The following is a 72089-nucleotide window of genomic DNA, read 5'->3' on the forward strand; positions in this document are numbered from 1 at the left end:
TTCATTAACACGAAACCCCGTATTGGTTCGCCACATAGTATTGAAGGCATTTTCCATTGATCCGGTGTTAAAAGATTTTGAAGAGAAGAGTCGCCCTACCAGCTTTTTTCTCAACATTCACATACTCCCCCAAACTCCCATCATCTACTTTAAGAATTCAATCTTCCTCATATGTCAGTTTCAATTTCCCACATCTTGGTAATCCCTTCATCCATGTCGCTCATCGCCACACCTCGCATAACACTTCAGCGGAGCCTTGCAAGAAGGAAACCGTTGCGCCACTCATCGGCCAAAACCCTAGAAGCATCCTAGAATCCTAAGACACCAGAGGGGAGAAAAAAACCGCATGTTAGGGCTTAATCTGTTGGAAATGATTGACGTTTTTCTAATATTAATGTGACGTTAAATGGATACTCATTAATAATAACTACAATAATATATATATATATATATATATATATATATATATATATATATATATATATATATATTAGCTTAATCAAAACAATGAAGCATTTTCAATTGAAAAAACAAGTAAATAATAAATTCTATAAAGAAAAAACTAAATAATTAACGAATTATATATTGCATATAAATAATGTAAGTAAAGTCGTTTGATGGCTGCTGCCTGTCAATTGTCATCATATTCATATATTAACAATCATGTGTCTCAAATGACACAAACAAATCTTGTTTTATTTAATAAAGTTTGAAACTCCATTACAATTTAATTGTAATAAAATATAATTATGTCCCACGAAAGAAATCATGCAATTCCAAAATTAGGACAATTATATCCTCCTGGAGTAGAGACATGTCCATCACAATCAAGGACGATTCGGTCTTTATAATGAACAACAACCATGTTTGATTTGGTATATACCAAGCATCTACCGACTCGATTCCTTCCTTCTACTTAGGTTTCAAGTTGAAACAACGAAGGAGACTGCACTTTTATTTTATTTTTTATTCAATCTTGTTAAGTACACAATTCAATTTATTTAAGTTTATAATTTTAAATGTTTTATCAGTTGTCACACACCTTGTTTTTTATTCATCAGGTCAATTATTAATGGCTAAATTACATCCTCCATCATTAAACTTTAGGGTTTAGGTTATGCTTATTATTTTGTTTTTTCCATCATTGAATGGTGATAAACTTTGACAAAGTAAGCTCATCCAATGGTAAAAAAACAAAGTAAAGTTTACTTTGTAAAAAACAAAATAAGTATAGAAGGCACTTAAACTTTATCTCAACAAATATTATAGTCATTAAACTTATAAAAATCACTTAAATTTATACAGTAAAACCTCTATATAGGAATACATTTGGGACCGAACTATTTGTATAACAATTGGGAGGTTAATACTAAATAGAGTTTGGTATAATAAAATTTCTCAACACATAAAATTTTAAATTTTTTATCATAGACATGCATGGTTTATATATAATGTATAACAATAAACATTAATGAAACAAATTAAATATTTAGAATTTCAATTTAGAGTTTAGGTTTTCAATATATAGATAATTGGAAGAGTTTTATCGGAAAAATGTATACATCAATGAGAATATTAAATATTTATAATTTCAAGTTGTAGTTTGTGTTTCCAACTCATAAATAATTTCAATAGTTTTTTTTAATATTTTATAATTTAGTTTGAATTCTTAATATATATATATATAGGAGAGGGCTCTTGTGAGAACCCTTTCCTAGGTGAGAACTCACCTTAGGTGAGAACCACCCAAAACTACGTAGTTTTGGTGGTTTTTCATTAACCAAAACGTTGTGTTTTGGTAATATGATTGCGCGCGTTTCTGAAGTTGAAGAGTTGAGTCTCTTCGTTCCTCGACTTCGTTCCTCGACTTCGTCCTCTTCTTCTTCCTCATTTCTATGTTCTGTCATTTCTTTTCTAATCTAGCGTCGATCAACTTTTGTTTTTATAGAAGATTTCCGCTCTGTATTTCATCGATTCTACCTTGGATTTGTTCCTCTTAAATCTGGTTAGTTGCTCATATCTTTTTCGTTTTTTCTGTTCATTGTTTTTGTTTGCATTTTTTCGTTTTTTGTTTTTTTTTTGTGAATTTGTTCGTCTGAAGGAGGTTTGTTGCTTTATGTGTTTCGTTTATTTTGTTGTTTTATATTCTTTGTTGATTTTGAGTTCGATTTTGTATATTTTTTGATTTTCTAGGGTTTCGTTTGTATGATCTTTATAAAGAAGTTCCTGTATGTTTTTTTTTATTTTTGTATTCAAATGTAGTTAGTTTGAGAATGTTTTTATGTTGTTCTAAAATTATGTTCGTATGTTCTATATTTGCATGTGTTTTGTTCTAAAATATTGAACTATTGTTCTGTTAAAACTATTTTTGTTTGTTTGGTGTTTTCGCTTGTTTGAACTTTCAAAGTTTGTTGTGGTATGATTTTGTATGTTTTTTGTATTCAAATGTAGTTAGTTTTAGAACGTTTTTGAGTTTGTTCTGTTATTGTTTTCTGTTTTTGCATTTTTTGTTCTAAAATATTGATCAAACATGCTGTTGTTGAGTTATTGCTTTGTTAAATTACTTTATGTTTGGTTGATGAGTTATTCCATTTCTTTTATGTTTTGTTGTATATTTGTTTTATATTTGCATTTGTTTGTTCTAAAATGTTGAGTATATGTTCTGTTTTTTAGAAAATGGGCAGGAATGATGGAGAAGAGATTTTTCCCAAGAATGTGGTTGATCAGAAATTGTTGGCTGATATTATTGAAGAATATTGTTCTGATGAAGATAAAAAAATAAGAAGAAAGGTGAACTTGTTGTTCCTGTTGAAGATAGAAGTGAAAAAAGACATACTTCTAAAAGATTTAAGAGGACTTCGAAAAGACCTTCAATGCCAGCCATTCCTGGTGACAATGATTTGTTGTCTAGTTATGTCGTTCCGTCCAATAGTTTGTTGAGGCGGCAAACCAGGAGTCAATCTATGAAAGGTGAGTTTATTCAGCAAACTAGTAGTGAATCTAGGAAAGGTATATTTAGGCGTCAAACAAGGAGTATATCTAGTAAAGGTGTTGATTCTTCTAAAGTTTCTGAAGCTTCGGTTGATGCGTTAAAGGAAGATGTTAATGCTAAGAAGGTAAAGGAAGATGTTGATGTTAAGAAGGTAAAGAAAGTGAAGTTTGCCAGGAACTTGTCTGTTGCTTCTAGTTTTTTAAAGAAGAGGAAGAATGTTTTGAGTGTAGGTGATGATGAAAATATTTCCAAACGGAATAAGGTTGCTCTTGGTCAAAGAATACCTCCTAAACAGTTTATGGGTATTCTTCATGATATTCCGGAGACTCATAAGGATGCAATTAAGCGTATTGGTTTTGGTGTTTTTTTGCATCTAAGTTTAGATGTTCATAATGCTACTTTTTATGAAAAACTTGTGAATAGTTTTAATGTTGATAGGTGTAGCATGATGCTAGATAATAGTGAAGAATTGAAGTTTGTTAAGGATGATTTTAAGGCTGTTTATGGCTTGCCTTGTGGAGGTGTAGAGATTGAGGAGGCACAAGATGTTGGTGAAGACGAGTCTTCAGATTTTTTTGCTCAATGGAGGTCGTATTTTGGTCTTGAGATTGGGAGTCCAATTAATAGTACTGTGATTGCTAAGTTGAATGATCTGAAGACGAAACCGTTGTGTGATGAATTTTTGTTGCATTTTGTATTATGTGTTGTGAATTGTTGTATTCGTTCTACCAAGAACCAGTCTATGAACTATAAGTTTCTTTATAGTTGTAGGAATGTTAAGGAGATTGCAAATTTGGATTGGTGTTCTTTTGCATATAAGCATTTGTTGGATTCTGTCAGTGAATGGAAAAGGAGTCCTACTTTTTTTACAGGTCCCCTTCCTTTCTTGTTGGTAAGTTTAATTTTCTTTTTTTTTATTATGTGTTTTATAACATTTGTTTGTTGTTTATTTATTAATCTGTGTATAACTTGTTCATTTTTGTTATTTTTTTTATAGATAAGTTATTTTGATAGGCTTCAACGAGCTAATGTTGTTAATCCAAGAGATTTTCCACTGATAGCTGTTTGGAATAAAGAACGAATACAAAAGAGGATGGTTTTGAAAAAGATGAGGGGCTTTGGAAGTGGGATTGTGTTAGAGAGAATAGTGGTGGGAGAAAATTTGGTAAGAGAAAGTGTGGATATGGATGAAGGAAATGTGCCAAGAGAAGATAATGAAGATGTTGAAGGAGCGAATAGGAAGGAATGTGGAGAAGCTTCTTCTAGTGGACCTGGTCAAATTTTTGTATGTTATTACATCTTTATCTATGTTTGTAAATTTTAGAACGTGCTTATTACATTTTAGAACATGTTTATGAAAATTTAGAACATGCTTAATATTGTTTATAACATGCCCTGATTTTTATTATGGATTTGTATATGCAGGAATTTCTTGCGAAGTTCCAATCATTAGCTAAAGAATTGGGTTCTAAAGTTAATGAAATGTACTCTATGTTGAAAGAAGCTAATGTTGTTTTTGGTGAAGATGGTACAAGTGTTGAGATGTCTAATCTGATCAACAACTTGTGGAGTAAATATTCTCGAGGCAATGAATATCCAGTTTCTCAAAGTGAAGGAGAGAAAGAAGAAGTAGTTAATGAGAACAAACCGGAAAGTAAAAAAGATTCAGGAATGACTGGAGATGTTGATTGTGATTTGTCTAGTCAAGATAGTCATTTTTATTTTAATTCTGATTTTTTTGATGAGATAGATGCGTTGGTTGAAAGAATTAAAAGAGAGAAGAAAGATCAGAGAGAGAGTAAAACTCCAATGAAGAATTCTGAAGGAAAAAATTCTTCTCCGAATTTTAATTTGTTGAGTCAAGAGTTGTCTGATTTGGTTGGAAATGAAGGTGGATCTACACAAGCAAAAAATTTTGTTGAGAAATCAGATGATGCAGATATAAAGAATAAGTCTGATCCTGAAGTAATGTATGTGAAAATAATTATTTTATATTTTGTTTATGTTTTTTAATGTTTGTTATATTTTAGAACATATGCTTTATTGTTCAGAACATACGTATTATGTTTCTGATTATGTTATTCCTATTTGATTTTTTAAGTTTGTTTGTTTTGTCAATAGGTTTGTTGTTGATGATGAAGTTGATAACGTGGTGATAGAAGATGTGTTGGATGTAGATTTGCAAGCTTTGCCTAGAAATATTCCAGATAAGTTACGGATGTTGTGCAAATGGGCAAATGCAGAGTTGGTGAAAGAGAATTTTGTTAGCTATGTTGTTTGTGAAGAGTTGTTTGGACATTCTGCTAAAGCATTATTGTTGAGGCAGGATATATATTCTATGGTTCATATGGAAGAGATAACTTGCAACGTTATAATTTTCTATATGAGGTATTTTGTTTTTGAAATGTTATAGTTTTATTTATATTAGTTGTAGTTGATTCTTACTATGTTCTTTTTTGTTTTTATGTAGCTACTTGTTTAATTTGTTGAAGAAAAGAGAAATGGAGAAATTGTTTTATTTTGTTGATCCTCATTACACTTATTCCATTGGAAGTTCTAAAACAGTAAGCCAGCGCTCTAATGAGTTGATGAATCGATTGAAGATGTCCAGAATGGATAAGTCTATCTTTTTGTGTCCATATAATACAGGGTATGATTGTTTTAGTTATTTTATTTAATATTTTTTTAAGTAATTTTATGTATTTTGAAATAATAATAGTATTATTTTCAGTGGACATTGGACGTTGTCAATTATTGATTTGAAGAATTTTAGAGCTTATTGGTTGGATCCGTTGAGAAGGCGTTTGCCAAAGGGAGATGTATGGATTGATGTTGTGAATGAGTATGTTTTTTTGTTTGTATTTTGTTTATAGTTTATTTTGATATATAACTATGTTTGAATATTAAGATGATGTTACTGATTTTAATGATTTTTATTTTAACAGAGCTGTTCAATTATACTATGAGAATGATGAAGTTAAAGTCAAATGGACTGCACTTTTGGTAATTCTTAACTTGTATATTTGTTTTGTACATGTGTGAAATTTTTTAGAACATAAAGGTTAGATTGATGTACATTATTTTAATGTTGTGGTTGTTGTGTTGTAGGGTGTGCCAGAGCAAAAAGATCACAAAACATGTGGTTTTTTTGTAATGCGGTTCATGAGAGATATTGTGATGGACAAGGATTTGAAGTTTGCTGAAAATGTATAGTTCATTTATAATAAATGTGTTTTGTTGCATTATTTTGAAATTATAATTTGTTTTATGGTTTTAATTTTTTTATATTTTATAGTGGAAAAGTAGGTATGGTATGAAATATAGTCAATTTGATTTGGATGAAGTTCGGGAAGAGTTTGTTGAAGAAGTGTTTAGAGTAGGGGTTGTTGGGCTTGATGAATGTTTTGCTGATGATGTTTCTGATAGTAATGCAAGGTAAGTGATATTTAAGAAGTTTTTTAATTTAGATCATGTGTACGTGTGTTTGGAACATATGGTTTATATTTTAGAACATGAGAATAGAATTTAAGATTATGTAGTTTCTGTTTTTGGATGTGGTTAATTTTGTTCCCTTTTGTTATTTTCTTTGTGTTGTTAATAGGAGAGTAGGCAAAGATGTAGTTGAGGAAGTGCAAGAAGTTGGTGTTGGAAATCGTTCAAAAAGGATTTCAAAGTTGCCTGGATATTTACAGTCTCCATTTTTGCTTGAGTCTGAGCATTTACTAAACAATATGCTTAGTTCGCGGAGAATGTTGGTTGAATATGCTTTTTCTAATGAAGACCCACAGTAAGATCTTAATTGAATGTTGTTTGTGTTAATTTAAATTTTCTTTAAGTTATACTGATTGTTTTTATTTTATTTTATTTTTCTTTTTGAAGTGAATTGTTGTATAGTGATTGTTTGTCCACAATCAATATAGAGGAGATTATGAGCTTGTCAGGAAGCAATCATTTGGTTAGTAATGTGGTTGATGCGTGGTCTCGAATATTGAATTCTGAAGAAAAGTGCAAGGGTCCAACTTCTGTGCATAGATTCTTCTTCTCTACTCTACCATTTGTATGTGTTTTTACATTTTGATATATTTTTTTGTTAAAAAGAAATTGGATTATATTAATATGAATGTTGTATTTTTGTATAGGTTTTACTGTGTACTAATAAAGGAGTTCCTGGAAGTACCAAGTACAACGACAGACATAATGCTTTTTTTTAGAGAATTAGTTATGAACTTCATGAGGCTAAAATAAACAGTTTAGAGAGTTATCACTTGGTAATTATATTAAAAGTAAATCGTGTTTTACTTTAATTGTTGTTTGTAATTATTATGATTGCTAATGGTTTTTTTTTAGGTATTCTTTCCAGTTGTTTATGCTGCCCATTTCTATGTTTTCGTTATTAACCATTTTACTGGAAAGATAGACGTCATTGATAACAAGGCTCTTGATAAAGGCGTAACAGTCCATAGTAAATATAAGGGTTTTGCAAAGGCTTTGGTAATATTACTTATCTGTTTTTTAGTTTTGTTATTGTGTTCTACATATTTACTGTCATGTTCAGAAAATCTAAGTGTATGTTCTGAGTAGTTGATGATTTGTTTTAGTATTGATAAGATGTTGTTCTATGTTTTTCAGATGAAAGCATATTATCTTTATATAAAAAGAGAGAGCCCTAATTGCTTGAATGATATCAGTTCATATGGTTCAAAACATTTGAAGTTGAAGTGGAAAGAGTCAAGCAATAATGATGATTGTGGTGTTTTCCTTTTGAAACATATGGAATCCTATTTTGGACAAGAGGAGTCTGAATGGGATATTGGAGTTCGAAATAACAATGTGAGTTTTTTTTAATCTTATTTATTATAGGCCGTTGTTATTATTTTGATAATGTTAGTAATAATGAATGGGATATTGTAGGTTGATCAGTTGAAGAATTTCAGAATTGAATACTGTTGGAAGATTCTGTCAAATTCTGGAAACAAAGAAGTTGCTGTTGTAAATGAGAAGGCCTTAAAATGGAAGAATGAACAATTAAAATAATTGTATATTCTGCAATTGTTGTAATTATATATGTTTGATAACCCGCGAAGCCCAAAACGGGTTGTATTCATTTCGCAAGCCCAGCCCATATTAAAGCCCCATGGGCTAAGATTGGACGGGACCCGAATGAAGGAAGCGGGCGCAGCGAGTAAACCGCCCCGAATTCCTAAACGGAGCGTCAAGACTCCCACTCAAAACCACGTTCGTTGCCATGAAAGTCACGAAAGGGACATGGCCTAAAAAGGGGTAACCGCCCTCAGAACGTGGCCCATTAAGGAGTAACCGCCCTCGGCGGTTACCCAAAAAACACCTATAAAAGGCCTTAAGAATAAGGGGGGAGGTACGTTCACATTTTTTTCCACAAAGCTATTGCTAAATTATAGACTCATTTTTACAAAAACTGACTTGATCGTCGGAGAGTTTTCCCGGAGATCATGTCTCCGGTTTTGTTTTGCAGGTAACTCCGGCAAAGAATATCAAAGCGGATCCAGCAAGTTATCATTGGTGCGGTGAGCGTGGACCTTTTTTACCAACACTTGGTTAAAGGTACACGAAGAACATGTCAGAACCATCACGAACGACCAGTGTTACGACTAGATCAACCAGTATGAACTCCAGGGGACCACGGATTGCGAATTCGCAACCTGCAAGTACACAGCCTGTGGTGCCTAGCTCACCGGGTCCTTCGGGACAATTGAGTCCCTTATTGGAAGTCCAAGTGCAAACTGAGATGGAAATGTCCAATAGTGATTTCGTGCAGATAGCATGACAAGTCTTGGCTTCGAACATGAGCCAGGCGGCTGGAGATCGAATGATTAATTTACTAACGGCCCTGGCCGAACACAATACCGTCGTGGCGGCTGCTCCTCAAGAACCTGTGGTTATCTCAACACAATCACCGACTATCCCTGTCATATCGGCCCTCCCGCAGCCATCTCAGGCGCCAAATCAAGTGGGCCAGAGTAGTCGCACAAACCCACACAGCCACCCGAGCAACTACTCGCACCCAGATCTCATTACGATGATACATCCGACCTGGCAGCCATCCCAACCGTTGCCAGGAGTGCAAGGCACTCTTCCGCTACAGCAAGTGGAACCTTTTCCTCACAGACATTCGGAGTTGATGACTCCTGGGCGAGAGCACACATGGAACTTTGATCCTATAACGGGACAGCGGTTAGTCCCCCAACAGGCACACGTCTCAACACCGATGGGCGGGTGGATGCCACCCAGAATTCACCAGCAGCGGATGGAAGAAGTCCGGCGAATACCCGATATTGACTTAGAAGATCAATTACGAAGCATGATGGAGCGAATGGGGTACTCGCCTAGGCCGAGAGCAGAGGTCCAGAGCGATTCACCTTTTGCCCCTTCGTTGCGGGAATTCATTCCAGATCACAGAATCAAAGCACCTGCCATACCAAAATACTATGGGGATCCAAATTCTGACCCTGAGGCTCATGTCAGGAACTACAGAGAGTTAATGGATGTTGCAGGGGCAAGCGAAAGCATAATTTGCAGGTTATTCTCAACAACTTTGGGCGGTGCGGCATCTGATTGGTTTCGATCTTTACCGGCAGAATCTATTCACAATTGGCAACAATATAGTCGGGATTTCTGTGCGAAGTTCGTGGGCTGTAAAGCGGCAGATGTGACAGATAGGCAGCTGAAGGAGATCAAATAGAGAAACTATAATTCCCTAAGGGAATTTGTTGTCGCCTTTAACGATATCCTGGTGCGATTGCAGAACCCAGATATCGTGAGTATTCGCAACATCATGGCGGATGGAACCACAGATTGGAGCATGCGGGAAGAAATCATTCGTAACAAACCACGCACTGTAGCCGAGCTCATGAAGATAGCAAAGGAATTCATGGAAGTGGATGATGTCAACAGGGAACATAGGGCCCAAACTCGGCGAGAGAGAGAGGCCGCTAGAACCACTTCGGACAGTCGGCGTCAGACCCAGTCCAAAAGTAATTTTGTTCGAAGAGGCGATCGTCCCTTTCAAGGTGGAGGATATCACACGCCACTAAACACAACTCGCCAAGAGGTGTTACTTTGGATCGAAAAGAGCCCCTTAAAGAAGGATGTGCGGTTCCCCGAGGTGAAAGGCCGAACCAGTTTGGGGCGCTATCCCAGTAAGTATTGCAGGTTCCACAGGTTGAATGGCCATGACACAGATGATTGCTACGAACTGAAGAAGGAAATAGAAAAACTGATCGAGAGAGGCAAGCTGAGTCAATTTGTAAGAAAAGAAACAGCTGATGAGAAAACAACGCTCCCGCATGAGGGAGAAACACGGCCAGAAAAGAAGCAGAAGAAAGGAGTGATAAACGTGATAGCAGGCGGAATCTACGAGCCTCCAACAAAAAGAACTCGCCGTGAACGGCGAAAGAGCGACACACATAGGGGGGATGCCCTCAATTACTCATTTGCGAGAATCACGGAGCCACATGCGGATGCCCTGGTGATCACGATGGCCGTTGAAGGATGGGACGTCAAGCGGGTCCTTATCGACACAGGCAGTTCTTGCAACGTCATTACCCGGACAGCATTCAACAAGTTGGGAATCAACGACGAGCGGGTGGAACACACCTTCATGGATGTAACTGGTTTTGGGGGTCAATCCTCCCAAACAAGTGGGCAGGTGGTGTTGGAGGCAGAAATGGGCGATAAGAATCTAAAATGGCGAGGTGATTTAGAATTCGCAATTGTTGATCTCCCACTGGCCTACAACATAATTCTGGGACGGCCATTCCTGTCGGAGACGGAGTCGCTCATCTCAATGAAGCATTTAACGTTACATTTGCCAACACACCAAGGGCGAGTCATAGTTGAAGGTGATCAACTTGTATCTCAACAGGCCTATACATTATCACTTGAACCAAAACCGAAAGAGGAGGATAAAGTCGAAGAGAAGCTGTCGGCGGAAACATTGGGAGAAACGGAACTATTCGCCATCTCGAATGACAAGAACGTGCGAATAGCGGCTGGACTCTCAGAAGAAACAAAGAAAGCCATTACCGAGGTATTGATCCAATGTGAGTCGGCATTTGCCGCCCCAAATGAAGTGCTAAAAGGAATAAGCCCAGACGTAGCAACCCATCGGTTGAATGTAGACAAAGGGGCAACCCCAGTGCGGCAAAAGAAGAGGGGACATGCTCCTGAGCGGCAAAAGGCGATTGAAAAAGCAGTGGCGGACTTGCTAAGGTCGGATGCGATTCGAGAAGTCACTTATCCGGAATGGCTAGCCAATGTGGTGCTAGTCAAAAATCCGAATGGAACGTACAGAATGTGCGTCGACTTCAAAGACTTGAACAAGGCATGTCCGAAAGATATGTATCCACTTCCTAACATTGATATATTGGTAGATGGAACTGCAGGATATGAAGCTTTATCATTCACCGACGTGAAATCCAGTTACCATCAGATACCCATGGAGAAGGCGGATGAAATCAAAACATCATTCATAACTCACCAGGCGACTTATTGCTTCAAGGTGATGCCCTTTGGATTGAAAAACGCGGGAGCAACATACCAGAGGATGATGAACAAGATATTTTCAGACAAATCCGGCGAGAACTTCTCGATCTATGTTGATGACATGATCATCAAAAGCAAGAAAATGCAAGACCACCCGCGGGATATCAAAGAAATCCTAGAAGTGTTGATCAAATATGGCCTCAAATTGAACCCAGAGAAATGCACATTCGGAGCAAGAGCGGGAAAGTTCCTGGGTTTCATTGTTAGCGGCAAAGGGGTCGAGGCGAATCCTGAGAAGGTTAAAGCAGTAATGGAGATGAAGACGCCAAGGAACATAAGGGAAGTACAGAGACTGAACAGGCGGTTGGTGGCATTAGGGCGATTCATATCATGCTCAGCTAGGCGATGTCTACCTTTCTACAATGCCATCAAAAAATCCAAGTCCTTTGAATGGACGCCGGATTGTCAAGAAGCATTTGAGGGGATAAAACGATTACTATGTTATCCGCCCTTAATGAGCAGGCCGGAAGACGGAGAAGATTTGTTCCTTTATGTATCCGTCACCAGCATGGCGATATGCACTGTGATGGTGCGAGAAGAAGAAGGGCAACAATATCCAGTGTACTACGTGAGCAAAGTCCTGAAGGATGCAGAACTCCGGTATTCGAAGTTGGACAAAATGGCCCTCGCAGTGATAACCACGGCGGCTAGATTGAAACCATACTTTCAGGCGCATACTATCATTGTGAGAACTGGCATCCCAATGCGAAAGGTACTGCAGAAACCTGACGCATCCGGCCAGTTGATGGAATGGTCAATTCGCCTGGGCGAATTCGATATCCGCTATGAAGGAAGACCAGCGCTAAAGAGCCAAGTGCTCGCCGACTTCGTGAACGAATTCACCTGGGATGATGATGAATGTCCAAAGGCACAAAAAGAAGAGTGGAGCATGTACACAAATGGGGCCTTATCTGCAGACGGAGCTGGGCTAGGAGTCGTCATCAAAGGTCCGGAGGTTATCCGCCTGTACTATGCAGCAAAATTAACTTTCAAAACTACCAATAATGCCGCAGAATACGAGGCTATGATATGTGGATTGAGGTTGCTCAATGAACTCACCCCAGAAAGAGTGGTAATCTACAGCGATTCCAAACTCATGATAAACCAGATCACAAAAAATTATCTGGTGAAACAGGAGGAGCTAGTAAAATACCATCAGGTGGTCAGCCGATTGACACAAGAGTTAACGCACAAGGGAGTCGTTTGGGAGATGGTGCATGTTCCACGAGGCCAAAATGCAAAAGCTGACGAATTGGCAAAAGCAGCGGCAAGTAGAGAATCATGGAGTCAAAAAGCATGCAGCTTGGAAATAAAATCGGCACCAGCATTCGAGGTTGACCAGATTATGATCATCGAGGAACTGGAGGACGATGAAGATTGGCGGATGCCAATCCGTCAATATCTGGAGCAGGGAGATTTGCCGGTTGATAAGAGCTTAGCCAGAAAAATAATTGGGCAGTTGGCACGATACTCAATGCGGGATGGAACTTTGTATCGGAAATCGTATACATGTCCATGGTTGAAATGCGTTAGTCGCAATGAAGGAGACTATGTGCTGCGAGAACTACACGAAGGAATTTATGGCGCGCACGAAGCTTCGGCGGCATTGGCAAGAAAAGTCAAACTGGTGGGATACTACTGGCCCAAGGTGGTGGAAGATTCCCAGAAGATGGTTGCGGAATGTCACAACTGTCAAATCCATGCGAATGAAAAGCATGTTCCCGGAGCTGAACAAATCACTATAATGACGGCGTGGCCATTCGCAACATGGGGAATTGATATAGTGGGTCCATTCCCAGAAACAACAAAGAAAAGGAAGTATTTGATAGTCGCAGTGGACCACTTCAGCAAATGGGTAGAAGCGGAGGCAGTAACCGCACAAACACCTGAGCGAATGATCGAGTTCTTACGAGAGAACATTATCATGCGATTTGGGATCCCGCAGAAGCTTATAACCGACAATGGCACCCAGTTCAACTGTGCCAAGTTCAAAACATACTGCGAAAGCATGGGAATCAAGAATCATTTTTCTTCTGTAAACCATCCCCAATCAAATGGTATGACGGAGGTTACCAACAGGGCCATGGTTCAAGGCATCAAGAAGCGGCTAGGTGACAAAAAAACAGGTTGGGCGGATGAGATACCCCATATGTTGTGGGCATACAGAACCTCTGTAAATGCAGCAACAGGCGAAACACCTTTCTCGCTAGTTTATGGAGCCGAAGCAGTCCTACCTGTTGAAATCAAGTCGCCCACAGATCGGACAATTTATTATTGCGACACACAAAATCCTATCAACATCAGAGATGCTTTGGATTCTGTGGAGGAATGAAGAGAAAAAGCTTACATGCGAATGGCAATGTACCGCAACAGAATCAAGAAATACCATGACAGAAGAGTGCGAAAAGTAATGATCAACGAAAACGACTTGGTCTTGAAAAAAGCAGATAAAATACAGTCTAGAGATGGCAAAGGCAAGCTAGGCGTCAACTGGATCGGGCCATACAAAGTATCCAAGAAGATGGGACCGGCCACTTTCGAAATAGAAGAAATGAGTGGAAAGAAGCTCCCGCGCACCTAGAATCTAGAGAATCTACGCCTATATAGAAAGGCCGAGTAGTTCGAGGAAATGACGAGTACTCTTTTTCCTTTTATGAGTTTTTCCCACTGGGTTTTCTGATAAAAGGTTTTAATGAGGCTTCGATCCCGCACAATTGGTGTACATATGTAATAAACTTTTTCTCGTCATCAATAAAAGTTATTACATTAACTCAGTATGTTACAACAAAATGCGGATTCTTTCTAAAAACACATAAATGTGTTGCCTCTTAAAGAAAGGCGGACGCTTGATTACGCATCACTCGCAAAAAAACCTTAGGGTTAAAATCAAAAACACATGAATGTGTTGCCTGTTAAAGAAAGGCGGATGCATGATTACGCATCACTCGCAAAAAACCTTAGGGTTAAAATCAAAAACACATAAATGTGTTGCCTGTTAAAGAAAGGCGGATGCATGATTACGCATCACTCGCAAAACCTTATGATCAAAACTTATGATTATTTTCGAAAGAAGAATTATAAGTTAAGGCATAAAATTAAGCGAATAAACGAGTACTCAAAATTGCAAAAAGGGTATGGCCACCCTAGCTATGAAGAAACACAAATATGGAGTCGGCAAAAGGACAAAGGGCACATATAAAGGGCAAAAAAGTGACAATCACACACATATGAAAAGCAACAACCGAAAGAAAATATATATATCAGAGCGGTTTGTTACATGGTTTTTACATACAAAAGTCCAAATATAAGTTAAGCTATGCTACAGCTTCCTCTCCTTCGCCCCTAATGCCCTCCTGGACTGCAGCGACTCCCTCATCTCCTCCGGTAGGAGGATCTACTTCAAGCGAATCCTCAACCCTTGAATCGGTAACCGCTTCAGTAACCTCTTCGGCGAGAGGTACCTCTTGCACAGGTTGAGAAACGGCTTGGGGTGCCTCTCCTTCCGCGGGCTGAATAGGGATCTCGCAACTAATCGGAGGATCCTGAAGACTCTTCCAATCTAAGAAGAGTACCTCATCCATATCAGCATCCTCGGCTTCCAGCTTATCCCACTCCCCAGTTAAATCCTTTTCAGGGATGGGAACTTTGGGGCGGTTAAGTACTAGACCCTGATGCCCGTGCTCATAAGCGGCATGAATCCGCTCCCCATACCAGTAGATGCGGGCGCCATCTTCAGCCAAAATCTCCTCAACCCTCTTCTTTTGGGCCTCCTTGAAAGCAGCTAGGTCGTCGAGGGCTTTTTGCAGTTCATCGGACTTGGCCTGAAGGGATTTAAGGGCCTCCTCCTTCTCGCCCACGGCCTTCTGACAGGTGCCCTCTAGGACCTTCACCTTCCCTTGGACATCATCATAAAGTGACTTCTGAGTCGCCAATTCCGTACCAAGACTTTCCAACTCCTTGGCTCGCTCCGCATCCCTTCGGAGAATGCCCTCAGCGAAATTGATAATCTGCATATAACACGTCTCACAAATAAAAATGGGCGAATAGAAATATGCGGTTACAATGAACACAAGATATTTGAAAGCGAAGGACAAAGCAATAATATACCTCTACAGAACGCTTCTCGATCCCTTCCACAGCAGTAGGGAGCGGTACTTGCTCGCGCACACGGGAGGCGGAGGGAAGTCGCCCGAGGACATTGCATATGGAAGATACAATATCCTTGCAAGAGAAGTTCACGGCCAGGCCGAAAGTCCTAGTCCACCATCCGCTAATATCGGGGATTGGCTGCAAAAGCATAAAGAAAAATATCAAGGGAATGGCAGATAGCTCATGAGGAAAAAGTAGCAATACGAGAGGGAGTAGATCAAGATACCTCGTGAATGGGGGTACTGCTCTTTCCTTTAGACGAGGCGAATACAGGTGCGCCGCCAACAGTAAGGGACACTGAAGTGTTCTTCTTTTTAGAACGAGAAGACTCTGTATCCGCACTTATCTTCCGCTTCCTGGTTAAAGGAAGATCCTCGGAGGCAGAAGCGGGACCTTGTGAAGCGGAAGCCCTAATCGGGGAAGCCGCCCCAATAGAAAGAATCGTCCCGCCAGAAGGATCCGCCCCTATAACGGAAGCGGTTTCCGTCATCCGCTTCTTTCTTCTCGCCAGGGCTTTAGCCTCCCGATCTGCAGCGATTTGAGATAAAGGATCACCCATGAAAAGGGTTAAAAGAAACCATCAACTTGGAAATAAAAAGTACCTTGCACTAAAACGCGATAAGGAATATAGACAACGCGATCCCCCTCGCGGTACGCAATCGCTACTCGGCTCCTTAGCATATGAAAGGCCTGATCGTATGTCCATACAAAAGGAGGAGTGCTCTTCAAGAACTTGATTGCTGGGATACCCGAAGTTCAAACTCTTTACGTTGGGTCGGCTCCAGCAACGAAGGAAGTTCAGGTTATCCTCATTAAACTTGATAAAAAAGTAAGATCGATCCCACTCGCGGATCTTGTTCAGCTTCTCGTTAAAACCATAGTATCCGCTCTGGCGGATGAAAGTGAAATACCCCGCCGAGCTTTTGAAATGGTGGAGCTTGGAGAAGATTTTGGGCGAAAAGGGAACCTCCAAACAATCCGCCAAGAATTTGTCCAGAGTCAAATCGGCCCAGCCGTTAGGATGCAATTGCCCGGGCGTGATTCCGTAACCGCCTAGCACGGAAGCAATCTCATCCGCCAGCGGATAAGTGAAGCCGCAGATAATCTGGGCCACGAAAATAGTGAAGTACCCCTTTGGGTAATCGCCCGGTCCCCTATCCTCCCCAGGAATGATAGTCTCGAGACCTCGGAGCCAGGGATAATGCTCCCGCAAATCATCGATTGTCTCTTGACAAACCAGACTTCCCGACCTATCCTTCTTTGGTAACAAACGAGGGGTTGGGACAGGTGGCGGAATCAACTTTTTGGGGTCAAAACCTAAACCCTCGTCGGTTGTATTCGCCAGATGAAGGAAGTCGGCGGGATGAGAATTACACCCAGGAGAGCTGGTTGAAGCTTCCTCAACCATCTCTTCAACCTCGTTAGAGACCTCACGGACATAATCGTCGTCAAACGGCGCGAAGTCGAGGTCTGACATGATCGATAAAAGGAAAACAGAAGCAAAAAGCCGAACAAGGAACAAATGTGAAAAGAAAAACTTACATGAAAAACACAGTGAAGTGACGGGATTAAGAGGTCAACGCCGGAAAAGAAGTAACGGAATTAAAAGGTCGACGCCGAAGAAAACGAAAGAGGAGAAATGCACAAATTCAAAACTTTGAAATAATCGGACAAAGACGAAGCGTCCCCTATAAAAAGACCCTAAAAGGGCTCTTGCTAGACCAAGGGGGAGGCATGTGATAACCCGCGAAGCCCAAAACGGGTTGTATTCATTTCGCAAGCCCAGCCCATATTAAAGCCCCATGGGCTAAGATTGGACGGGACCCGAATGAAGGAAGCGGGCGCAGCGAGTAAACCGCCCCGAATTCCTAAACGGAGCGTCAAGACTCCCACTCAAAACCACGTTCGTTGCCATGAAAGCCACGAAAGGGACATGGCCTAAAAAGGGGTAACCGCCCTCAGAACGTGGCCCACTAAGGAGTAACCGCCCTCGACGGTTACCCAAAAAACACCTATAAAAGGCCTTAAGAATAAGGGGGGAGGTACGTTCACATTTTTTCCCACAAAGCTATTGCTAAATTATAGACTCATTTTTACAAAACCTGACTTGATCGTCGGAGAGTTTTCCCGGAGATCCTGTCTCCGGTTTTGTTTTGCAGGTAACTCCGGCAAAGAATATCAAAGCGGATCTAGCAAGTTATCAATGTTAGAACGTAAGACATATTATTTTGGAACATGAAATATATTATTTGTAACATGCACGATTTTGTTAACAGTAATGAAGTGTTTGAAACACATATTTTGAATTGGATTGGATGAATTAGTGGTTTCTTTTCTTGGATGTGATATCTCAGTTTTGAGAATGAATGATATAATGAGAACCAAATGACAGCAGTAAAATTGATTAGGGTGATAATTATGAAGATTGGAAATGGGTACAGGTGATGAATATTGTAATTTACAGAGAATGTTGAAATGGAAGTTAGATATTTAATGGTGGAATCAGGTCTATTGAGCCAAACCTTGAATTGTGATTTTGTTCAACTGAATGTGTAGGATTTGTGAATTTCTTGAGTAGATTGTATATATCTGTTTAAAGTGGAAAGTTGTGTAGGTTAGTGGCTTGTTTAACAAAATATGTGTAATCATATGTAAATTAATCAGAATAGTATTAGAAGGTTGAAGTTAAATTTTAGTGCTATACATGTTTAGATGCAATATAAACATGTTAGATCCAGTTTGTCATCAAAATATTGTACCACATAAGAAAAAATTTATGTTTCAGCTTCTTACATTGGAAAAAAATTATTGTATGTTCCAAAAAAAGATCGTATGTTCTAAAACATGTATCATATGTTCTAAACCTTATATCATATGTTCTAAATATTATATGATATGTTCTAATCAATATATGAGATCAGTTCTCTTTTTCTGGACAGTTTCTGCTATCATGGTTAGCAAGCTGTTTACAGACTCTGCATAACCTCTTTTTTTTCTGGTTTTCCTCAACAGCTTTCTCTCTTTCACCCTTCAATCTTTTATCACTGTTTCCTTTTGGAATATGTACACATGTACCTTTGTTCTTTGATATTTTTGGTGCTTTGACATTAATTTATGTTGGTACACTAGTTCCAATCAATATCTCAATGTCTTGATTTTTTGAAAGAGTTTTGTTTTTCTCTTTGTCTTTTTGAGTGTTTTTAGCTTCTAAATCCATTCTGATTGCTTGAAACTTCTTCACAAGATCCTTTATATTTTCCTCACTACCTTGAGCTAAATAGACACAAACATTAATCTCTAACCATAGTTGATTCAGCCATGTTTTCTTATCAATTGTAGCAGTACATTCTTCCATAAGATTTCCTTGCAGATTTATATTTTTTTGACTTGTTGCTAATGTAGTCCATCTGTTAAGCACATACCTTTTTGGAATTGATTCAAGCATTTTTGCCTTCCAAACCCACACCATGTGTCTGCATGGTAAGCCCTGTCTCTCAAACTTCTTGCACGAACATTTTGTTTCGTCTTGAATGTTGCTGTACGTAACCTGAAAGGTTTTTGATGTCCTTTGCTCTTTGATAGTGTAAATTTCAAAAGGAGGTTGTTTATAGAATCCTTCTATTCCACAAAAAAAAGATCCATTATAAACCTCTTCCTGAAACTCATAAAAGACAGTGGTTGTATAAACATCAGCTCCATGTGTTTCAATACCCATTGGTGTTTTGCATACAGGTCTTTTATGTTTGGCTTCATTGTCATTGTGAGCTTGGTTATGCCTTTGTGCATCCATTGCACTATCAAATCTCATATAAAATTCTACAAGACTTAGATGAGAATATGTAAAAGCAGTGAAAAAGTTGTTCTCACTCTCTGACCTTGATGTAGTTCTCATAATTCCTCCTAGGAATAAGTCCCTGAAATACGCTGGAATCCACATTTTTCTGATTTCAAGTATTTGACATAGCCATTCATGTTTCTCCAAATTAAACTCTGAAAGGATTGCTTTCCATTTTTCATCAAATTCTTCAGGTTCTATCTCAACACTCCAAACAATTGGTTGAACGTTTTAAGAAATTGGTTTCTTGCATAATTGTACGACCTATTAAAAGAACGAGTTAGTATTTTCATAATATACAAATATTTTGAACATGCGAATAATATATTGGAACATACAATTTAATACCTGATCAAAACATATAGTAGAACAGTCAATCAGTAAAAAAATTAATTGTAAACAAAGTTTTTGAATGCTTACCTAATTTATCATTCATCTTTTTCATAATGTGCCACATGCAGAATCTATGTTCTGTTTTTTTGAAAACATTTTTTATTGCAATCTTCATTGCTGGGTCTTGATCTGTTATTAAGCATGTAGGTTCATTGCTTCCCATTGCATTAAGAAACGTTTTGAAAACCCACTCAAATGATGCAATATCTTCTTTAGCAATGAAACAAGCAGCGAACGTAACACATTTTTTGTGGTGGTCTACTCCAGTAAAGGGGCCAAAGATCATGTTATATCTGTGGAAATAGTATAAAAAAATTTGTAAATAAGAAAACTTATTAAGAATATAAGAATAAGATTTTAGAACATGCCAATAATATATTGAAATTCATTAATAAATATTTAGAACATTGCAATAAGAAATCAGTACATATAATATAATACCTGTTTGTTTGGTATGTTGTGTCAAAAGATACCATATCACCAAATAGAGCATAATTCTTTCTACAAATTGGGTCTGCCCATAAAGCTCTACAGAGATGATCGTCTTCATCCATATCAAAGTCAAAAAAGAATGCAGACCATAGAAGTTTTTTCTTGTTGAAAATGTCAATAAACATTTGAGCATCTGATTCATAAATGTAAGCCTTTAAATCTCTGTGGAAGTTTTTGAAATCCTGCTTAGATGCACCTACATTGTTGTATCCTCCAACATTTTCTTTTATTTGTCTGTATGTTCTTACGGGTCCAACATTCATCTAAAGAAAAGACATTAAGAGATTTTATAAGGAAAGTAAATACAATTTGAAATATTGTAGATGTTATGTTCTATGTTTCATTATGAACTGTTAGAAATGTACAAGTAAAGATGTTTGTAAACATTTTAAATTTAGAATATGACTCACCTTAGAATTATCAACAATCATCTTCTTGTGTAGTATTGTCAGATTTCTTCCCTGTTTTTGAAATTTCATACATCGTGGACTGTAAAGTGGGTGTGTATGTTCCTCTTTTAAACGAAAGACAATATATTTTCCATCATTGCAGTACTTTAAAACAATTTGCGCTTGACATCCAACACGTGTTATTAATCTTCTTCTTGGTATGTGTCCTTCAATTTCTTCAATAATTTTTTTCTGCTTATGGCCTGCTTTATTGCACAAACAGTATTGAAAAATGACAAGATTTGAGTTTTTTCCTTTTTTAACTGTAGATTTTCTAATATTAAATCCTGCTTCAGTGGCATATGCTTTGTAAAATTCAATACCCTCATCAATAGTATTAAATTTTGTTCCTATAGTAGGTATTTTTTCTGGAGAGCAACATGGCTTCCATTCTTTTCTACAAATTGGGTCTGCCCAAATTCTACTTGTTGAGTGTAGGATATAATTGCAGTAGTAGAATCATTAGGCTGCTCTTGATTTGACACTGCATTTAAGTTGAATTTTTAAACATATGTGATAATATATAGAACATATGAACAAATTCTTAGAACATTAGGTACAGTTTGAAGAATGTATTGAACTATATATTTCAATATACTCAATTTTATTTTTTCAACAATTTTTAGAAGTAATTATAAATAAGAAACGAATAATATGTACTATTATCTATAGAACATATGAACAATTATTTGGAACTAGCTTTTTTAGATTATGAAGAATGTTAATTAGGAATGTACCTCTTTCTATAGTTGAAGACAGGGAAATTTGATGATGATCATCATTCTGCTGTAGATCATTGTCTATTATTTCATGGAAATACATTGTTTCCATCTGGATAGAATTTGAATTATTTCCAATTTGTTTCAGATTTAACGAATTTCTGAATAATTATAAACATAAGAAACAGAACAGAGAATAATATTCATTTATAGTTGTTGGATATTTCATTACCTGATTGATGCTATTGAGATCAATTGCTTTCAATCTTTTTATTTGAATGTAGATCGTTTTTTTAATCTGATTTGCGATTTTTGAATGACAGAGCCATGAGGAAGGAGGAACGATGATGAGGAAGGAGACTGATCTAATTAACGAAGGAGGATGGATGATGAGGAAGATCTGAGGTTGAATTACAGAAAAATGATCTGAGGTTGAATGACAGAGCGATGAGGAATGAGGAACGATGATGAGGAAGGAGGCTGATCTAATTAACGAAGGAGGATGGATGATGAGGAAGATCTGAGGTTGAATTACAGAAAAATGATGAAGATCGAAGTGATGGAGGAGGTGCGATTGTTGATTGTGATTTTGCGATGATGGAAGAATGATCTGCGATTGTTGGTCCTCAATTTGCAAGAGTGAAACGATGTAGTTTTGTAATTGGGATAGGTTGTTGTTTTTTTAATGTATAAAACTACGTAGTTTTGGGGTGGTTCTCACCTAAGGTGAGTTCTCACTTGATCCCTCCCCTACATATATATATATATATATATACATATATATATATATATATATATATATATATATAAATTTATAATTATTACTATACATAGGCATAGTTTCTAAATGTGGGACTTGAAAAGTGTATAACAAATAACGTTTGAGAGGTTATTCCTATTTATAACTGGCCCAAGTTGGGACCGAGTTTTTGTATAACAAAATAGAGGTTATTCCTATATAGAGTATTCCTATATAGAGGTTTTACTGTACTTTAAACATTATGACCACTAAATTTCAATTAACGTCTTAAAATAACCGTTCATAACTTTAAAATATATAATTCCAAAAATTAATACTATAATATTTTAAACAACTTTAATTTTTCAACTATTTCGTTTTAAGGTTATTAAGACGTTGTTTGGTTAGGGGAGAGAAATTGAATGTTTAAATAGAGAATTCTCTAAAAATGTTGATTTGAAGAATAAAAAATGTAAACCTATATTAAATATGATTCTAAACCTCGTCTTTCAATTTCACATTCCAAAACCCTAACCAAAAAAAATATGATTCTAAACAACTTTAATTCTTGGATATTTTTATTTTGGGATCATCAACACTAATTTTAATGTGTTAATTAAAGTTTAGTGACCATAATATTAGAAAATATAAACTTCAATGATTTTTATATTTTATTTAAAATTTAATGATCATACTGTAACAATTTAAAGTCCAGTTTCTCTACCTTTTCTCAGTTTCAAATTAATGGACATGTTTCTCTTTTAAAAAAATAGCAATCAAATCAGGATAAATATTTTTAGTTTAAAGCTTAATATATAATTCATATTTTAATTAAAAAAAGAGTCATATAAAGAATAATTATTTAACTAACATTAAAAACAAATTGAAGCTTAAGAAAAACCTAAAAAAAACTAAACTAAAATAAACTAAACCTTAAAATCCTACCAAAAAAAAAAACTAACCTTAAAATAGTTCGAAAGATTAACAAACTCTTTTTTTTTTACAAAAAATCCCAAAACAAAGATTAACAAACTTATTCAATTATTTCAAAAAAAAAAAAACAAACTCATTCAATCATTCTTTATTTAATTTAATTGGTAAAATTAGTTTGGTTTATTTATTAGAAAATTGTGGAGAATGCGAATGTGAAATTAAAAATATCATAGAAGAAGAAGAAAAGGATTGTGAAATTATTATTATTTCCAAGAAAGTGGGATACCTAAATGATCACACGTGGTATGATGCCCTTTGTTTAGCTTTCTATACATTATCTACCTTCTCATTCTTAATTCTTGATTTGACCATTCTCATACTATATAATATCATTACATATTTATATTTATATTTATATTTTAATTAAATAATAATAAGTATTTGGAAGCAACTCATGACACATAATTCTACCTCAAATATACTAATTTTGGGACCAGAATATTAACAATTTCGATTTTATTTGGTTTGGTCAATTTTTTTTTTTAAGTTCCTACTTTTTCTTTGTGTGGTTATGAAAGAAATCACTATGATATATTTCCATCCATCCAACTCTAATTTGTTTCTAATTTTGTAAAGAATATTTAACAATTTTTCAGAGAAAATGTTACACAATTTTTGAAGCATATTTATTATAGTGTGAGATTCGGAGCTCTAATAAGAAAGATACGATAGGTTAGTGGCTACATTTTTCAAATAAAAAATAGAAGTTTGTAAATTCGAACTCATCTTTTTAAAAAAATAAAATCATAAAAATAATTAAAGCTATAATATGTTTATAACTGGATGGATGAAAGTAAGATTATACATCTAACCTATAATGGTTGAGATGGAATGAATCTTATTCATGATAGAAAAAAAAAACATAATTCACAAAATAAATTAAAACATATTAAAAATGAAGTTTTTACTTGTTTAACCGTAAACATTTCCTCTTTTATATTAGAACATTATTCGCCGATCTTGATCGTTTTACTTTTTCGAGGTACGTGCAATACATATTCCAGATGTAGCTTATTTCTTTGTCACCAAGTGATTAATTGACTATGTTTTAAGCAAGTTGCGTGTGCTATCGGGACACTTTTAAAATTTAAAAAATCAATCAAGCTTTTTGAACAAATTGAGGAATAATGTATATTAAAAAATTGAGTGTATTTATTTTTTACTTTAAAAGTTGCTTTTGGCTTTCTATAGACTAGAAACAACTAGATCTCTCAATACATTTATACAAGTTGTTTAAGTATTCTCATGGTTTTTAGTACCGGTGTCATTTGAATTATCTAATGAAGAATAAAAGACAATTATGGAATAGAAATCCTATTAAATATTATATGAACGGTTTTTTAAGCAATGTGGTAAATATTATAGGAAAAATTACAAAATTAGGTTAAATGGGAGGTCCATTTACATATTTAACTCATTTACTCAACCTACTACATATCTAGACTGATTTTGTATGACTTTTCCATAATACCCTCAATATTTACGCGCGTCTCGCCCCCTCCCGTATGACTTCGCAGATTCCATATTATGCGAAACCTGCGAAGCTAATGTTTGGATTTATATGCGAAGCCTGCGAATCTAATGTTTGGTTTACTTGATGAATTTACGCACAATATGCGAAGCTAATGTTTGGTTTACTTGATGAATTTCATTAGCATATGTGAAGCCTGCGAAGCTAAAGTTTGGTTTACTTGATGAATTTAGTTCGCATATGCGAAGCCTGAATGTATTTTGAAGCTAATTCGCGAAGGGGTATATAACAAAAAATGGCAAATAACAACGGATTCTAACATTAAAATCATAACATTATCAAAATTTACAACAAGATTGCCACATTAACAACATCAAAATTTACAACAAGATTGCCACAATAAACTCCTAACAAAGCAGATTCACTCCTAAAATGGTTGGTTAGTAAAGATTGTGCCAATAATCCGGTACCAATTTTGAATCGGATGAGTAATCTTGGTGTGCACCGTGAGACACATCCATCCCAAAAGGTCTGGACTTTCATTTCTCATCCCAAAAGGTCTTCCGAACCTTTTGGGATGAGAAATGGAAGTCCAGGCCTTTTGGGATGAGAAATGGAAGTCCAAACCTTTTGGGATGGATGTGTCCCATGGTGCACACCAAGATTACTCATCCGCTTCAAAATTGGTACCGGATTATTGGCACAATCTCTCCTAACCAACCATTTTATGAGTGAATGTGCCAATCTTGAGGGAAATTTCTTCCTGTACAGGAAGGAAAGTTATCTCCCCTGCATCCGAGGACGCCACCTTCTAGAAAGGGATGTTATGTAATCAACTACCTTCAAAAAAAATTAATCGTGTTAGGCAGGGAAAAAGACGATTTTGGCTTCGCGAAATGAGGATTGGCGAAGCATGCAAATGTAAATGTGTAGGGAAAGAGGTGATTTTACTTCGCTAATCGATGTTTTCACGAGGTATGCGAGGTCTGAAACGTGACGATCTACGTCGTATATCGATGCTTTCGCGAAGTCTGTGAGTCAAATCATGAACTTTTCTACTCGGAGACTTCGCGAACTAATCGATTCGCGAAGTAGATCCACACGTTTCAGACTCGTTCTCTTCGTAGATCTTCACGAAATCATCGATTCACGAAGTAGATCGTCACGTTTCAGGCTCTTTCTCTTCGCAAATCTTCACGAAATCATCGATTCACGAAGTGTATTCATGAAAAAACACAGAAAAAACAACAGATACTTACATTTTTCGCGCCTTTTACCCTTAAAAGCGACAATAATAATATGATAAACTGGAAAAGCGAAGGAAATAACGTAGAATAACCATTTCTTTGATGGTAACAAGAAGAAAGAAACCAAGTAACGAACAGGAAGATGAAGAACCATAACTTCATTTTCTATGATTAGGAAGTTGCAGAATCAAGAGATGAAGAGAGGAAAAAGAGAAATTCATTGTGATTTGGCGAAATTGTGCAGATTTCGTGTAATTTAAAGGAACATGGGAAGATCAAAAGTCTTGAAATCATTAATGGAGGAGCCAACTTTTTAAGTAACCAAGGAGATGAGGAGGAGCGGCCGTTCGCGTTGTGGGAAGTGAGAAGGTTATGGGTATTATGGGAAAGTCACATAAAATCAGTCTAGATATGTAGTAGGTTGAGTAAATGGATTAAATATGTAAATAGGCCTCTCATTTGACCTAGTTTTGTAATTTTCTCAATATTATAAGAGGTTTTTCGTGATAACTCTAAAAATGTGTTTTTCTTGAAAAACTTAAATAAATGATGTTTCCATCAGAAATTGTGGAATTATCACATCTAATTCTTCCCAGTAGCGGATTTAGGGGGTCAAATGGGGCATTTGGTGCAAAATAAAGAAAAAAATAACTGTATGTTATAATAGTGTCTGAAATTGATCCAATTTATTAATGTTAGGGGTAAAATTGCTCTTGGTTACAAACATTAAGGGTAAAATTGCACCATTTTAGACGTTAGGGTAAAATTGTTCCTCACCCGGTATTTTTGCTCTTGTCTACAAACATTAGTCTAAAAAAAATTTACATAGAGTTTTGACCCCCTTCCTCAAATCTTGGATCCGCCGCTTATTCTCCCAAAACAACATTTGGGCGTAGGATTACATCAACGTGGTATATATGTATAAAAAATATCAAAATGGAGGATTCACTAATTTAAAAACAGTAAAATGCAAGTATTATTTGACATGTAAAATTTAAAATTAAGCCCAAAGTACGTAAACCATGACATCTTAATCTGGAAATCTTTAAATTTGTCTGTCTCTATTTTCCCATTCATTTGGGATATTTGACCAATAAGATAAAGTCTATAGTTTCATGATCTGTCTTTAAATATGCTCTATTAAATACTTGTAATCGTAATCAGCGGTAGAAAATTGAGGTTTAATAGTTGATAAATAGTGATTAGGAGTGTATTATGTCTCAAAATCAAAATTTCAAGACGTTAATTTGAAAATTTTAATCATAATTGGACTTTAATCTCCAATTATGAGGTATGAAAGCTCAATTATTAATTTCCTTATATGTTAAAGTCTAATTGCAGTTTATCATTTACAGTACAAACCTATATCTATATAATGGGCGGCCATTTTATATTCAAATGTCAAAACTATATAATATATAACAGTAAGTGATTAATTAATTGAATGATAATGATCAACTAAAATAATGGTAATGCTGGCCAAATGTTAATGAAGTTGGGTGAATTTTAATTTGTTAATTATGCTACCGGATCTCCACTATGACTTGTTTTGGTGTCAATGATGATTGCTAATCAATATTAATTAAACTAAACCCATAAATTTTCTATTCATTTTCCTTCTTTTTTAAGACATAATCTAAGCTAAAATTAAGCTTGTAATGTTAATAAATAATTAGGTTAAGCCTATTTGGTTCACATGTTGATGTTTGTTGTTTACTGTTAGTTGTTTGCTGTTGCTGTTAGATTACAGATATTAGTTGATTTTTCTACTAAAAATATGTAGTTGTTTCGGAATTTTATCAAACATGTTTTATCTCCTATTTAGAATTAAAATGCAAAGAGTAGTTCCGAAAAATGGAAAGAAACAGTGATACAGATCGGTTTTGTCTGAAAGTTTTAATCGTAAACTTACAAAGATATTTCTTCTCTAGCTAAACTAAAAGGAGTGAATCCCGGGTTTTATGGACTAAAATCCATAGGAATATGAAATCCCCATTGCTGAAGGTGAAAACCTTAACAAGTTTCTTGAAGATGATTAATATTTGATTGATAAAAAGTTAAAGAATTACAATGAAAGAGATGAATTTATATCATCTAAAACCTAAATGCCCAATTACATAAAGGGTAAATTACATAACTAAATAAAATATAAAGATAAGGGTAAATTGGGTTAAATATAAAGGGGTGGCATGGATGGTAAATAGGGAGTGGCATGGGTTGTAAATAAGGAGTGGCAGGATTGTAATTAAGGAGGGAGCTGGAGTAAGGAGCAAGTTCCTTAAAATGGAGGTACGCGGAGCGTGCCTAATTCTACGCGGTGCGTATGTCCTTAAAATGAAGGTACGCGGAGCGTGCCTAATTCTACGCGGTGTGTATGTGACCTCCTGGACTTCTTTCCGGACCAGTATTCATTCTATGCGGAGCGTGCCCAAATCTACGCTGAGCGTAGATTGGCTGTTGAACTTTCTCCGGATCAAACCTTCCTTCACGCGGAGCGTGCCCGAGCTGCTGGTGTGTTGTGTGGCACTGTTTTGGGCCTCTTTACTCGCTCGTTGCTCGTGCTTGGTTCTTCCTCCGACTTCCTTCGTACGGACCCGATCCCAAAGGGAGATGCCCCGCATCAAACAGACACTTAACATTTGTCCTTCTTTCTCCTCTCATTTTCTTTTGTATTTTCATTGTTTGAAATCCATATATCTCATCGAATTTCTTTTCCGTTTGATTTGCATTTGGCATTTATAAATTTTTTCTTTGTACATTTTTGGAGCTCAACATGAGCGGAAATAATTTATCCAGGCTACTTATGGCCAGTGCAACTGTCACAAAAATTTAATTTATCCCAATAAAATCACTTAAGTTTGTTTTTGTCCGAATAAAATCACTTTGGACGTTTTTCGATCATTTTTTCGTTAGAGTTTATTACGTAACATCTAACCACATGCCTCAACACCATGTGACATAATAAAAAAACATTTAAGAATAACTTAACCTAAATAAATAAGGATTGTCAATTAAAATTCTAACTACAAATTAACCTACGTGGTATATCGATTATCAATTAAAATGTGTAGTTACATTTTTTTTTAATATGTTAGGTGGCGCTAACGTAATGTTGAGATGCCACATGAGTAATTTAGGCGAAAAGATGACTAAAAATTGTTCAAACTGACTTTATTAGGACAAAAACAAACTTAAGTGATTTTAGTGAGACAAATTAATTTTTTATGACTTTTTGAGCACATTGTCAAAACTTTTATGACCACCGGTGCTAATTACCCAATTTTCAGTAGAATCAATTCAGGTTGTTTTGGAAGGATTGTAATATATTGTTAAATGAGAAAATTATAAAAATAAACTTTATGGTTTGGATTATTTTCAAACATAAACTATCTGGTTTAAAAGTAGACAAAACAGGTACCTTGAGGTTGATTCCGTTAGCAAACACAATCCAATTTGACTGTTAAAAAAAAGTCAAAAGTTTTTTTAGCTTATTTTCCATTAATAAACTACATACAACTAAATATAAAATTCTAAGTAACAACCCAAGTATATAACTCACAGAATTTTAATTGAGAAAAAAAAAATCATTGTTGATCTCTTCGCATCATCCGCGAACTCACAGATCTTGAGCAGTTAAATCTGGAGGGAGAGATGGTTTCAATTTATCTGCCTTCTCAGAGTCGAATGCGCAAAGGGTGTATAGGTACTTGGAGCAGCGGACTTTGAATTGGACATCATCTTTCCTCCTTTTGATCTTCACAGAGCGTGCGTCTTTCATTCCGGCCATCCTGTTTCCAAAAAATTTAGATTGGATGTTGGGGTTCTTATTAGACCCTCTCTAAATTCAAAATCTCCTTTTCTTTGCTTGTTAGATCCTCTCTAAATTTAAATTTCTAATTTTTTTTTTTTGCATGTTAGACCTTTTTTAAACCTAAATCTTTAATTTTTTTTTGACCTATTAGGTCCTCTCTAAATCCGAATTTTTTCTATTAAACATTGATTTAGCAAAAAAAACAAAATTACACACCACGTGTAAAATCGGTCCTCCCAACCAAACAATCATGTATTCGCCACTGCTTGCAGTGAGAAGGAAATTCTTGATCTCCTGAATTTGCTTGGGCATTTTGAATGAGGCTCTGCGACGGCTCTGCTTTCAGCACAAGTGACGGTGATTTAAAAAAAGAAGCTAAAAAAACCTTTGGGTTTTTGAGAAAGAGACAGTGTTTTTGAATTTTTATTTTTTTTTTGGTTTATTTGTTATGATTAGATAATAAAGGAGTTTAATTTATAAAATAAAGATAAAATTAACTCTTTTTCCTTTGACTTTTGATTTTTTTTAATATTGTTAGTAAATTTGGAATGTGTTTGCTAATAAAATCAATCTCAAAATACATGTTTACCAACTTTTAAACCACATAGTGTATGTTTGGAAATGATCCGCTTATGGGTGATCAAACAGTGAGTTGCTAACATTCAACTAGAAAACTCTAGTGTAATATCAAATTTTAATCTAACTCGCTTCAATAAATATCATGTTACCTTTGTATATTTTCCTTGATTTTTTTTTTTTTTTTTTTTGCTGAAATACATATTTTATATATAATTTAATATCTTCTTTGCAATTAGTAATTATATATTGCTATTTTTCAAATCCCTTAATAAATTGATATATGCGTGCAAAACATGTTCGAAACATTTTTTTTTTTTTTTTTTGTATTTTATCAATTTTTTTCTTGGAATTAGTCACTGAATAAATGGTGGATAATTAATTGATTTTGTTGTATTGAAATTATGGTCAATAATTAAACCGTATAGGAGATATTAGTTGGTTGTTCATAAAGCAAAAAGAATAGAAATGAAAGAAAACAAAACTTATGTAATGAAATAAATTGTAGCTGAAATTAGAAACGCAGCCTTTCATCTTCACTGTTCAGATATACTATCTTTTCTTTATATATAGAAATATTTAATTTTTTTTGGTAGAAACAGGAAAAAAAACAAGCAAACAAAGAAAACTAACCCGGATCAGTCTAGGAAGGCTAACCCCAATCCTATCCTCTAAAAGAAGAGACGAAAGAAAGATGGGAGGATCAGAAAGGGTAGAAACACCTAACATCCCCTCATGCCCAGCTGCCGCCAAGCGATCCGCAACCCGGTTCTGTTCCCTGTAGATGTGGCTGAACTTTAAGAACTCAAAGGAAGGGCGAAGCCTTAAAATAGCTTTGATAAGATTTTGACTGTTAAGACAAATAGCCTGGTTATCAGAAATCCTGTTGATAGCCTCCATGTTATCAGAGTCCACAGATAACCTCTTTACACCCAGGCTAATGGCAAGCTTGATACCCGAGAGAATACCCCAAAGTTCTGTCGAAAAGAAAGAACCCATCCCCAGGTTCTGGGTAAACCCAGCTAGCCAAGCGCCACCCGCATCACGAAGAACTCCTCCGGCAGCAATCTTGCCATTGCTAAGGCAGGAGCCATCCGTATTCAGCTTAACTACCCCTTCTCTAGGCTTGCTCCATCCAACAAGGTGGACCTCTCTATTCTGGGTAGACCTGGCAAGGGGATCCCCTTTGAAGCTCTCAGTAATAATAGATAGTTTTTTCGAGAAGAAATCAAGTAAGTCAGGAATCAGGACAGTTTTATCAGCAAAAAGCTCCTCATTCCTCCACTTCCAAATCTGGTGACAGATGATAGCAAAGTCCTAGTAGCCCCGCTAAATGGTGATTCAACATGGATTCTACATCTTGGAACCAAGCCAATTTTGGAGCAGTTTTGTGATAATGGAACCAACCAGCAAAAAGCATTAAGGCTGCAAAGACCAATGCACCAATTGCGGTACAATACAGTTGTAATTCACTAGTTATTCCAGATGCTCTCCAAATCTGAAAAAAACCGGAGGTTATTTGTATTCCTCGGAAACCCCCACCTACATCACCATTCAATATTTCTTGGCCCACTATTGGCCAAACCACTTGGGCGCTAGGTCCAATGTGAGTAGGATCGCTTAGCCATGCTTCATAATTTGAAAAACGAGCACCGTGGAAATACATGCCACTCAGCCAAAGAAAGATGATGGAGAGTTGGCCAAAATGAGCACTAAATACTTTTCGAGAAATTTCTTCCAAATCATTGGTATGGCTATCGAAATCGTGAGCATCAGCATGTAGGTTCCAGATCCAAGTGGTAGTATCAGGTCCTTTAGCTATTGTTCTTGAGAAATGACCGGGTCTGGCCCATTCCTCAAAAGAAGTTTTGATGGGATCCCTATCTACCAAAATTTTTACTTCTGGTTCCGGCGAACGAATAATCGTTGAGTCCTCCTCTTTCCGAACAACACATTAAAGAGACCCGCCAACAGTCAAGTCAAGTAATTAGTGAACGATACTTATTATTAGTTTCTTTCTCTTCTATCTCGCATTTAGCTAGTTTCTTTAGTTATATGATTATGTAAAGAAAACTTTTTTTTTTTACAGTAAATGTAAAGAAAGCTCTTAATCACTGAAATTCTAAATTAAGGAAGGCCCCCATAAATCACATCAACAAAGAACCCACTAGAAACTCCTAATTTAATTTTTTTTTTGTATATAAAAACTAGTTTAATTAAGCAAACAAAGATAAAATTGTCCGTATCACTTTAGGGGTAATGAAAATTTTGTAGTTGAAAAGGGAAGAGCATGAATTGTTATGGTAATTTTAAGACTCGTTTGTTTTACCTACTATTTGTTTGTTATTACGGTTTGCTGTTTGTTGTTATGGTTTACTGTTTGCTGTTCAAAAAACTATTTTTCCAAAAAGCAGTGATTCTCTACTTTTGTAAAAAATCTACTTTTCAGGTATAAAATGCAAACAAGAAGTTAATAATCAAACACCTAAAATCTCCATTTTGAAGTGAAAAGACAAACAAGAGGTTGAAAAGCAGCAACTAAACATCCTCCTAATCATTAATTATAAAATTTACGACTAAGATTTAACTGATAAAATAATTTATTATTTATTGAATAATTAAATTTTATCCATTAATTTAATAATTAATAAGTAATTGATATGTATTAAACATGATTTCTCAAGTAATTAGAAGAGAATAGAGATCGGGCCTATTTTTTATTTTCGTCTCACATTTAATCTTAACTATAACAATCTAATCATCAAGTAGGATTGTAAATGGAATGGGATCGGGATGAAGACTGATTTCCCGTCTCCATTTCCATCTGTATGGGGAATCTCCATCCTCGTGTTTAAATATCAAGACAATGAGAGAAATATCATCATCATAGCAATGTTTATATATAGAAATGAGATGAAAAATAACATATGAGTTCATGATTATTCAATAAAGTTTGAATTTTCACAATACACGAGTGTGAATGTTATTCGTTGATATTTATTGTTATAAATTATGATGTATGTCGAACAAAAATACAACTCATTCACATGAGTGGTAACCCTTATTTTGTTACGTTGACAAAGACAAGGATGAAGCTACTTTTGAAAAATCGAGAGCTTATTCAATAATGTGAGTTGTCTTGCTTAAATTATGAAAATAGCTTCGGTAAAGTGCAAGATCTACGTATACATGGAAAATGTGTATATATATATATATATATATATATATATATATATATATATATATATATAGGAGAGGACTCTTGTGAGAACACTTTCCTAGGTGAGAACTCACCTTAGGTGAGAACCACCCAAAACTACGTAGTTTTGGGTAAGAAAATTTAAAAAAAATGCTACTGTCTAGGGGGATCGAACTTGTGACCCTGCATCTATACTCCACACTACTTACCACTGAGCCAATTGTCTTTCTTGTGTATTATGTGTCGCGCTGCTTAATATATTACGACCCTTTTAGCTTCCATTGTTTAATATTTGATGCATGCACTTATTAATATCAATTAAATGTGCATAATAATAAATTATTAATAAAAAAAGAAATATGCATAATAATAAATTATTAATAGAAAAAAAATGCAAAAACATGCTCTAATTTCTTATTTATTTAATTACTCTATATTTTTGTAATTTATATTTTAAAATGTTAAGGACGATGTTCTAAATATTGTTACATATATTCTAACTTTTATAATTTGTGTTCTAAAAATTAAGTATAATGTTTAAAAAAATAGTAAATATATGGACCATTTTTACATTTGTTCTATAATATAATTTATAACACTCATATTCTAAATAACATAATGTATGTTCTAAAAAACATAACGCATGTTCTAAAGTTTATATTTTGTGTTCTAAAAATTAAGTATAATGTTCTAAAAAAATCAGTAGATATCTCGATCGGTTTTTCATTTGTTCTATAATATAATTTATAACTCATGTTCGAAAAAACATAACACGTGTTCTAAAAAACATAACGTATCTTCTAAAAAATATGTCGTACGTTCTAAACTTCATAGTTCGTGTTTTAAAAGTTAAAATATATGTTCTAACGTTTGTTTTAAAAAATATATAGTTTGTGTTCCAAAAATTAAGTATAATGTTCTAAAAAAATCAGTAGATATTTCGATCGTTTTTTCACTTGTTCTATAATATAATTTATAACTCATGTTCGAAAAAACATAACACATGTTCTAAAAAACATAACGTATGTTCTAAAAAATATGTCGTACGTTCTAACTTCATAGTTCGTGTTTTAAAAGTTAAAATATATGTTATAACGTATGTTTTAAAAAATATATAGTTTGTGTTCTAAAAATTAAGTATAATGTTCTAAAAAATCAGTAGATATCTAGATCGTTTTTTCATTTGTTCTATAATATAATTTATAACTCATGTTCGAAAAAACATAACACATGTTCTAAAAAACATAACGTATGTTCTAAAAAATATATCGTACGTTCTAAACTTCATAGTTCGTGTTTTAAAAGTTAAAATATATGTCCTAACGTATGTGTTAAAAAATATATTTTCCTATGTAACATAAATTACAAAAATATAAAGGAATTAAATAAATAAGAAATTAGAGCATGTTCTTGGATTTTTTTTATTAATAATTCATTATTATGCACATTTCTCTTTTTTCTATTAATAATTCATTATTATGCACATTTCCTTTTTTCTATTAATAATTCATTATTATGCATATTTAATCGATATTAATAAGTGCATGCGTCAAATATTAAACAAAACAATAAAAGCTAAAAGGGAGATGGTATAATAATCAGCGCGCGAAATAATATACAAAAGGAGTAATTAGTCTAGTGGTAAACAACATGGAGTGTAGATGAACAGGTCTTAGGTTTGAACCCCCTAATAAGCAGCAGTATTTTTTCTTAATTTTTCTACTTAAAACTACGTAGTTTTGGGTGGTTCTCACCTAAGGTGAGTTCTCACTTAGGGGAGGGTTCTCACTTGATCCCTCCCCTATATATATATATATATATATATATATATATATATATATATATATATATATATATATATATATATATAAAAGAAAGTATGCATAATCTATCTATGCAGATGCTTTCATATGTTGTTGATGAGAGAGCGTCACTACACATGATTTCGTGCCATATGTTCTCAGTAAAGATGGAAAAAATACAATCTAAAATCTTTCTAGTGTGAGACTGATGAGGACATCTTTCCGGCAAGCCCCAAACCAAGGTTGGGGAAGTAGTAACGTAGCGGATCACGTCAGATATGGGGGAGCAAGTCGAAAGAGAAGGAAGAATCATCTAAAAACTTCGGTGTATCTACTCGATGTATTTACTTTAACGTATCTACTCAATGTATCTACTTCGGCGTATCTACTTGTTGCATCTACTCGATGTATCTACTTCTGTGTATCTACTCATTGAATTTACTCGATGTAGCTACTTCTACATATGTACTCGGTGTACCTACTCGTTGTATTTACTCAATGTAACTACTTTGGCGTATCTACTCGATATATCTACTTCAGCGTATCTACCTGATGTATCTACTTCAGTGTATCTTTTGGGGTTACTTACCCACCAAGGAGACTTGGGATTACTTGCCCACCAAAGGGACAAGTCTGACACCCAACTATATTTTACTATATTGCCATTGTTAATCATTGTTTTGCCATTAGCTCTTAATTACTAGTTTGCCACTTGTTTTCCCTTCACTCCAATAGTACCCTTATCTTGTGAATAGGGAATGAAGCCCTGGTAAGGGGTGAGAGGTCTTTTGGTTTCATTCAATAGGGGTATTTAAACCCCAAGGTTATAAGAAGGAAGGGAACTTTTATCAATCAAATATTAATTTCTTTTTTAAAGTTGTTTTAGGGCTCATCTCTCTTAACAATGGGGATTCTCTAATTCCTACAAGTTTTAGATTGTAAATTCAAAGGTTTCACGACTCCTTCAAGTTAAGCTTGTGAATATCTTTAATTGGTTACGATTGAAAACTACCACCTATTACCCAGTCTGCATTAGACTCATTTCGTAAAACTAAGATTTTTGAAATTTTAGCTCGAGGACCTTTAACTTATTACAAAGGTATAGTGTAATGTGCTATCTTGGAAGGATAATATGTAAGGGGTCATGACTGTTTCGACTTGGAAAGGACAAACCAAGAGCGAGTTAGATTACGATGGAATTAATATAATAAAACGAAAATATTTCTATGTATTCACATCGTGAGTTTCTATTCTTCACTACATGGGTAATTAACTAATTATGTATAAGTGTTTAATTGTGATAATAGAAAGTTGTAGAGATAAAAAGGATTACAATAAATGTCATATGTTTTTTTTTGGTAGAAAAGGAAAGCAAAGCAAAGTAAAACAAGCAACTACACCGGGATTAGCCTAGGAAAGCTAACCCCAATCCTATCCTCTAAAAGAAGAGGAGAAAGAGCGATAGGGGGAACGGTAAGGGTAGAAACACCTAACACCCCCTCATGGCCTGCCACCGCCAAGTGATCTGCAACACGGTTCTACTCCCGGAAAATGTGGCTGAACTCAAGGATATCAAATGAGGGGCTAAGCCTCTTAATTGCTTTAATAAGGTTGCGGCTATGAAGACCCATGACATGACTACCCAAAATCATATTGATGGCCTCCAAGTTATCTGACTCCACAAAAAGCCTCTTAACACCCAGCCTAATCGCCAGCTGGATCCCAAAGAGAATGCCCCAGAGCTCCGCAGAGAAGGAAGAACCCAAACCCAAATTCTGGGTAAACCCCGAAAGCCAGGCGCCTCCCACATCCCTAAGAACACCTCCGGCAGCAATCTTACCATTACTGAGGCAGGAACCATCAGTATTCAGCTTCACAACCCCCTCTCTCGGCCTGCTCCAGCTCACGAGGTGGACATTGTTGAAACACCTTTCCGCATAATTTTGATTTGACAAAATTGTTTAAGTATAATTAAAAACATATTCTAAACACACTAAGTTTAAATGCTTTGATTTATTCTACTAATGTGTTTGTTCAATGTTGAGTTAAATTGTTTATAAGACATAAGGATTAAAAAGGCCCAAGCCTAATACAACAGCCAAAGCCCAAGTCAAACAGTTCAATACAACTCGGCCCACGTTTATCAAAACAATGTCGCTGTGTACCAAAACGCAACTCAGCAAGAGAAGGATCTAGAAGACCTTCAGGGAACAACTTCGGAACGAAGCTGCTGAGTTGGTTCGACAAAGCGTACAAGACAGCAGCTGGCTAAGGAAAACTTCCAGACAAAGTATTTCTACTTTGGGTAAAGTTCAGACGACACAGTATGTTGTCCAGTTGACTTTACCATAAAAGGAGAGACATTCTACCGAGCTGACCAAAAGCTGACCGAGGACAGAAGATACACAAATCTGATTGGCCGAGAGCTTTGAGCAAGTCAGGATGACAACGATAAGAAGCCGTTTCCCTCCAATGGTTATTTTGAAATTCGAAATGACCGATGCCTCGAGACGTCTCTATGAATAGTGCCATCAGAAGCTTCATTCTACACAGAACTTGATCAAGCCATTACGCTGACCAAATTTCTACGCAAGTTCTGCAAGCAAAAAGCAAAGCAAATCTTACACTACATTTCATATATTTGTGTAAAAGTCTAGAGTGATTATTCAATCATCTAAGGTGTCTTAGCAATAATGTTTAGGACAAACACTTATCATTTCTAGAGATTAGAAAGGAGAGACTGAGTACTCGGTTATAGTACTCAGCGAGAGATTAGGATTGAGTAGAGGTATAGAGGAAGGTACTCTTGTTATACTCAGTTGCTAAGATTGTAAAAGGTTTGAGGCTCTACCTTTAAAGAGCTCAGTAGAGGATTCGAAATCTCGGAACGTGTTCCGGGGACAGGACGTAGGCTTAGAAGAAGCCAAACCTGGATAAATCTGCTGAGTAACGTATTTCTTACCTTAAACTCCTTATATATATTGCTTGCTTAAATAACCAAAAACTGACCAAGTAAAGAGGTCAAGCTGAGTTGTGCGCATCGAACATCTGAGCTCAGGAATAGACTTTAAGTGCTATCTCCTGACTCAAGTCAAGAAACTGACCTAGTCACCAGTTGACTAAGCCAGTATCTTACTGATTACTCAGCGCCGCTGTTAAAACCTTTTCTCTTGAGAAAAGAAGTCCGCCCTAAATCTTTAAAAAGTTTAAATAGTTCCTAACCCCCCCCCTTGGAACTATACTTGTAACGTTATAAGGGACCAACAAGTGGTATCAGAGCATAAAAGCTCACTGTAAAAGGTTTAACAACCTTGAGCTGATCCACACTATGGGCGAAAACAGTACTCGGTTTCTCCCAGGAAACCAAACAACTCAGATATTGCCTGAGGGGCTGTCCATCACTCAGCCTCCCCTATTCTTCGGGTCTAACTATACCTTCTGGAAGAATAGGATGAAAAATTTCATTCAGGCTACAAATATGAGTGCCTGGCTATCTATAGTGCAAGGCCCATTTGTACCTGTCGAAGTTGTGGCTGGCCAAACAGTTGTAAAAGCTGAGGCCAAATGGACAGAGGATGATCTCAAGAAGCTTCAAAATCACGCTTCGGCTATTAATATGCTTCACTGTGCGCTCTATGCTGCAGAATATAATAAAATCTCAGGTTGTGAGTCGGTGTAAGAGATCTGGAAGAAGCTGGAGGTCACCTACGAAGGAACCAATAAAGTAAAGGAGTCCAAGGTGAACCAACAGATGAGACTGTACGAGCTTTTCGAGATGAACAATGTTGAGGGGATATCTGACATGAATGCAAGATTTACCAACATCATAAATGAGCTCAAGAGACTTGGGAAGATCTTCACTGAGGAAGAACAAGTCAAAAAGATACTCAGGAGTCTTCCTAAAGACTGGCAAGCAAAGAAGACCGCTGTTGAAGAAGCTCAGGACTTAACCACCTACAAATATGACGAACTCATCGGTTCGTTGCTGACCCATGAGATATCAATGAAAAACTTCGAGGTGAAGGAAAAGTCTGAAGACAAGAAACAGAAATCTCTTGTCATGAAACCTGACTCCACTGAAGGGAGCTCAACAGATGATGAGGAGATGGCTATGTTCACAAGGAAGATGAAAAGGCTATTCAGGAAAAATGACAAACATTCTAAGAAGCCTTACAGAAAGTTTGATAAGTATAAAGCTGACTCCAGCAACAGCAAATACAAGAAAGACAACTCAAAGCATATTACATGCTTTGAATGTCATCAAACTGGCCACATAAAGTCAAGCTGCCCCACGCTGAGGAAAGATAAGAAGAACGGCAAAAAGGCAATGGTGGCTACATGGAGCGACAGTGATGAGTCTTCATCAATAGAAGCTGAGGCCACCGAGTCAGCGAAGATATGCTTTATAGCTGACGAACTTGCTGAGCCATGCGTTTCTGAGCATACTGACCCCTCTGTTGCATCTGAAGATGAGGAGCAATCAAATGAGGTAATACCACTTTCCCAGCTCAGAAACGAAATGGGTAATGCCCTGAGTGATCTCTATACACTTATCAAAAAGTGTAATAAGAAAATTAGAGCACTCAGCAGGCGTTGTGACGAGGTTGAAGAGGTCAAGCTGAGTGACCTCATATACCTTCTTCAGGACAACTCAATGTTGCATGATAACATGAAGATCATACATGAGTCTGTCTCTGAAGTCCAATTAGTTTCAAAAAAACTGAGAAAGGACGTCACAACTATCCAGAACCAATTAAAGGTTCCAAATAAAAGAAACAGTCCTCTGAGAACTTAGTACCAAGGTACTCAGCAGAGATGGAATCCCCAGCGGAATGTCCAATGTGACTTCTGTGGGAAGAAAGGTCACACCACAAAGGTGTGCTGGCATGCTCAGCACTGGGGTGCTGACCAGTCAGTGAGACAACCTAAACAGAAGGTCAGATGTGACTTCTGTGGAAAGAATGGCCATACTGTCCATGTATGTCGCCATAAAATAAAATATGATGCTTTACCTGTTGCACCTAACAAGCAAGGACCCAAAAAGAATTGGGTACCTAAAAGTAACTAGTTACAATGCAGGTAAGCCTGAAATGTGCTGAGAAGTCAAAGATGTGGTATATTGACAGCGCATGCTCGAGGCATATGACTGGTGATGAAACTCAGTTCATCATGTTTGAGCGTAAACGATGAGGAAGTGTAAGTTTTGGAGACAACAAAAAGGGTAAGATAGTAGGGTCAGGAACGATTGGAGGTAACCCCACTATTAAGTCAGTCTCCCTAGTCAGCGGACTCAAATATAACTTACTCAGCGTAGCTCAGCTATGTGACAATGGGAGAAAAGTTATATTTGATGCTACTGGATGTAAAATATACGAGGGTAAAACAAATGAGTTAATCTTAACTGCCCCTCGCATAGATAATGTCTTTATGCTAGACTTAAAGAAAAAGTTTTCAAAAACTGTATGCTTAGTATCAAAGGAAGAAAATTCCTGGCTATGGCACAGGAGACTTGGTCATGTAAGCATGGACCTCCTGGCCAAATTAGCAAGAAAGCAATTGGTTAAGGGACTGCCTGAACTTAAATTTGAAAAAGATCAATTATGCCACGCTTGCCAAGCTGGAAAACAAACCAAACAATCTTTTCACAGCAAAAACATTGTCTCAACTAAGCGTCCGTTAGAGTTACTACACTTGGATCTCTTCGGTCCAGTCCAGCCACTGAGTCTGGATGGAAGAAGATTTTCCTTGGTCATTGTAGATGACTTCTCACGGTACACTTGGGTCATCTTGCTGAGTAGCAAGGATGAGACCTTTGAGACATTTTCAAATTTGGTTAGAAAAATTGAAAATGATAAAGACCTAAAATTGGCTCACATCCGAAGTGATAATGGTGGAGAATTCAAAAACCAAAAGTTTGTTGAATTCTGTGAAGCCGGCGGCATTGACCATAATTTTTCTGCTCCTAGAACACCTCAACAAAATGGGGTTGTAGAAAGGAAGAACAGAACTCTGGTTGAAATAGCCAGGACAATGCTGGATGAGCATAGGCTTCCAAAGTATTTTTGGGGAGAGGCTGTTAACACAGCATGCTATATTCTTAATAGGGCTCTAGTTAGACCTATATTAAAGAAAACCCCCTATGAACTTTGGAAAGGACGAAAGCCCAATATTGGATACTTTCGTGCCTTTGGATGTAAATGTTTTATTTTGAATACTAAAGATAGCTTAGCAAAGTTTGACTCAAAAGCTGATGAGGCTATCTTTTTAGGCTACTCAACAAACAGCAAAGCATACAGAGTTTTTAATAAACGAACTCAAGTTTTAGAAGAGTCAGTACATGTTGAGTTCGACGAGACTAACCCTGCAGGTAGATACCAGCCACTGACCGAGGATGATCCTCACTCAGCAACCGCTGACCAAGAACCAGCTGCTGAGTCATTCACTAAAAGGCCGACCAAGAGTAAGAGTGAACCTAAGATTACTTTCATTGACCAGTCTACTTCTGCAGAGATTGTTGAAACACAGACAGCACAAGACATAAATCTACCAAAAGAGATAAGGATTCCAAGAGGGCACTCAGAGAGTGCAATCCTTGATTCTGCTGGGAATACCCTGATGACAAGGAATCAACTCAGGAAGTACCTCAGCAATATAGCCTTCGTCTCAGTACAGGAACCTAAGAACTTCGCTGATGCTGAGGAAGATGAATTCTGGATGAGCGCAATGCAAGAGGAACTCGATCAATTCAGAAGAAACGATGTATGGGAGCTAGTGCCACATCCAAGGAGTCAGAAGACCATTGGAACAAGATGGGTCTTCCGCAACAAAATGGATGAGCAAAGAAATGTAGTCAGGAACAAAGCAAGGCTTGTAGCTCAGGGCTACAGTCAGCAAGAAGGTATTGACTACGGTGAGACCTTTGCCCCAGTGGCAAGGCTAGAAGCTATTAGGATCTTATGTGCATATGCATCTTACATGAACTTTAAATTATTCCAAATGTATGTTAAGAGTGCATTTCTTAATGGAGTTATAAACGAGGAAGTTTATGTTAATCAACCTCCAGGGTTTGAGGATCCAAAATTCCCAAACCACGTTTATAAACTCAAAAAGGCTCTGTACGGCTGTAGACACCGAGTCGGAGGACCTGTGATGAAAACCTGAAACAAGACGGTTGAAGCGATTGATTCCGGAAGTTTTGAAAAATATATAAAGAATAATAAGCTGAGGAAAATTAACGGCACGACGCGGGCACGCAACGGCATCCCGCACGCGGACGACGATGGTCAAACGCCCGCTTGACGGCTCGAGACGTGCGCGCGACGTCCGTCGGACGCACCGCGAGTGGCACGCTCTCGACGCCCGGGGCAATGCCTGGGACCGTTGGCGGTGCGCGCCCTCGTGGGCCGTTGAGCACACGTGCCTGGCATCGCGAGGCGCGCGTTCGGCGGCCGCGACGTGCGAGCGTCTAGCTGCGCGGAACGCGCGCTCGGTGGCCACGGGGTGCACGCGTCCGACGGCGCGGGGCACGCCCCAGGGATCGCCGGGCGGGCACCCAACCACGTCGGGCGAAGGCCCAACGCGTCGGGCGGACGCCCGACGAGGGTTGGGCGCTCGCCCAACGCCGTTGGGCGATCGCCCAACATTGTTGGGCGGCCGCCCAACTCATGTTGGGCGGCCGCCCAACAAGGTTGGGCGGTAGCCCAACACTAGGTTGGGCGGCCGCCCAACCACAATGGGCGACGCCCAATTTTTTTTGGGCGTCGCCCATTGTTCCGGGATCCGTTTCCCTATATAAGGGCACGGCTCCCAAGGTGAAGAGGAGGGCCTTTTTGGGGAAAAAACTTTCTCACTCTAAACATTTTTAGAGAGAGAGAGTGGATTTTTTTTTGAGAAAATATTTTTTTTTTTCTCAAAAATTCCAAATTTCCTAAGTTCAATTTTTACTAAATTTTTCATAAAAAACGGGAGCTCGCGGTTCGTGGAATCAATCGGCTTCGACGGTCAGATACCGAATTAAAGGTATTATCCGAGGACTAGACTCTTTATTTTATTTAATTTATTCTCTCCTTCTATTTTTTTTTATGCTATAGTTTTTATTCCTTTAGTTATTTATTTATTTTGTCACGTTTTATTTAATTAACGTATTTATTTAATTTTCGTTTCGTGTTAAATAAAATTCGGTTTTGTTTTAAAATAAAAACCTCGTTTTGGATATCCCAATACGAACTGTGATCCGATAAAAAGGTAGTTCGGGTATCGAAAATGTTGTAATTATAAGTTTTTAATTTAAAAGAGGTTTCCAAATAACGTTTTAAAATAAAAACATCGTTTTAGGAACTTCCGTTTTCGACTATGATCCATCTTTGGTAGTTCGGAAGTCCAAAACGATTGAATTAGATTTAATTTAAAGCTTTTGAATAAATCTGGAAAATATTGGAGTGCTGCTGTAATTTGCCAATTCTGTCACTAAATACTGTTTACCGACGGATTTTCCGTCAGTAAATCTGCCAAAATGTAAAAAATGCCATTTCAGTCCCTTTTTCTTAACTTTTAGACTTTTAATCCTTAGTATATATATATATAATTATGTAATACATTCTTTTCAAATTGTTTTAAAACTTTAACATATATAATTATTTTAGGAGATTGGTATTCCATTTTTATTCTAATTTTTGTATATGTACATATTACTTTCTTTTTTATTATTATTCATTTAAATTACATTAAATTCTATTTTAAATGTTATTTACTTGGGCATTTTGGGAGATAATTAGTAGATATTGGGGGATGAACATATAGTCTTTTTGACATTAGGATTATATTAGTTATGTATATATATATAGTTTTGGGTATATTTGGGTTATCTTAATTATTGTTAAATAAAATTATTTTGAGTGATAAAGGCTATTTTCCTATTTATGAATTTCATTCACTATTTTCTTATGTTTAAAGTATAAATATATTATTTTCATTATTCTTTCTTATATATGTATTAGATAGTATATTTTCTTTTACTCTTATTTTATGTCTTTTGGGCTAAAATGTGTAAATATATATCTATATTATTTCTTTTGGTTATTTATAAGTCCATGTTTCAAATGGGCTTCACTTGGAAAAATTAATTTTTGGGCCTAAATGTGTTTATTGATGTAATTATAATAGTTAGAGAGTCCATTAAATAAGTGGGGAAAATAAGTCACAAAAAGAGTGTTTTCAATTAAATTATTTAAGCTAATGAGCTTTCCTAAATCTCTAATGTAGATAAATAGAGTCATTTTGGTTGATATTTCAAATCGTTTTCTAAACACCACGTTTTAAAACCTTAGTCCGTTCCAACGACGGATTAAGCGAACATTGTAATCAAAATCGTTTTCTTTGTTAATAATGGAGATTTTGAATCGCTTTCTTAATGAATTTGTACAAAATAAAATTGACTTGTATGTTTAACCACGTTTTCTTATTAAAAGGTTTTTACTTTAACGTTTTCAATTACTCGAGTCGTTCCAACGGCGATTCGGGTAAGCTTCATCAAACGGGGTTTTAAAACGCACCTAAATCGTTCCAACGGCGATTAAGGTGCGAACCATGTAATAAACGTCGTTTTGGGGAAATAAGTTAATGTAGAATAGACACACAACATAACATTTAAATACGGTTGTAAATAAATCACTTCTTTCTTCCCTCTCTCTGTGTATGTATAAACATAAATGGGTGATTCTTTACTGATGTGGCTTTTCAATATCATATGCTCAAAATGGTTTCCAAAAAGAGAAAGAAAAGGGTTTCAAATGAATTTTAAACTTAAAGAAGTATACGATTAGTCCGTTATCGCCTAACATGCTGAGTAGGAGGCCGGTGGTTCATAACCGGGCGATGTCGGGGTGCCTAGTAGCCTTTCTCCGGAAAGGAGCTAGCCTTCTCGGCTCGTACCTAAGTTTCTCGAACCCACACCGGTCTCCCGCAAGGGATCGGTGTTCATTTTCCCATTCGTGGGTGGCGACTCTTCCATATCTCCGAGCTCCGGTCCTGCCGAGCAGCTTGATTCCGTGATTGGTTGCTTTCGGCGCCAATCACCGCTTATATCGCCATGAGGTTGTCCACCCCCCGGTCCGCCCGGGAGATTAGGCCACGGCACCTCGTCTAACAAGTGGCGACTCTGCTGGGGAAGCGAGAAATTTGATTTCGGAAGGCATGCACTAAGCCCTTAACGGGGACGGATCGTTTTACTTCTTTTCGTATGCATTCACGAGCATTATTGCAAACCCTTTGGGTAATTTCCGCGAAACCTCTAGCGAGAGTCCATTCGTCGCTCGAAAGAGGATAGCGTAAGTTCCCCCTTATAGTAAGGCGCCAGAGGGTCCCCATCCATTCGTTAGGGGCGAATCTGTGCGGTCTTGTGAGGTCCCGCGGTTAGCCGTGTCAGCATATAGTAGCCTTAGAAGTTTCCATAGGATTACCCGTTACTATTTTTGATATGATAAATGAATCAGTTCGTGTTTTCAAACCGCCATGATACGTGTCTAATCCTAAATTATGTAAAGAAAATGAGACGATGCGTTAATATATACTCATGAATCGACATACTAATTACCCTAAAACATCGAAACGATTTGAACTAAAGACGACTTAGTCATCTTATATGAATGAACATGTGCGACCCGCCTTGTCCCTTTCGGTGTCCCGATGAAGGCGAGTGTTCAGGAAATAAGTTATGACGTAAGCACGTATTAGTATGAATCAGTTCGGTATTAAGGATATTCGATACAAAAGACTATATTAACGGTAGCCGTTATTCACATTCTTTAAATAAATTGGGATAAAACGAGATCACGACGAAACGAAAACGAAGAACATTTCTGTTTCGAACGACCTTGTTGTAACGTGAAAAGTTTCGCACAAGTAGCCCGTCCCTTCCGAATAAAAGACGAGCTTTTATGTTATGCCTTGTGTCATTCTTAAGAGAAATGGACGTGTCCGCAAAAGGTGACTAAGAAAAGAAAAGCGAAAAATGAACTAAACGACCAAAATCATTCCGAATCTACGATATATGTCAATCCCGAGAGTAGTTAAAGAAAATAAACCAATACCGTTAAATACGTGCCTCGAACGAGTGTATACCCCGTTTAAAATCTCGAAGCCGAATTAAGCCAAACCATATAATTGCGCCATATGGACGAGACTCCGGGTCTTGACTAACGACTCGATCATTTCGACTGTTACCAAAACTGCAAGAAATATGGCACGATATATGTGTTTGCTTAATTCGCGCCTAAAGGAAGGAAAACGGTGATATCCTCGCTTCGAATAAACATGCGATTCAACGAAACGTTGATTTTCTATAACCACACTGAGATGATATATCCCGTGGATTGGGAGGAACAAAGAGTTGTAATTAGCTGAAAGATTATCGTGCGCTCAAAATAAGACTCGCCGTCTTTTCACGTAGCAAAATGAGCAAACGAATTCTCGACGCTAAGAACAAACACGTTACGCGATGAGTCCGTTCCCTAAAATAAAATCCAAAAGTGATTCCATCACTAAATAAGCACGTGGTTACGTCTCTCGATAGATCCAAAAGGTCCCGTTGTAATCCAAAAATCGAGACACGAACCCACGCGAACAAAAGGGAACGAGTCATTGACAATAACGAACGATTGGACTAGAAGAATAACTCGAACCACGTCTAAAAACTGAGATGCGCTCAAAGGGAGTCAAAACCCGAATTAATGCGTCTCACGAAAGGACGAAAGACGAGTTATTCCGAAAGGACAATCCAACTTGGTCGATTTCTTAGTCACTGAACGTTGATACGTCAAAACGAACTGTATTGTCTGATGAATGATTTATTTTTCCGCAATAATCGACGGCATCACGCGTCCCCGGGACCGCAATGTGAGCCAAAAACCTAAAATCCTAGGAAAGAGACCTGGACCAACGAGTGTGTGGAGGAATAAGGGTGGAAGAGAGATGTTGTGATACATGTAAATAGAACTAACGTTTGTTCTTCTTATCTTATAATCGTAAATAAATAAACGCACACACCACGAATCATGCATATAAAATCATGCATACATACTAATGGATACCGTTCGCGCAGACGTCATCGTTAAGCGATTGTGGTTTCGCGAGAGTAATCGGCTTGTCAGACAGTTTGATCAGTTGCAAGTAGACAGTCCCGAATCAGTAGTTGTGGCTTCTGAATCATCTTCATCCGAGTATACTCAGTCTTCCGTCAGTATGTCTGCAACCGACGAGAAGGTGGCTGAATTGGAAAATTCTGTGAACAATATCAACGACCAGCTGGCCGCAATCTTGGCCCAGCTAGCTGAGTTAGCACTGAAGGACAACAAGAGTGGTAGTAAGCGTGCTGAGAATGAGGTGAACGATGGCCCTCGCTTTGGGAATGAGGAGGATTATCAGGATTATGTCCGAAAACAGTTAGAGAAGGAGAAAGCTAAGGAAGAGGAGTGGAGGCAACACATCACACAGGAAGTGCAGGACTTGCGCGGAGGAAGCTCCGGAAGTCAGGATTTCTATAACCTGAAGAATTGCTTGACAGCAACAGCTTTGCCTCTAAAATTCCGGCTCCCTGACATGAAAAAGTTCGATGGAACTGGAGATCCCACCGCTCATATGAATCAGTATGTTGCGGTAATGAAGCACACGATCCTGACCGAGGATCAAGTCTTGGGGATGTTTAACACTTACCTGGAGGGGGCTGCCCTCACATGGTTCCATGCGCTGCCAATGGTGACAAAGAAGGATTGGAAGGAGTTAGCGAAGTCATTCATCGCTCAGTATAGTTTTAACACCATGTTGGAAGTCACTTTGAAAGAGTTAGAGAGCACTAAGCAGCAGACTGGGGAATCCCTTTCAGACTTCGTGAAGAGATGGAGGGCTAAGGCCGCGGTCATAAAACAGAAGCCGCTTGAGCAAGATCAGATCCGAATGGTGATTGGCAATACGTTGCCGTATATTAAGAATGAGTTGAGATATATGCCGTTCACAGATTTCAATCAGATGTATAGTTGTGCCTTGACTGTCGAAGGCGATGGGGAGCCGAAGAAAGCTTATACCAAGTGGACGAAGTCTGGATATAGTGCCGGAGGGCCTAGCGCGAGTACGGAATCTGCGACAGTGAAAGTGGTTGATCTTAATGCTATCGAAAAGAGGCGGTTCGCCAAGTTCGATCAGACCTATGCGAAAGTTTTTGAACGTCTGCAGAAGAAGGGGTTGTTGAAAGCCCTTACCCCGTATAACAAAGCTCAACCTACTCCGCAGATTCAGGCTAGAGGGTATTGTGAATTCCACAGCAGTTATGGACATATAATTGAGAATTGTGAGAGGCTGAAGCACGAAATCCAAGATTTGATTAAGGAGAAGAAGATAGCTGATCCTTCGTCAGCAAACCCTTCCGTTAGGCGCAATCCATTGCCTAATCATAGGGTGAGCGTGATTGGAGTTGGTTTGACGGAAACTGTAGTGATGGAATCTTTTGAGGAAGGTGTAGAGGAGTTGTTGGACTCCGTCGAAAGAAGCAATGTGGGAAATGGTCTGTATGTGTCCTTCTTGGGTGAGGAACAAGAGGATGAACCAATGGAGGAAGGATCAGATGGTGGAGCACCATATGACGAGGATAGTGCCGAAGAAACCGGTGAAGGGGCGTCTCGAACTATCGTGCCAAATTTGGGTTTGTTCAGTGGAGGAAGGGATCCCGAAGTGCACTTGCGTGAGTATATGCACGACATGTTTATTGAATCCTTCGGGGTAGATGAAATTGCTCAGTGGTTCCACCATTCGCTGGTAGGTGAGCCTTTGCAATGGTTCCATTCATTGCCCGACTCTTGCAAGCACGATTGGGATCGGTTGTCGGATTTGTTTCTTGAAAAGTATCAGAGAGCTGAGGATAGAACCGCGGAGCACTTTGCAATGCAGATTGGACCCATCGAGCATCCATTGCCAAGGGTGAGCAAGTATAACGGCAATAAGGACCCTATGGAGCACCTTCACTTCTATTTGTCGGCTATGACAGCCTTGAGTTTCAAAGAGGAAGAGATCACTAGCTTGTTTTGTAATTCATTGATGGGTGAACCGCTGATGTGGTACATGTCGCTGCCGATGTATGTTAAGACCGATTGGGCAGCTATGACGAAGAGATTTATCAAGGAATATACGGTATGGATGCTAGCAGAGCAAACTCCTGATTCCCCGTCTTACCAAACACCTGATGCGGTGTTAGCAATGCCTAGGTATGGTGGATACCGGGATCCTGTAGAGCATGCGAGGATATTCCGCGATCATATGTATAACGCTGGATTCCCACAGTGTGAGTTGCATGAACATTTTCCGGAAACCTTGATGGGAGAAGCCTTATTGTGGCATCAGGGTCTGTCAGAGGAAGAGATGTGCCATTGGATACCGCTCCGAAATGCCTTTGTGGCGAGATATGAAATGTACATTCCATGGACGGGATCCCTGGATGATCTGGACAGGATTAGGCAATTCCCCGAGGAACATTTTGTGGATTATTCTAGAAGGTGGAGGCACCGTTATGAGTAGTGTAATGAGACAATGAGCGATAAGGTGCAGCTTATGTGCATACAACGAGGCGCTATTCCGTTGGCCGCAAGAAGGATGAGTAGAGTGTCCCTCCGTGACTATGATGAGTTGATAGGTTGGGCCTTGTATGGATCGGCGGATCCCTTTTTCCTGAATCCGAGTGTTCCTCACGTCATGGATTTAATGGTCGTAGACATTTGGGCGAGTTCCTCGGACGAGGAGGATTCTAATCGAAGGGTTCCTATTAACATTTGGGACGAGTCGGAGGACGAGCCGGAAGTTGCGGTGATGACGAGATCAGGTCGTGTGGTCGAGGGAAAGGCACCAATGGTAGAGACTGAGATTGGAGAAGGTTCGGCTCCTAAGCCCGACGACCAAGTTCTTGAACAGTTAAAGAAGACGCAAGCTAAGTCTACGGTCTGGGAAGTTTTATGCCACTCTAAGTACCATCGTGAGAACCTGATGAAGGAGTTGCAGAATTTGGTGATCTCCACCGACACTGAGCCGGCAGCGCTAGTAGGGGCAATAATGGCCCGAAAGAAGATCGAGATCACGTTTACCGACGAGGATCTCCCAGAAGAGGGGAAGGCTCACAACAAGCCATTATATATCCGAGCGGAAATTAACGGGAAGAAGACTAGCTGTGTGATGGTCGATGATGGATCGGCCATTAATGTTTGTCCGTTGAAACTCTTGTCGAAGTTGGGAGTGGAGAGAGGAGACTTGACAGCTTCTGAAACAGTGATTAGAGCATATGACGACAGCCGTAGGCACATTGAAGGAGTTTTCAAGGCCAAATTGAAAGTAGGGCCGCATGAGGAAGAGACTGAGTTCACAGTGTTGGACATCCCGGTAACTTTTGCTGTGTTTTTGGGACGCCCTTGGTTCCACAAGCTGGGAGGTGTGCCCTCCATGCTCCACCAAATGATCAAGTTCCCTTTCGGGGAGGAGATAGTAACAATTAGAGCTGAGAAACTGAGCTCGGTGGCAGCATTGGGAATTGAGCCTCAACTTTTCTCCGGATTCCAAGTCTCTGGGATTTACGAGTCGAGCATAACCACCGATGTGGTGAAGATGATGAAAGGAGGTTTCATCCCGGGAATGGGATTAGGAGCACACCATCAAGGGTTGTCGGAGTTTCCGGATTTTAAAAGTCAGAAAACCCGGAGGGGTTTGGGATATGAGCAGGGGAGTCCATCCAACATGAGTGCAGAAGGAAAAATAGGCTTGAGGAAACATTTTGTAAGCGAAGGGCATGGAAAGCCATATTCGGGAACCTCCGAGTCGTGGACTAGCACGGAAGGAAAGATTCTGCCAGGGTTTGAAATCTTCAATGATGTCGCCGACTGGGGCAAAGGAAAGGCAAGCTGCTTTGTCGAGGAGATCATGATGCTGGATTCAAATGCCGAGGAGCAGGTCATTACCATTGAAGCAACTACAGGAGCGAGAGATGAGCCTAGTACCTCCAAAGTTCATGAGAAGTCCGAAGATATTGAGGATGAAAATTGTATTACTGCTTTGTTTGAGTCTGATGATGTAATCACTCGCGCTATCAATGAAATGAATTCTGATTTTGCTTACTTGCTTGATGTTGATCATGATTATTCCATGCATTCTCATTCATATAACATGCCTACATTTGAAATCAATACAATAGAAATGTCAACTTTCAATCTTGGTACGGATGAAAATCCTAAACTTATACAAATTGCTCAAGAATTAACTATTGAAGAGAGAAAAGAATTTGAGAGAATAATTAAAAAATATGAAATTGTATTCGCGTGGACATACGAAGACATGCCTGGAATCGATCAATCAATCGTAACTCACCGTATTCCAACATATCCCGAGGCGAGGCTCGTAAAGCAGAAGCTCCGACGTATGAGACCCGAAGGGGCAGATAAGATCAGAGAGGAGGTGAAGAAGCAGTTAGAAGCAGGATTCATCGAAGTGATCGACTATCCCCCTTGGGTCGCAAATGTAGTGCCCATCGCGAAAAAGGATGGCAAAGTGAGGATGTGCGTGGATTACAGAGATCTTAACAAGGCATGCCCCAAGGATGAGTTCGCCTTGCCTCATATCGATGTATTGATCGACAGTGCAGCGTCAAGCGTCTTACACACGAATGTGGATGGTTTCATGGGCTACATGCAAGTTCAGATGGCCGAAAAGCACAAAGCGAAAACTTCGTTCACAACAGAGTGGGGAACATACTGTTACAGAGTGATGCCATTTGGTTTGAAAAATGCCGGGGCAACCTACCAGCGAATGGCCACAGCCCTGTTCCATGACATGATACACAAGGAGGTAGAAGTCTACGTGGATGACATGATGGTCAAATCAGAGACAAGAGAAGGGCATTTTGCCGCACTCGAGAAGTTTTTGGCCCGAATTGCAGAATTCAAGCTAAGGTTAAACCCGAAGAAATGCTTTTTCGGCGTTTCGTCGGGGAAAATCGTAGGCTATGTAATCGGAAATAAGGGAATTGAGGTGGATCCCGATAAAGTGAAGGCTATAAAGGAAATGCCAGCGCCGAGAAATGAGAAGGAAGTGAGGGGGTTTCTGGGGCAAGTTCAGTATATCAGTCGGTTCATAGCAAGACTCACCACAATCTACGAGCTAATCTTTAAGTTGTTAAGGAAAGACCAACCCGTCGTTTGGAATGATAAGTGTCAACAGGCGTTGGAGAGTGTCCGAAGTTACTTGTCTAATCCGCCAGTGTTGAGACCGCCTAAACTGGGAAAGCCACTTCTCCTCTATGTAGCAATTGAGGAGCGATCTATCGGAGCAATGTTAGCTCAAAAGGGAGACACCGGTGTGGAACACGCGGTGTATTATTTGAGTAAGAAGTTCCTAGAGTATGAGCTCAAATACAACATGATCGAAAAGACATGTGTGGCAGTGGTGTGGTTGACGAAGAAACTGCGGCACTATTTCCAATCGTATAAAGTGATCATTATTTCTCGGATGGACCCCGTGAAGTATCTATACCGAACTCCATCCTTGACGGGGAAGTTAGCCAGATGGTTGTTGCTTTTGTCCGAGTTTGACATTGAATATGTGACGAAGAAGGTTATCAAAGGAAGAGCCGTGGCAGAATTTTTGGCTAATCAACCCCTGAATACAGAAGAAGAAGAGATAAGCTATGATTTCCCCGATGAACATTTGAATGCAATCGAAGTTATACCGTGGAAAGTGTTCTTCGACGGAGCAGTTAATTCGAAGGGAGCCGGAGTAGGAGTACTACTTATCTCCCCGGAAGGAGAAAGAATCCCGATGGCGAAGAAGTTATCCTTCCCCCTTACCAACAATATGGCCGAATACGAAGCATGCATTTATGGTTTGGAGTCATTAGCAGCACTGGGAGCGTCATATGTCGAAATTTGGGGTGACTCCAAGTTGATCATCGAACAGGCACAAGGAAACTGGGAAGTGAGAGAAGAAAGGCTACGTCCGTATCTAGATCAGCTAGAAGGGTTGGCATTGAGATTCCAAGAATGTCGCTTCTATCACATTCCTCGAGCTCAGAATCAGGCCGCGGATGCCTTGGCCACTTTTGTGTCAGTTTGGGACAACCCCCGGAACCTTGCTTCGAAACCATTGGTATTGAGAAGATCTCACAAACCGTGCTACGAAGACGTAATGCTGTTAGGGGCAGATGAAAAACCGTGGTATTTCGATATCGTGAACTTCATGAAAAATGGAACATATCCGGCAGAGTCAAAACCTAGGGATCAAGCTGTGATTAGAAGGCTAGCTCGTCAGTTCGTCATCCACAACGACTTGCTTTACAAAAGGCACATTGACGGATTACAACTAAGATGCTTGGATGCGGATGAAGCCCGCGAAGCGATGGAATCAGTACATTCGGGAATTTGTGGAGCCCATATGGGAGGAGCAGTACTCGCTAAGAAAATTATTAGGCAAGGCTTTTATTGGCTCACCATGGAAAGAGATTGTAACGAGTATGCGAGGAAATGTCACGGTTGTCAAATCCACGGTGATTGCAGCCATCTTCCTGCCATGGAACTACATGTGCTAGCACCTATTTGGCCATTCGCTGCCTGGGGCATTGACATCATCGGCGAAGTAAGGCCTAACGCTTCGAAAGGACATAAGTTTGTTGCAGTCGCCATCGATTATTTCACCAAATGGGTAGAAGCTGAGTCGTTTAGCAAACTGGGATCCAAGCAGATGAGAAAGTTCATTGAAAAACACTTGATCACCCGGTTCGGAGTACCTCATCACATGATCACGGATAACGGGGTCCAGTTTCAGGGGGAAGTAAGGAATCTTTTCCGAGAATATGGCATTGAACATCACAGGTCTTCTCCGTACCGTCCACAGGCTAATGGGGCAGTAGAAGCAGCTAATAAGAACCTTAAAAGGATCCTCGTAAAGACATTGGAATCACATCGGAATTGGCATGAGCACCTCCCACTCGCGTTGTGGGCTTATCGCACGACAGTCAGAATCTCGACTGGGGCAACGCCATTCTCCTTGGTATACGGAACAGAAGCAGTCCTGCCGATTGAGATCGAAAAGCGATCATTGAGAATCGCAGTGGAAGCAGAAATTCCCGAGGCGGAATGGGTAAAGAGGCGATGCGAGCAGTTGGCTTTAGTTGATGAGAAAAGGATGGAAGCCCTTTACCATGTACAGTTGTATCAAAGAAGGATGGCTCGGGCTTTCAATAAAAAAGTCAAGACCAGCCCTATCAAAGAAGGAGATTTGGTGCTGAAACAGATCCGTGTGACGCACAACGATCCGAGGGGGAGGTTCAGGCCTAACTGGGAAGGACCATTCGTCGTAAAAAAGATGCTAAGCAAAGGAGCGGTGAAGTTAACCACAATGGACGGCATGGAATTCTCCGAACCTACCAATCTGGATAGGCTTAAGAAATACTTTTCGTAAAAAAAAAAAAAAAACGAAAAATAAAGAAAATTCCCGATAGGTTGAAAACTCGCAAAGGGCGACCTATGCAACAATAAGGGAAATCCCAATGGGTGAAAACCCGAAAGGGCACTCATTTAAAAATTCCGGGATAGTAAAAGGAGAGAAGAAAAATCGTCGGGATCCGAAAACCGAAAGGCGGGTCCTGGTAACAATAGTTATGACTTGAGCAATTACAAAAACAATGTATAAGAGACTAAGTATTTCTGTTGTTTGTAAATAAATAAAGGCATGAATATATTTGACGAGAATGATTGGAATCATCATAATCTACTGAATGCATGGTAATATGAATCGCGAGTTATACATTTCCTATCCCACTTTTCACAAAAAGCCTACCTACTATCCACCCCACTCCCTATACATCAGCTATACATCGGGGAAACTCTAATAAAAGCTACAAAGCAACAATGAAAGCTACAAAGCAATACATAACGAGCCTAATACGGAGGGAAGTCCCAATAGTTCTCAAAATCTCTCAGGTGAGATGTCCGCTCCGCAGATAGTGTCTCCTCGGTAGCACGCGCTCTCTCATCAGAAACTCACGCTCTCTCATCAGAAACCCGCGCTCTCTCATCAGCAGCTCGTGCTCTCTCCTCTGCAGCAAGGCGTCTGATCGACTCATCACGCGCCCTCTCCTCGACGGCAAGGCGACCCTCAGTCTCCCGTCGCATCACCCCCGACCAGTGGTCGTTCCTCTCTTGATACACATGACCAACTCGGGCATCAGCTTCCCGCACTAGCTCACTCTGTCTCCGCTCATGGGCATGAAGATCACTCTACAAAAAAAAAGAAAAAAAAAACAGATAAGAGGCAGCATAGGCAAAAACATAAATCATACATACATGCATACATTTCACTACACTAAAGTATAGTAATGATACATACCAGGTGGTCGGTGCAACGCAAGCTGAGGCAATCTCGTAGGAAGCCGGATAGATCCACGTAGTCTGTACAGGTATCCCTAGTGGTCAGTGAAGCGTCCGAGGGATCAAACGGGATCCTCGAGGAGAAGATAGGAGGGGCCGCCTCGAATCCCGCATAAGGTGTCCCAGACTCGTCATAGCGGATCGTAGCATAATCCCTCCCGTAGCCTGGTATGGGCACGCCTATGGACGATCTCTCCGGTCGGGCTGCGCTGGAGGACTCGCCGACGAAGTAGGGCTGCTCGCGCGCTGGTGTCTGAGTCTGAGTGCCATCAAAAAAATCAGATAAGTGGGCACTCCTCCAAGATCCCTCCTGGAAAAAAAAAAACACACACAATAAAACCTCCGAGCATATCATGAATAAAATGAAAAGAGGGCGGAATCACTTACCGGAACCTCCGCCTGACCAAAGACGGCCTCGACCGCCTCTCTCAAAAACACGTCCGCCACCGGATCTACCTCCATCGCTGCCGTCGGGGCATCCCTCGCGCTTAGTAAAGTAGACAAATAAGGCTCGCGGCCCCCGACATGAATCCAGACCACTCTACCGACAAAACAACGGGTCAGATCTCGACGAATGGTCGATAAGGGCAGAGTCCGTACCGCGAACATAGAGATAGGGATCTCACCCGGCGTCCAATGAGCGTCTCTAACCCCGATAATGCCTCGATCCTCTAGATACCATGTCCGCACGCAGGGGCCGGTGAGCACACACTGCTGCTCCTGGATTATCGACACGTATGCATACTCAGGGCCGAAGTCGAGGTCATCCCACCTGAACTGAATCTAAAGCAAAATACACAAAGAGAAAGTCAGAATGGCTCAAACCAAAATCTGGCACGATGAGGCAAAATCTACCTGACTCAGGGTCAGCGAGTCGATCCGATCCAGAAGTCGCGACACTGTCCGACTCCTCTCAGCGCTTAAGTCGAAGTCCCTCCATCGAGTCATAAATGGCGGCCTCGGCACTCTCGGTCGAGGTCGAGACCGGCTAGGAAGGATGTGTCTCTCGTATGCCCACACCTGCGGTAAAAACAAGGACTAGGAGTGTGAAAAATGCGAAAAAGATAAGACGGATAAGTCAAGAAGGCGTCACGCACCAGCAGGGCAAAGGTATAACCGCCGAAGTCTTTGCGCTTCCGGCAAGTCAGATCCAAGAACTTGTAAAGAAAGGCTAAGCCTGCCCCTGCCCAATCATAAGAAGCCGCTGCATCCAAATCGCTGAGCGCCTGAATGAGGCCCGCATGTACCTTCCCGCCCTTCGTGCGGAAAATCGTCTCACTCAGAGCATATACTAAGAAACTACGAACCGCCAGGTCGGTAGCGTCAGTCTCGCAGAAATCACGTCTACTCAAGAGGCTCGCGGTAGAGACAAACTTCGCCGTAGTAGACTTGGCGCATAGACGAACTCCCGATCCAATCAAGGTAGCAAGCCTAGCAGGGTCGACCCGTGGTCGCATCATACCAAAGTGGAAAGGGATGGGAGTGTTGCTCCCTCGCAATCCTGTCAACAGCGAAAAATCTCGAGGCGAGATGGTCATCTCCCCAAAGGAAAGGTGGAAGGTGTGGGTCGAGTCAACCCACCGCTCGCATAAGGCCCGTAGGCCAAAAGGATCGCATACCCCGTTGGTGCGGGGCAGCGCTGCAATAAAGGGCTCGAAGCCCAACTCCTGCACACGGGCTCTCGCCGCGGCACCTAGCCTATCATACCATGAGTGAATCTCGGCGGTGGTCCCCGAAATCTCAATGAACTAAAAAGAACAAGACAAGAAAATTTAAATACTGCTCCTAAAGCATGCATTTGATAAGAACGCGTCAAGAACAGGTATTCTTTCATTATCTAACCTAGAGACATCCGGTCAGTTAGGACCAATTTTCTGTAAAAAATCTCTCATGTAGGGTCCTTCACGTAAGGTTGAGTCAATTCTTTGATCCACTCTCGTCTGCGGCGACGAGGAGCGTAGATTAGGTTTTACTATTCACATACGTTAACGGGCATTAGGTAAGTTTTTACTATTCACGTCGTTTTCACTATTCACGTGCATTAGCTAAGTTTTTACTATTCACGTTGTCAGTATTCACGTTCTACTATTCACGTGCATTAGCTAAGTTTTTACTATTCACGTTTTTACTATTCACGTGCATTAGCTAAGTTTACTATTCATGTTGTCACTATTCACGTGCACTATTCACGTTCTACTATTCACGCGCATTAGCTAAGTTTTTACTATTCACGTGCACTATTCATGTTTTTTCTATTCATGTGCACTATTCACGTTTTTACTATTCACATCGTTTTTACTGTCAACATGCATAAATTCGTAGTGTACTATTCACATGTATATAGCGCGCATTCTTACAAAAACAAACAGGTGTTACGTGTAAATAAAGGAATTCACGTTTTCTAGCTAAGGTCCTCTAAGGTAGTCTAAGAGTTAGCATGCAAATCATGTTCGTATAGGAGTGCTAAATCCTAGAGTTCAAATCAAATAAAAGTGAGAAACCACTTACCTCGTTGCAGCGTGTCCTGCTCAAGTGTGTTGTAGGGTCGTGGAAGGTATCCACTCTATCCAGGTTTACGTAAACCTCGTCCATGCCTCTGGTGCCATCCCATTCGTCTAAATCCATCCCGAAAATAATCCAAATTGAAGTCTAGTGAGAGAAAGAGGAGAGAGAAGGTGTGGGGTTGAAATGAAACCCCACCACCTTATATAGGAAAAGGGAATGGCATTCCCGTAAATAGTGAAAAAAGTACGATTTGACATAAAGGTAAAAAGTAAATAATTAATTACCAGGTGCACAGACCTCCGATTTGCAGTCCGTTTCAGCCTGCATTTCTCCCAGACAGTGACTAACATTGTCAAAACATCAATTCCAAACAACAGCTAATTTTTACAGAACAGTGACACCAGTCGAAATACAGACGACAGTCAACAGAAAAACAACCAGTAGTCTATTTCATTTTGGACTCAAACGTGTGCCCATCGAATCGTCGAGATGATAGCTCTAGTGAGAAAATACAGACAACCGTGTGGTAAGAAAATCCAGAAACAGAACCCGCTTTTTTGCCATTTGACTCACGGTCGCAGACCGAAGTTGCTTGTTAGCCATTTGACTCACGGTCGCAGACCGGAGTTGCTTTTGAGCCATTTGACTCTCGGTCGCAGACCGGAGTTGCTTTTGAGCCATTTGACTCACGGTCGCAGACTGAAGTTGCTTTTGAGCCATCTGACTCACGGTCGCAGACCGGAGTTGCTTTTGAGCCATCTGACTCACGGTCGCGGACCGGAGTTGCTTTTGAGCCATCTGACTCACGGTCGCGGACCGGAGTTGCTTTTGAGCCATCTGACTCACGGTCGCAGATCGGAGTTGCTTTTGAGCCATCTGACTCATGGTCGCAGACCGGAATTGCTTTTGAGCCATATTTACCTAAGATCGTAGACTAGGGTAGCGGTTTAGCCATTATCCCCACAGTCGTAAATCAGGGTAGCTGTTTAGCCATTATCCCCGTAATCTTGAAATAGGGTAGCTGTTTAGCCATTATCCCCACGGTCATAAACTAGGGTAGCTATTTAGCCATTATCCCCGCGATCGTGAACTAGGGTGCAGCCCGAAGCAGAGTCTGATGCAGTCAGAGAGCAACGCTAGAGCGCGCAGCGCAAAGGTCAGGTATGTTTCCTCCTACTCGTTACGTGTCTTTTACTTCTATATGTTTTACATTGCATGTGTTACGTTAGCAAAAACGTTTTCGAACCACACACATCATTGTCAAAATAAAAAAGTAGGGGCAACTGTAGACACCGAGTCGGAGGACCTGTGACGAAAACCTGAAACAAGACGGTCGAAGCGATTGATTCCGGAAGTTTTGAAAAATATATAAAGAATAATAAGCTGAGGAAAATTAACGGCACGGCGTGGGCACGCAACGGCATCCCGCACGCGGACGACGATGGTCGAACGCCCGCTTCACGGCTCGAGACGTGCGCGCGGCGTCCGTCGGACGCACCGCGAGTGGCACGCTCTCGACGCCCGGGGCAATGCCTGGGACTGCTGGCGGTGCGCGCCCTCGTGGGCCGTTGAGCACACGTGCCTGGCAGCGCGAGGCGCGCATTCGGCGGCCGCGACGTGCGAGCGTCTAGCTGCGCGGAACGCACGCTCGGCGGTCACGGAGTGCACGCGTCCGACGGTGCGGGGCACGCTCCGGGGGTCGCCGGGCGGGCACCCAACCACGTCGGGCGAACGCCCAACGCGTCGGGCGGACGCCCGACGAGGGTTGGGCGCGGGCGCCCAACCTCGCGTTGGGTGCTCGCCCAACATTGTTGGGCGGCCGCCCAACAAGGTTGGGCGGTAGCCCAACACTAGGTTGGGCGGCCGCCCAACCACAATGGGTGACGCCTAATTTTTTTTGGGCGTCGTCCATTGTTCCGGGATCCCAAGGTGAAGAGGAGGGCCTTTTTGGAGAAAAAACTTTCTCACTCTAAACATTTTTAGAGAGAGAGAGAGAGTGGATTTTTTTTGAGAAAAATATTTTTTTTTTCCTCAAAAATTCCAAATTTCCTAAGTTCAATTTTTACTAAATTTTTCATAAAAAACGGGAGCTCGCGGTTCGTGGAATCAATCGGCTTCGACGGTCAGATACCGAATTAAAGGTATTATCCGAGGACTAGACTCTTTATTTTATTTAATTTATTCTCTCCTTCTATTTTTTTTTATGCTATAGTTTTTATTCCTTTAGTTATTTATTTATTTTGTCACGTTTTATTTAATTAACGTATTTATTTAATTTTCGTTTCGTGTTAAATAAAATTCGGTTTTGTTTTAAAATAAAAACCTCATTTTGGATATCCCAATACGAACCGTGATCCGATAAAAAGGCAGTACGGGTATCGAAAATGTTGTAATTATAAGTTTTTAATTTAAAAGAGGTTTCCAAATAACGTTTTAAAATAAAAACATCGTTTTAGGAACTTCCGTTTTCGACTATGATCCATCTTTGGTAGTTCGGAAGTCCAAAACGATTGAATTAGATTTAATTTAAAGCTTTTGAATAAATCTGGAAAATATTGGAGTGCTGCTGTAATTTGCCAATTCTGTCACTAAATGCTGTTTACCGACGGATTTTCCATCGGTAAATCTGCCAAAATGTAAAAAATGTCATTTCAGTCCCTTTTTCTTAACTTTTAGACTTTTAATCCTTAGTATATATATATATAATTATGTAATACATTCTTTTCAAATTGTTTTAAAACTTTAACATATATAATTATTTTAGGAGATTGGTATTCCATTTTTATTCTAATTTTTGTATATGTACCTATTACTTTCTTTTTTATTATTATTCATTTAAATTACATTAAATTCTATTTTAAATGTTATTTACTTGGGCATTTTGGGAGATAATTAGTAGATATTGGGGGATGAACATATAGTCTTTTTTACATTAGGATTATATTAGTTATGTATATATATATAGTTTTGGGGTATATTTGGGTTATCTTAATTATTGTTAAATAAAATTATTTTGAGTGATAAAGACTATTTTCCTATTTATGAATTTCATTCACTATTTTCTTATGTTTAAAATATAAATATATTATTTTCATTATTCTTTCTTATATATGTATTAGATAGTATATTTTCTTTTACTCTTATTTTATGTCTTTTGGGCTAAAATGTGTAAATATATATCTATATTATTTCTTTTGGTTATTTATAAGTCCATGTTTCAAATGGGCTTCACTTGGAAAAATTAATTTTTGGGCCTAAATGTGTTTATTGATGTAATTATAATAGTTAGAGAGTCCATTAAATAAGTGGGGAAAATAAGTCACAAAAAGAGTGTTTTCAATTAAATTATTTAAGCTAATGAGCTTTCCTAAATCTCTAATGTAGATAAATAGAGTCATTTTGGTTGATATTTCAAATCGTTTTCTAAACACCACGTTTTAAAACCTTAGTCCGTTCCAACGACGGATTAAGCGAACATTGTAATCAAAATCGTTTTCTTTGTTAATAATGGAGATTTTGAATCGCTTTCTTAATGAATTTGTACAAAATAAAATTGACTTGTATGTTTAACCACGTTTTCTTATTAAAAGGCTTTTACTTTAACGTTTTCAATTGCTCGAGTCGTTCCAACGGCGATTCGGGTAAGCTTCATCAAACAGGGTTTTAAAACGCACCTAAATCGTTCCAACGGCGATTAAGGTGCGAACCATGTAATAAACGTCGTTTTGGGGAAATAAGTTAATGTAGAATAGACACACAACATAACATTTAAATACGGTTGTAAATAAATCACTTCTTTCTTCCCTCTCTCTGTGTATGTATAAACATAAATGGGTGATTCTTTACTGATGTGGCTTTTCAATATCATATGCTCAAAATGGTTTCCAAAAAGAGAAAGAAAAGGGTTTCAAATGAATTTTAAACTTAAAGAAGTATACGATTAGTCCGTTATCGCCTAACATGCTGAGTAGGAGGCCGGTGGTTCATAACCGGGCGATGTCGGGGTGCCTAGTAGCCTTTCTCCGGAAAGGAGCTAGCCTTCTCGGCTCGTACCTAAGTTTCCCGAACGCACACCGGTCTCCCGCAAGGGATCGGTGTTCATTTTCCCATTCGTGGGTGGCGACTCTTCCATATCTCCGAGCTCCGGTCCTGCCGAGCAGCTTGATTCCGCGATTGGTTGCTTTCGGCGCCAATCACCGCTTATGTCGCCATGAGGTTGTCCACCCCCCGGTCCGCCCGGGAGATTAGGCCGCGGCACCTCGTCTAACAACGGCCTCAAGCAAGCACCACGTGCTTGGTATGAGAGGCTGACCAGTTTCCTGCTGACTAGAAATTATGTCAGGGGCAAAGCTGATACAACCTTATTCATTAAGAGAAAGGGTAAAGATACCCTGCTGGCTCAAATTTATGTTGATGATATAATATTTGGTGCAACTAACAAATCAATGTGCAAGGAATTTAGCAAACAAATGCAGACTGAGTTTGAAATGTCGATGATGGGAGAACTCAATTTCTTCCTCGGACTTCAAATAAAACAAGGAAAGAATGGCATCTTCATCAGTCAAGCTAAATACGCCAATGAGATATTAAAGAAATATGACTTGGAAAATTGCAAGCCAATATCCACTCCTATGGGCACTGACACTGTCCTCTGCGCTGACGAGAATGGTAAATCAGTAGACAGCAAATTGTATCGAGGTATGATAGGCTCTCTACTTTACTTAACAGCCAGTAGACCGGACATTCAGTTCTCAGTATGCTACTGTGCTAGATATCAATCTAACCCTAAGGAATCTCATTACATAGCTGTAAAAAGAATCCTTAGATACTTGCAAAGCTCAGTGAACGCAGGTTTATGGTATCCCAATACACATGGCTTTACACTCATTGGATACACTGACGCTGACTATGGTCGAGACAAGCTAGAACGGAAAAGCACCTCCGGAGGATGTCATTTCTTAGGAAGCTGTCTTGTATCTTGGTTCAGCAAGAAGCAGGCGTCAGTAGCCTTGTCTACCACTGAAGCTGAGTACATTACTGCTGGTCACTGTGTTGCTCAAGTCTTATGGATTAAGCAACAGCTTGAAGACTATGGTGTTCAAACAAAGACAATTAAGGTCAAATGCGACAATAAAAGTGCAATTGATCTATCAAAGAATCCAATTCAACACAGCAGAATGAAGCATGTCAGCGTAAGACATCACTTCATTAGAGACCATGTACTCAAAGGTGAGATAAAGCTGACCTACGTCCCAATGGATGAGCAGCTTGTGGATATCTTCACAAAGCCACTGGCTCGTGAACAGTTCAGCATACTGAGAGAAGCCATTGGTATGTTTAATCCTCTTCAGTAAATTCCTGTTCTAAAATGTGAATTTATTCTGAGTGAATTACTATGCTGAATAATTTATGAAAATGCATGCTGAGTGATTGTTATGCTGAGCACTTAACACAAAATACACATCAATACTGAGTCAATATGCACACCGAGTAGTAATCTTAAACTGAGAAATCATTCTTTCATATACTACTGACCACTCAGAATTCAAAACGCTTAGTATTCTAAACGTTGAGTGTTAGATCCGTTGCACTTATTGCTTAAGCACGCGAATAGCCACCTAGGATGATGTACGCGCCGAATGTGTCATAAATGCCAGGATCTTTGTCGGTTGACAATCCCAAGGCAAAACTGACACATGGATTCGATAAGATCCACTCTTCACCGCTATAAATAATGGGTAAATCCTCATTCTTTATTTTCTTTACATCTACCGAATTCTAAGGCAAAGGCTTTCTCTCTAAAAACTCTCAAAGCTTCCCAAACGAACTCTGAAACTATGACTAAAGTTTCATTCAACATTTCCGGTGTCGGCCACACTAAGCCCAGCTCCGATGAAACCTCCAGGCAAACCTCTGTGCCTAAAACTATCAAGGTCACTATGCCGAGTAAAGGAAAAACTGGGCAAGCTACCTCCTCCCAAGAAAAACCGACCAAAACCAGAACCTATACCAAGGTCTTTGGTAACATTAGCGAATTGAAGGTGGATTTCTCACGATGGGTCTCTGAGTCCTTCGTAACCTCCGAGCAACCCTTCTGCGAATGGATATCGCAAAATGGATGGACAGAGCTGTTCTCTATTAGGGATCACACTTATCCTGACCTCGTAAGGGAGTTCTACCACAACCTCCGTGTTGCTGATGACAACCAGGACTGTCTGGTAACTGTGGTAAAAGAAAAGACTATCTTCATAAATCCTGACTATCTAGCAAACCTGCTAAAGTTGAAAAATGAAGGAGCAAAGCTGAGAAGATCTGGAGATCAGGAGAAAATTGGGTACGTAGTCAACTTCTGTAAACCTGAAGGCCACTCAGGAGAAGTATCCAGTTCCTCTATGGGTCAGCACCAAAAGATGGCTCACTATCTGCTGAGTTATTTCATCTACCCCAAGATCAACTGCACCAACTCAGCAACGAACTTCGAGCAATGCTTCATATGGAATATGCTGACATATAAGCCAATCAACATGCCAGTATTCCTCATTGCTGGCTTCCTAAGGAGTACCGGAACTCTAAGGCTGGGATCGCTCATCACCAGGATCCTGATTGATCATCAGATAGACCTAACTGATGAAGTTCAAGCAAGAGGATCTGAAATCACAGCAGCTTCGCTGAGGGCTTTAAAGTTCAATCAGCCTCTGAAGAAAGGAAAAACTGCTGCTGCTGATGAACAACAAGCTGAGGAAACAGCTGTCCCGATGAAAACGAGAAGAACTAAGGCTCCAGCTGCCCGCAAGAGGAAAGCTGCTGAGACCACTTCAAAGAAGGTTGAGCCTAAGGCAAAGAAGCCTAAGTCAGTTGCTGAACCAGGTCAGGAGAGACCGAAGTCAGCTGAGAAAAGGAACAGGCAAGATGAGCCTGAAACTGAGGACAGAACTAATGCTGATGTGCAGCCTCAGAAGAAGCACAAGTCTTCTACACTGACTCCCATCGATGCTATTCCTACTGACGTTGTTGTGCCTGGTGACTCTCACTACACACAGTGTCTAGGAACTGTATCTGAGGAACAAGAAGAAGAGGTGCATCTGGATGACCAGTTTATTGCACAAGTTGAGGAAGAACTAGATAGTGATAGTTCAGAATATAATGAAGAAGAAGAGGCCAGCGGTCAGGATGATGCTGAGGATAATGAGGAGACAACCAGTGAGGTTGAAGCTGAGAAAGTCAATACTGAGTTGGCTGCTGGAGAAGAACAAGAACTTGACCAACACAATGATGATCAAGTAGATGAGCAAGCTGACTAGCATGATGCTGAACAAGAAGAAACTTCTCCTTCTCACTCAGGCGATTCTATTCTAGCTGACACTCCTCCTCGCAGAAGAAGATTGGTTAAAGCAAGTGAAAAGACAGTCAGCGAGCCTCCTGTACAACCACCAACTCTTCCTGACTTCGTTATTCAAAAGCCAACCCAGGACCCTTCTGCAGTTAAGCTAAAAATTTTCAAACGACAACAACCTTCTACTACATCGGCATCTATCGAAAAGCAAGCCTCTGTTTCTTCCCAACAGGAACATGCAGACTTGAATGCTTCCGCCAACTCAACAAGTCAAGTTGAGCCGATTACTGTAAATGTTGTTGTTCCAAGCATTGTGCTGACTCCAAACATCACTGCCCCCGTCAGCACTGACAGTATTCGAATTTCCTCTTCTCCACTCAACATATCTGTCGATCAATCAGTTCTACCAGAACCTCAAGTGCAGATTGGAACAACACTCCCAGTCACTGACCACGTCATTCCTCTAACTCCTCTTCCTACCGGTCATACTGATGACATTGAAGGCTCTCAAAGTTATCTAAATGCCACTGAGTCTGGCAAAAGAATAATCGACTCAGTGCAAGCTTTGATTAAAGACCTTCAACAACCTACTCCTCTTGCTGCTGGGTCTTCAACTATTGAGAATACTCAGCTTTCCCAAGTCACTCAGCTTCTCAACGAAGTTAAGGGATTCAAGGATTTGCTGAACGTCATCATTACTTTTCAAGCACAGTAAGCTAAGCAGGATTCCATTGCAAAGTTGGCTGAGATCCAGCTGACAACTGTTCAACACTTAAACGCTCTCCAACAACAAGTTCAGACCTTGTCAGCTGAGAACACACGCTACGCCACTTCTGATGAAGTAAAGATGCTCTTTGCTCAGCTTCACACCGAGCAACTCAAAACCAATGAGCAAATGGTTTCTTATTCTCAGTGCTCTGTAGAGCAAATTGGTGAGGCTGTTCGATTGCTGAATCTGAACAAGCAAGAGATGGATACTGACGCTATGAAACAGAATGAAATGTTGTCCATCACCAGACAAACTTTCAATCACATACGTCACAGCAATGTTCAGCGTCAATACTATGACACCTACTTACTCAAAACATTCCATCAAGTCATTGCTGGTCTGACCGATGCACTTACATAGATAGGCAAAGCTGAAGCCTTCACAGTCAGCATGATCAGCGCTGCTGAGCTTAAAATACCTACCGAGGTCTCAGACAATGGAGTGGCTAGTTTTTATGGTGTCAATGAAAGCGCCGATAGACTTAAAGCGCTGTCCACCGAACTAACGAGAGCTGTCTTAACCGACACCTTTAGGATTCCTCCTCCCGATGCTGACAAAACGGGGGAGAAAGCACAAGCGAGAACACAACATGAGTCTAGTCAGTCCAAACAGAGGAAAAAGAAATAGACATAGGCTAGCTCAGTATAGGCTAAGTATGTATGTAGTCTCTATGCCTGTCTCAAATTTTTGTTGTAAACACTGACTACCTACATTAAATATCAATACCTGCATCTTATGTTCAAACTCTGAGTTATGAATTATTTTTATACGATGTTGTGTATTATGTCATTATGTATCTTCAATTAAAATCAGCTTTGTTTAAATGCTTATAAAATTCATTGAACAACAAATTACTCAGTGCCCTCTGAATGATAAAACCTTCCGCTTAACACTGAGTAAAATAGAATATGTTCCATGAGCTGACCTATATCAGTAGCTCAACCCTTGCGGGGGAGTTTGTTAAGTTATATTAGGTCAACTATCATGGGGGAGCTCAACACTGAGTTCCTCGCTGAATAGTTTTGCCAATATCAAAATGGGGCAGGTTGTTGAAACACCTTTCCACATAATTTTGATTTGACAAAATTGTTTAAGTATAATTAAAAACATATTCTAAACACACTAAGTTTAAATGCTTTGATTTATTCTACTAATGTGTTTGTTCAATGTTGAGTTAAATTGTTTATAAGACATAAGGATTAAAAAGGTCCAAGCCTAATACAACAGCCAAAGCCCAAGTCAAACAGTTCAATACAACTCGGCCCACGTTTATCAAAACGATGTCACTGTGTACCAAAACGCAACTCAGTAAGAGAAGGATCTAGAAGACCTTCAGGGAACAACTTCGGAACGAAGCTGCTGAGTTGGTTCGACAAAGCGTACAAGACAGCAGCTGGCTAAGGAAAACTTCCAGACAAAGTATTTCTACTTTAGGTAAAGTTCAGACGACACAGTATGCTGTCCAGTTGACTTTACTATAAAAGGAGAGACATTCTGCCGAGCTGACCAAAAGCTGACCGAGGACAGAAGATACACAAATCTGATTGGCCGAGAGCTCTGAGCAAGTCAGGATGACAACGACATGAAGCCGTTTCCCTCCAACGATTATTTCGAAATTCGAAATGACCGATGCCTCGAGACATCTCTATAAATAGTGCCATCAGAAGCTTCATTCTACACAGAACTTGATCAAGCCATTACGCTGACCAAATTTCTACGCAAGTTCTGCAAGCAAAAAGCAAAGCAAATCTTACACTACATTTCATATATTTGTGTAAAAGTCTAGAGTGATTATTCAATCATCTAATGTGTCTTAGCAATCATTGTCTTAGACAAACACTTATCATTTCTAGAGATTAGAAAGGAGAGGCTGAGTACTCGGTTATAGTACTTAGCGAGAGATTAGGATTCAGTAGAGATATAGAGGAAGGTACTCTTGTTATACTCAGTTGATAAGATTGTAAAAGGTTTGAGGCTCTACCTTTAAAGAGCTCAGTTGAGGATTCGAAATCTCGGAACGTGTTCCGGGGACAGGACGTAGGCTTAGAAGAAGCCGAACCTGGATAAATCTGTTGAGTAACGTATTTCTTACCTTAAACTCCTTATATATATTGCTTGCTTAAATAACCAAAAACTGACCAAGTAAAGAGGTCAAGCTGAGTTGTGCGCATCGAACATCTGAGCTCAGGAATAGACTTTAAGTGCTATCTCCTGACTCAAGTCAAGAAACTGACCTAGTCACTAGTTGACTAAGCCAGTATCTTACTGATTACTCAGCGCCGCTGTTAAAACCTTTTCTCTTGAGAAAAGAAGTCTGCCCTAAATCTTTAAAAAGTTTAAATAGTTCCTAACCCCCCCTTGGAACTATACTTGTAACGTTATAAGGGACCAACAGACATCACTACTCGGGGAAGATCTGGCAAGGGACTCACCTTTGAAACTATCAATAATAGAGGAGAGTTTCTTCAAGAAGAACTCAGCTAAGTTAGGCAAAAGCACAGCTTTATTATCAAAAATCTCCTCGTTCCTCCATTTCCACACTTGATGACAGATAATGGCAAAGAAAATGTCCCCATGCTCCATATAAGACAATAACTTTCCCCTAATACCATCTGAGAACCAGTCGTTCACAGAATGGGACATGAAGGAAGAGAAAGTATGATGAGGGGGAATTTTCTTCCAAACCTCTTCACTCTTAGGGCAATCCCTAAGAGTGTGGCACAACGATTCAACATGGCCTCTACATCTACCGCAAGCTCCAGAGGTCGCCAAATGCCTGCTGTATCTATCTGAGTTAGTAAGTAATCTGTCTTTAACGCCCAGCCACAGGAAGCTCCTCATGCGGTAGGGGATTTTAAGGGACCAAATGGTCTTCCAAATATCCGAGGGATTATCAGTCCTGTTAAGGGAAAAAGCTTCAAAGACAGATTTGCAAGAATAAACTCCATTGTTAGTCAGCGCCCAGCAATGCTTATCCATGTCTTCCTCTTGATTACTCACCTTCACTCCTCTAATTCTAAGGAGAGTCTCAAGGCTAAAGAAAGAATCAAATTTAGGCCAAACCCAGTCCCCTTCAGAGTCCACCACATCGGCTAACCTCCAGTTTTGGATATCACTAGGCGGGGGGAAGTGCACACATCCACTAAAGGTTTATCCCCAATCCAGGTATCAAACCAGAAGCTTATGGACTTACCATTACCCACATCCAGACCAACCCCCGAGCAAAACTCAGCAAAAACGGCGCTAAGCCCTTTCCAGAGGAAGGAACAATTGATAACTCTCTCTTTCGGGCCCCCAAAGATCTTATCTTTTCGATACTTACCATAAAGAAGGCGAACCCAGAGAGAGGAGGGGCATTGCCACATACGCCAAAGGAGTTTCATTAATAAAACTTTATTATTATCCTTAGCTCTCCTAATGCCCAAACCCCCTGAATCTTTGGGCTGACAAACCTCACTCCAAGGCACCAGGTGGATCTTTCTTCCCTCCGCAGCTTCCCCCCACAGGAACCTTCGGTTAATCTTATCAAGATCATTAAGCACATGATTCGGAAGCTGACAAGCCTGCATGATGTGGTTGGGATCAGCGGAATTCACAGATTGAATTAAAGTCAGACGGCCAGCGAGGGAGAGAGTCTTGGCTTTCCACGTGGCACACCTCGTATTGGCTTTGTCCAAAGTATCTTTAAAAGAAACTTTAGACACTCTCTCACTATGGAGAGGAATCCCCAGATACTTCCCAAGAGAATTAGTAAGAGGAATACCAGACAAATCACTTAATCTTTTACAAATTCTCGGATTCATATTCTTAGAGCACATCATCCTAGATTTCTGGATATTAAGTCTCTGACTAGAGGCCGAACAAAAACAATCCAGAATATCCATAATGTCACTCAACTGCTCCTCATTACCTTCAAGAAAGATAAGGACATCGTCCGCAAAGAATAAGTGGGTCACCTGGGGACAGAAACTGTTGATGGCCACCGGGTGGAAACTCCTAATATCAATGGCATCTTGAATAAGGTGGGACAGCCTCTCCATAGCAATAACGAAATGGAAGGGACTCATAGGATCACCCTGACGGATGCCACGACCCAGAGAGAACTCCTCCGACATATCCCCATTCACCATAACCTGAAACACAAGAGAAGTAATACAAACCTTAATAAGATTTCTCCAACTGTCCGGGATCCTAGCTCTCTCCAGACTCTCCATCAGGAAGTTCCAGTTGATGCGATCATAGGCCTTCTCCAAATCCAGCTTAAGAGCCACAATGCCTTTCTTCCCTTTCCTAATCTTCATAGTGTGCACCATTTCTTGGGCAATCACCACATTATCCATCATTTGTCTACCGGGTACAAAACTACCCTGATTCTGACAAATGATCTCCGGAAGAATGCCACGGATTCTATTAGCCACAATTTTTGTAATCGTCTTGTAAAGAACATTACAAAGACTGATGGGTCTCATATGCAAAAAGGAAGAAGGCTTATCAATTTTAGGAATAAGGACCAGGGGAGTTCTATTAACCAGCTCAATATCCTTAGACCCATTGAACACACCTATGATAAACTCATAGATACCCTCCTTCACAACACACCAGTGCTTGTGGTAGAAGCCAGCTGGAAGACCATCAATACCAGGCGCTTTAGACACCCCAATGCTGAAGATGGCATGGTCAATCTCTTTTCGGGAAATAGGAAGAAAGGCACTCTGACTGATATCCTCACTGATCAAAGGAAAAGTAGCAATAGAGTGAGCCCTCTCCAGCTGAACAGGATCCTCTTTGAAAAGCTCCTTATAGAACTCCAGAGCCAAATTCCGAATCACCTCATCTTCATACACCCACTCCCCATCAGAATCTTTGATAGCCTCAATTCTATTCCTCTGCCGCCTGATCATAGTAGACAGATGGAAGTACCTGGTATTACGATCCCCATCCCTAATCCAGGATTTCCTAGACTTCTGGAACCAGAGAAGCTCCTCCTGCCTAAGCACAGCTTCTAGCTCCTTCTGAAGGGTTCTAAGGAGGCCATCTAAACTGTGATCAAACCTCACATCCAACCTACGCTGAACGCCCTCCATCCTTTTTAACAACTTATTCTTTCTTCTAATAATGTGCCCAAAGACATTCTTATTCCAACCAAGCACCTTCTTCCTGAACCCTTCAGAAGCTTGCAGGACATTCGAATGAGGTTTCCAATTATCTTGGACGAACTCCTTAAACTTAGGATGGGACTCCCACGCCAGCTGGTACCGGAACGGTCTCTTCCCTCAAGGTCGGTTGCCTCTCAAAAGTCTAAACAAAATAGGGCAATGGTCTGAATGACGGAATGGAAGATTTAAAACAGAACACTCAGGGAAAGAAGTCAGGGCAGCCACATTAGCATAGACCTTGTCCAAATGAACAAAGGTACTATTGCGTTTCCAAGTGAATCTATGACCCGAAGCCCCCAAATCGGAAAGCCCACATAAATCCATATTATTTTTGTGGTGAAGACAGCGATTAACATAATGATTGGAACCTCCTCTCTGGTCACTCATAAGGCCGATATCATTAAAGTCTCCCGCAATAAACCAGGGCTCAGAGATGCT

At 39.3% G+C, this 72089-nt stretch overlaps 2 protein-coding genes across 2 annotated transcripts; both read right to left on the reverse strand.

Moving 5' to 3' along the window:
• Positions 1–29675: 29675 nt before the first annotated feature.
• On the reverse strand, positions 29676–30182 carry LOC136229660 (large ribosomal subunit protein eL38z/eL38y-like). The gene is made up of 2 exons (XM_066018598.1): positions 30137–30182; positions 29676–29839 (listed from the first exon to the last, which is right to left on the reverse strand). The coding sequence occupies exons 1-2, from the start codon at positions 30180–30182 to the stop codon at positions 29676–29678; spliced, it is 210 nt and encodes a 69-aa protein (XP_065874670.1).
• A 1537-nt stretch (positions 30183–31719) lies between these two features.
• Positions 31720–54020, reverse strand: LOC136217704 (photosystem I P700 chlorophyll a apoprotein A1-like). The gene is made up of 2 exons (XM_066004349.1): positions 53951–54020; positions 31720–32384 (listed from the first exon to the last, which is right to left on the reverse strand). Exons 1-2 carry the CDS (start codon positions 54018–54020, stop codon positions 31720–31722), a joined length of 735 nt encoding a protein of 244 aa, XP_065860421.1.
• Positions 54021–72089: the final 18069 nt, after the last annotated feature.

This window comes from Euphorbia lathyris, chromosome 1 (assembly GCF_963576675.1).
Source record: "Euphorbia lathyris chromosome 1, ddEupLath1.1, whole genome shotgun sequence".
NCBI classification, from domain to species: domain Eukaryota; kingdom Viridiplantae; phylum Streptophyta; class Magnoliopsida; order Malpighiales; family Euphorbiaceae; genus Euphorbia; species Euphorbia lathyris.

Bases quoted from the DNA above. Each gene is read 5' to 3' on its own strand.
- LOC136229660 (XM_066018598.1), bottom strand. From the start codon at position 30,182: ATGCCCAAGCAAATTCAGGAGATCAAGAATTTCCTTCTCACTGCAA. The intron at 29,840-30,136 runs GCAGTGGCGAAT...ACAGGATGGCCG, and splicing joins GAATTTCCTTCTCACTGCAA to GAATGAAAGACGCACGCTCT.
- LOC136217704 (XM_066004349.1), bottom strand. From the start codon at position 54,020: ATGGCTGCAATCACCGTGGATTTGACAACCGTGACATTTCCTCGCATA. The intron at 32,385-53,950 runs GTGAGCCAATAA...TTGTTCGGAAAG, and splicing joins CGTTACAATCTCTTTCCATG to AGGAGGACTCAACGATTATT.